This window comes from Triticum aestivum, chromosome 5A (genome assembly GCF_018294505.1).
Source record: "Triticum aestivum cultivar Chinese Spring chromosome 5A, IWGSC CS RefSeq v2.1, whole genome shotgun sequence".
Taxonomy (NCBI): domain Eukaryota; kingdom Viridiplantae; phylum Streptophyta; class Magnoliopsida; order Poales; family Poaceae; genus Triticum; species Triticum aestivum.
In genome coordinates, this window is record NC_057806.1 from 661,959,058 (window position 1) to 662,018,388 (window position 59,331).

The following is a 59,331-nucleotide window of genomic DNA, read 5'->3' on the forward strand; positions in this document are numbered from 1 at the left end:
ACTACGGTGGACTGCTGGCAGTCGACTGTAGTCTTTATATTGTGTTGCTTTAGCTGAACTTCTTCACTCGGTCTGGTCAGGCCATGTCGAATGGAACTGTACACGGTCGGCTGCGGGCAGTCGATTTTTTTTGGTCGAACCAGTGGGGGCACGCTGAGTGCACCCACTGGGTGTAGTCCCCGAGACTACTGTCGAATGTTTTTGATTCGGCTGTAGTCTTAGAAACGCCATCATTGTCTCTTGGTTACTCGGAAGCAACTTATCTTGGATGTCTGTCGACTGATTTTTTGCAGAAATCCTGCGAACTTGTGGCTCGCTACACTGAGTTGGAGAACAAACAGATCCAGCTGAACCTTGACTTGAAGCTTGCTCAGGAGAACTTGCAGAAGGCGAGGGACGAAGCAAAAGGTATGGCTGGTGAGCTTTTGTCGACTGTCCTTTCTTTCTGGCCGTCCTCGATGTTGATCTCACTTGCTGTTTCGCAGACAAAATGGAGGAGGCTCTGAAGAAGAAGGATCAAGACCTTGCCGAAGCGCAGAAGGAGGCCCTGAACAAAACGAAGCTTGCTGAAGAAAAACTGGCTTCAGTCGGTACTCTTGAAAAGGAAAACTCCAGGCTGAAAACTGCTCTCGACGCGGCTAATCGAGAGGTCAGCCGTCTGAAGAATGGCAATATAGCTCTGAATGACAAGGCAAGTGAACTGGCGGGGAAGAGGAACGATCTGGAGGCTTATCTCGGTGGACTCGCCAAGAAGCTGTTCGTCATGCTCGAGGGTAATTACTCCGGCCCGACTGACTTGCAGTTACCAAATCTGCGTAGAGCCACTGACTTATCCTTGAATTGTGTTTACAGAATTCTGCCAGAACTTCGAAGAGGAGACCAGTCGAGTGGAGACAGACTTGGACCCCATCAATTCTCCAGTGAAGGACGAGGCTGCTATGAACGTGCTCCGACTGGAATCTCGTGTTGCCGGCGTTGTTGACTATCTTGCTCGGTTGAAGGTTGCGATGTCACGGATCGACACGTCGCTCTGGCCTAGGACGACGCTTCAGAATGACCTCGAGTCCCTGATGACTCGACTGAATGAAGTCCCAGGTCGAGTGGCGGAATGGAAGAAATCTTCTGCTAGATGTGGCGCTGACGTCGCTCTGTCTCTGGTCCGCGTCCACTGCAAGGAGGCGCGAGAAGAAAAGTTGGCCGCCATCCAAGTTGCCAATACCAGGAAGCACAACTTTCAAGACTTCATGGAGACTTTCATTGCTGCTGCCACTCGCATTGCAGACGGGATCGACTTGGACGAGTTCGTCGCCCCTTCCAGTCCTCCGCATGAGGAATAAAAACTTTTATGCTTCACTTTAAATTTGCCTCGGAATGCCGAGTGGATTTTGTAACCGTTAAACTCTGTCGAGCTGGAGGCTCGAGTACTTTGATCTGCGGTCTAGAACCTTTGGATCTTATCTGAACTTGATTTATCGTTGAATATCTTCATGAATTATCTGTCGAGTGGAACTTGTTCTTCACTCGAAATAACTTTGTATTTGTGGTGCAACTCCGAAGGAGAAGGTAGCAGTCGATTTGCACCTCGTCATCCTTGCAGATTGGGATGTGTTCCGTACTTAGGCGAGCACTGGGCTGCAGCTAAGCCTCCGAGTGGAAGGTCTGCTCTCCACTCGGTAGGATTTTAAAAACTTAGGCGAGTACTGGACTGCAGCTAAGCCCCCGAGTGGGAGGTCTGCTCTCCACTCGGTAGGATTTTTTCAAACTTAGGCGAGTACTGGACTGCAGCTAAGCCCCCGAGTGGGAGGTCTGCTCTCCACTCGGTAGGATTTTTTCAAACTTAGGCGAGTACTGGACTGCAGCTAAGCCCTCGAGTGGGAGGTCTGCTCTCCACTCAGTAGGATTTTTTCAAACTTAGGCGAGTACTGGACTGCAGCTAAGCCCCCGAGTGGGAGGTCTGCTCACCACTCGGTAGGATTTTTCAAACTTAGGCGAGCACTGGACTGCAGCTAAGCCCCCGAGTGGGAGGTCTGCTCTCCACTCGGTAGGATTTTTCAAAACTTAGGCGAGCACTGGACTGCAGCTAAGCCTCCGAGTGGGAGGTCTGCTCTCCACTCGGTAGGATTTTTCAAACACTTAGGCGAGCACTGGGCTGCAGCTAAGCCTCCGAGTGGGAGGTCTGCTCTCCACTCGGTAGGATTTTTAAACACTTAGGCGAGCACTGGGCTGCAGCTAAGCCTCCGAGTGGGAGGTCTGGCTCACCACTCGGTAGGATTTTTAAACACTTAGGCGAGCACTGGGCTGCAGCTAAGCCTCCGAGTGGGAGGTCTGGCTCACCACTCGGTAGGATTTTTAAACACTTAGGCGAGCACTGGGCTGCAGCTAAGCCTCCGAGTGGGAGTCTGGCTCACCACTCGGTAGGATTTTTAAACACTTAGGCGAGCACTGGGCTGCAGCTAAGCCTCCGAGTGGGAGTCTGGCTCACCACTCGGTAGGATTTTTAAACACTTAGGCGAGCACTGGGCTGCAGCTAAGCCTCCGAGTGGGAGTCTGGCTCACCACTCGGTAGGATTTTTAAACACTTAGGCGAGCACTGGGCTGCAGCTAAGCCTCCGAGTGGGAGTCTGGCTCGCCACTCGGTAGGATTTTTAAACACTTAGGCGAGCACTGAGCTGCAGCTAAGCCTCCGAGTGGGAGTCTGGCTCACCACTCGGTAGGATTTTTTTTACAAACTTAGGCGAAACGGATTCGCAGCTAAGCCACCCACTGGGGGATTTCACACGCAAACAAAAGCAACAACAATTATAGGAAAATTTGTAACACTCTTGTCTTTGATAAATAGACTACAGAAGTTTTTCTTATTACATCTCATCCGAGTGAGAATTCAAGTGTGAAAGGGGCGGAGCAGTTCTGCATTCCAAGCTCGTGGCTCATCGATCTGGCGATCGACATTGTAAAGGTGATACGCTCCATTGTGGAGGACTCTGGTGACGATGAAGGGACCTTCCCAAGTAGGAGCGAGCTTGTGTGGTTTCTGTTGATCCACTCGGAGGACCAAATCTCCTTCTTGGAAGGCTCGACTCTTCACATTTCTGGCATGGAATCGACGCAAGTCTTGCTGATAAATGGTCGATCGGATCATAGCCATTTCTCTTTCTTCTTCCAGGAGGTCGACTGCGTCTTGCCGGGCTTGTTCTGCTTCATCTTCGGTATAAAGCTCGACTCGGGGTGCATTGTGAAGTAGATCACTCGGCAGGACTGCTTCCGCTCCGTAAACCAGAAAGAACGGAGTTCTTCCAGTCGACCGATTCGGGGTGGTCCTCAATCCCCACAGAACTGACGGAAGCTCGTCGACCCAAGCGCCTGCTGCGTGCTTGAGATCACGCATCAGCCGAGGCTTTAGTCCTTTGAGAATCAGACCATTTGCCCTTTCTGCTTGTCCATTCGACTGGGGGTGGGCGACCGATGCGTAGTCGACTCGTGTGCCTTGAGAGGCGCAAAAAGCTCTGAACTTGTCTGAATCAAAGTTTGACCCATTGTCGGTGATGATGCTATGCGGGACTCCATATCTGAATGTTAACTCTCTGACGAAACTGATAGCAGTGCAAGCATCAAGATTCTTGATAGGCTTAGCTTCAATCCATTTGGTAAACTTGTCGACTGCCACAAGCACATGTGTGAAACCGCTCCTGCCTGTTCTCAATGGGCCAACCATGTCCAGTCCCCAAACAGCGAAGGGCCAGACGAGTGGAATGGTCTTCAGGGCTGATGCAGGCTTGTGCGACATGTTGGAGTAGAACTGGCACCCTTCACACTTGTCGACTATCTCTTTTGCCATTTCATTCGCTCTTGGCCAGTAAAATCCCGCTCGGTATGCTTTAGCCACAATGGTCCGAGAGGACGCATGATGACCACAGGTCCCCGAGTGGATATCATCAAGGATTATCTGACCTTCTTCTGGTGTTATACACTTCTGACCGACTCCAGTCGCGCTTTCTCTATACAACTGTCCCTTTATGACTGTAAAGGCCTTGGATCGACGGACGATCTGTCGAGCCTCTTCTTCGTCCTCCGGGAGTTCCTTTCTCAGGATATACGCGATGTACGGTATCGTCCAGTCAGGGGTGATTGCCAAAACTTCCATGATTAGGTCGACCACTGCCGGAATTTCAACTTCAGTCGGATCTGTGGCACTCTTTGGCTGCGGGGCTTCATCTGTAAAAGGATCTTCTTGGACTGATGGCGAGTGGATGTGTTCCAAAAACACATTGCTGGGGATGGCTTCTCTCTTGGAGCCTATCTTTGCCAAATCATCAGCCGCTTGATTTTTCAGTCGGGGGATGTGATGAAGCTCTAACCCCTCGAATTTCTTCTCTAACTTTCTCACTGCATTGCAATAACCAGTCATAGCTGGACTTCTGACGTCCCATTCTTTCATCACCTGATTAACCACCAAATCTGAGTCGCCATAGACCATGAGGCGACGGACGCCGAGTGAAATGGCCATGCGCAACCCATACAAAAGTGCTTCATATTCTGCTTCGTTATTGGAGGAATCGAAGTGAATCTGGAGAACATATCTGAGCTTATCTCCTCGGGGGGAAACCAATACTACCCCAGCACCGGAACCATTCAGCATCTTAGATCCATCGAAGAACATGGTCCAGTGCTCCGAGTGAACTTGAGTCGGAAGTTGCTGTTCGATCCACTCGGCGACGAAATCTGCAATTGCTTGGGACTTGATAGCTTTCTTTGCCTCAAACTTGATATCTAGGGGAAGAAGTTCAATCGCCCATTTGGCCACTCGACCAGTTGCATCTCTGTTGTGCAAAATCTCTGATAGTGGAGCGTCGCTGACGACTGTAATGGAATGATCAGAGAAGTAATGTGCAACCTTCTTCGTGGTCATATAAATCCCATATACAAGCTTCTGGTAATGAGGATATCTTTGCTTTGAAGGAGTCAAAACTTCAGAAACATAATATACTGGGCGCTGAACTTTGAAGGCCTTTCCTTCTTCTTCCCGCTCGACCGTAAGTACTGTACTGACAACTTGTCCTGTGGCTGCAATGTAAATCAGCAAAGGCTCCTTGCTGATTGGGGCAGCAAGCACCGGCTGGGTGGAGAGCAGAGCTTTGAGCTCTGTAAACGCTGCATCAGCTTCTGGAGTCCACTCGAACTTGTCGGACTTCTTCATCAGTCGGTAAAGAGGCAATGCCTTTTCACCGAGGCGAGAGATGAATCGACTTAAAGCGGCCAAGCATCCTGTAAGCTTCTGGACGTCATGCACACGCACAGGACGTTTCATCCGGAGTATAGTACCAATTTTTTCAGGATTGGCGTCGATTCCCCGTTCGGAAACGAGAAAACCGAGTAACTTCCCACCTGGAACTCCGAACGTGCACTTTGACGGATTGAGCTTGATATCATACCTCCTGAGGTTGGCAAAGGTTTCAGCAAGGTCAGTCAGCAGGTCGGAACCCTTCCGTGACTTGACCACAATATCATCCATGTATGCCTCCACATTCCGACTGATTTGAGTGAGCAAACACTTCTGAATCATCCTCATGAACGTGGCTCCGGCATTCTTGAGGCCGAACGGCATGGTGACATAACAGAAGCACCCGAATGGAGTGATGAAAGCTGTTTTGATCTCGTCGGGCCCGTACAGACGGATCTGATGGTACCCGGAATAGGCGTCTAGGAAAGACAAACGCTCACATCCCGCAGTCGAGTCGACTATCTGGTCGATGCGGGGGAGAGGAAAATGATCTTTCGGGCAGGCCCGATTGATATGCTTGAAATCAATGCACATGCGAAGTGACTTGTCCTTCTTGGGGACCATGACAACATTGGCGAGCCACTCGGAGTGGTAAATTTCTCGGATGAACTCCGCTGCTAAGAGCCGAGCCACCTCCTCGCCAATGGCCTTCCTCTTCTGGACGGCGGACCGTCGAAGATGTTCTTTCACAGGTTTAAATTTTGGGTCGACTCGTAGACGGTGCTCAGCCAGCCCCCTGGGAACTCCAGGCATGTCAGCAGGCTTCCATGCGAAGATGTCCCAGTTCTCACGGAGGAACTGGATGAGCGCTTCTTCCTATTTGGAGTCGACCGTCGTTGAGATGTGAGTCGGAGCAGCGTTTGGATCGGTCGGGTGAATGTGAACTGCCTTCGTTTCACCGGACGACTGAAAAGCTGATTCTGAAGCAGGCTTCTTAGCTCGTAGCAACTCACTCGGATCTGCAGTCTTCTGATACTCTTGCAGCTCGACCACCGCCATCTGAGCGTCAGCAATCTTTGAGCCTTTCTGAAAACACTCTTCTGCTTTCTTCCGATTGCCTGTAACAGTGATCACACCTTTGGGACCAGGCATCTTCAATTTGAGATACACATAACATGGTCGAGCCATGAAGCGTGCATAAGCTGGCCTGCCCAAAATAGCGTGATAAGCACTTTGGAAATCCACAACTTCGAATGTCAACTTTTCCTTGCGGTAATTCTTGGAATCACCGAAAACCACATCAAGAGCAATTTGGCCGAGTGACTCGGCTTTCTTCCCAGGAATGACTCCATGGAAACTCATGTTACTGGTGCTGAGCCTGGACATCGGAATGCCCATCCCTTTCAATGTTTCTGCATACAGTATGTTCAAACCGCTGCCTCCATCCATCAGGACTTTGGTCAGTCGAGTGCCTTCGACAACTGGGTCGACCACCAGAGCTTGCCTCCCAGGGGTGGCAATGTGCGTAGGGTGATCAGACTGGTCGAATGTGATGGCAGTCTGGGACCACTTCAGATAATTGGGTGTTGCCGGAGCAACCATATTTACCTCACGGTTAATAACCTTCAGTCGACTTTTGCTCTCAACATCAGCAAAAATCATCAGGGTGGAATTGACCTGGGGGTACCCATCGTCACTATCTTCCTTGTCCTCAACTTTGTCCGACTCCTTTTCCTTATCTTTGGACTGCTTGCCCTGAAACTGCTGGATCAGAAGCCGACACTGTCGAGTGGTATGCTTTGGGTAAATGAGTTTACCCTCTTCATCTTTCTTGGTGTGGATGTGACACGGTAGATCCAAAACATCATTTCCATCTTGGTCTTTAACTTTCTTGGGGTTCCAAGGTCCTTTGGGTTTTCCCTTAAATTTTCCCTGGGTTACGGCCAGGGCCTCCCCAGGAGCGGCTGGCTCGGCTTTCCGCTTCTGTTTCCGACTGGAATTTCCTCCGGTTTCCTGGGCGACTGCTTTATGCTTGCCACTCCGGAGTCGATCCTCATCTTCACCATTAGCGTATTTGGTGGCAATCTCCATCATCCGATTCAGAGACATCTCTCCGGTTCGACCGAACTTCAGATTCAATTCTCTGTACTTAACGCCTTCTTTAAAGGCACAAACTGCTTGATGATCTGGTACATTTTCAACTGTGTGATGCAATGTGATCCACCTCTGGATGTAATCCCTCAGAGTTTCATTCGGTTTCTGCACGCAAGACCGCAATTCCGTAAGGCCTGCAGGTCGCTTGCATGTTCCTTCAAATGTGGTGACAAACACTCGGGAGAGATCCTCCCAAGTGTAAATGCTGCTGGGTGCTAACTGATTCAGCCACGCTCTGGCCGAGCCTTCTAACATGAGAGGCAGGTGCTTCATGGCTACCTCATCGTTCCCACCGCCAATCTGGACAGCCACTCGGTAATCTTCGAGCCAAGTATCGGGCTTGGACTCACCGGTGAACTTACTAACTCCAGTCGCCAACCTGAAGTTGGGAGGAATTACAGCGGCTCTGATGGCTCGACTGAAACACTCCGGCCCTGAAACATGTACTCTGCTACTGGTAGGCGCATCTCTGTCGTGGCCTTCTCGGTGAGCTCTATTCCTGTCGACCAAACCTTGAACGAGAATGGATCTCGCATCAAAGCCTGGTTCCCTGGGGTCGACTGGAATTCTCCGCCCAACACTATGAGGGCGTCTGTCAACCTGCTGTCGAGGCACATATGATCCACTCCTCGGGGAGGGGTTGGCACTCGACGTCGATCATCACGATCGAATCGGTGATCATACTGCTCATTCCTTCTGTACTGATCACGCCGGTCTCCACGTCCCTCACGCCTCGGAGGCGATCTTGGGCTGTGAGCCGACTGGACTGTATCCGCTGCAACGGATCGACTGTGGATCCTGTTCCGCGACTGAGAAACAGCGGAATTCTGGTCTCCCGCTGCCCGGAGCAACGCTCTGATTTGCAACAAGCCTCTGCCAGCCTCTGACTGGGAGGGCTGAATCGACTCTGCTATACGGGCCGCAGCCGCCAAATTCTGAATCGGAGTACGATATACCTGCGGGGGCAGAAAGAGTTGACATTGACTGGATTCTGGAGCCCGTTGACGCGCTCGCTCGTCAAGTATTCGCTGGAGATTCTCCAGTCGAGTGCGCTCGGCCAAGTTAGCCAAGCACGCGTCCTCCAAGGCTCGGGCCTCGGGGGTTTCTCCAATGATAGGAGTGTGGAGTGCATCCATGTTCCGGCGGCGAAGCTCCTCCCGCTGCAACGACGTGAGAGGCTCAGGGAGATACTCCTCGTGAGGACGCGACGGGTCGCCCCCATCCGCGCCTCCGTCAGCGCGGGGGAAACCGGGAGGACTGTGTGGCCCATCGATCACCAGAACCTCTGCAGCTGGGTCACTGCTGTCGCATTCAAATGCGGTCTCTGTGGAGCCAGTCGAACAGGCCGTAGAGGAATTCGTCGGGCTCGATTGCCGCGACTTGTGGGGTGGCCGACTGGCGGGCCACCGCATGCCTCACCCACCTTTGAAGCCTCGACCGACCGGAGCGCTTGCGCCGATGAGAAACAGGGCGGGGAGATGCCACGGGAGCCGACCGATACTGGGTCGACGGCTGCCGCAGGAGGACACCATGGACGCATGCGCGAAAGTGCGTCGCCCCGCGGACGGGGAGCGCGTCAACGTCGAGTGGAGCCTCCTGAAGCCAAGCGGAGTCGTCGGCGATGAACGTGAACGCGTCGAGATGGATCTCGCGGCCCTCCACCAAAGCTCCGCCCGAAACCATGATCAAGGAGATCGGAAAAAATCGCAACTTCTCAAACTAGGCGCTAAGACTCCTCGCCCCACGGTGGGCGCCAACTGTCGTGGTTCTAACTCTGACAGTGATGTAGGGGGGTACGTATGGAGAGGCTAGATCTTAGCTATGGAGGAGTTGTAAGCACACGAGGATTACGAGTTCAGGCCCTTCTCGGAGGAAGTAACAGCCCTACGTCATGGTGCCCGGAGGCGGTCGACTGAATTATGTGTGTATGAATAACAGGGGTGCCCCCCTTGATACTGAGGAGGGGGTGTCTTATATAGAGTTCGCCAGGCCCCTCCAGCCCTCAGTAATGCAAGGATTAAAGTACATTAAGATTGGGGGTTACTAGTAACGCCCCTAATAAAGTGCTATGATGACCAGAAAAGCTACTTAATGACCGACCGTTTGCGTGCAGGGTGACTTTAGATCTCCTGCAGTCGAGTGGTTGGAATTTGGTCGAGTGATTGCTTCGTGGTCGAGTGTCTTGCTGTCGAGTGGGATACCTCCAAGTCGATTGAAAGGTGACTTCTTCTAGGGATGTCCTTGGGTAGGGTACTTAGGACAGGTCCATGCCCCTATCCTAGGTACATAGCTTCATCAAGCGCAACTTTCAGTTTGCCCAGAACTCAGCGAAGCAAAACAAGAAGACATTGGGACTAGACTTCAACCCTGGTCCTTCTGCTCCAAGGGCTGATGGCACACATGATGCAGAACCCAATGTCGTCGGTCCTTTCTACAACCTTGAAGGTCTCATCACCCATATCTTGGTTCAAGGGACTGTAGTGAATGAGCCTGCAGCTGACGCTAAATCAGATGAAGAGCCTGCAGCGCCGAAGCCAAAGAAGTTGAAGAAGCCTAAAGCTTCAAAGCCTGCCCCTTCACCAAAAATCTCACGGGCGAAGCCACTGGCAACTGCACCTCCTAAAGACAGTGTGCAGTCTGAAGATTTATCACGCATCTCCAAGCACCAGAAGGTCAAGATGCCTCTGCCACACACTGGCCAAGAGCTAACAGCTGCTGCCATTCTGCGCAATGATGCCATTGATCTGTCAAGTGATGAAGATCTTGCAGATGACGCTCTTGAGCAACTCATCAAGAGCAAAGAAGAAGCAGAAATCTTCAATGATCTGCCTCTCTTTGATGTAACAATCATTCACAACTTCATTGATGAATGGTTTGACACGCCAAACATCAGCTTCGATGATCTCCAACTACCCATTGGCCTCAGTGTGGCCTTCCATGGCGCCATTGCTTCAGAGTTAGCTATCGCCCAGCGCATTGTTGAACTGAAGCAGAAGATTGACTTTGAGAAATCTCAGTTCAAGAAGCATATGGCCAAGCTCAGCGTGCAAGACGTGAAGAATTTCAAGATTATGCTGCACGAGCTCAAGGAAGCCTTTCTAAAGAAATGTGCAGAGTGCATGAAGGTCCTAGCTGATAGGTGTGTGCAAGCCTACAATGAGGCTGGGAAGCGCAAGGCCCTTGGGCGTCCTGGCATCGACCCCAGGATGGCTGCCAAGAAGCAGAAGAAGCCCGCTATGGCTGAACCTGAAGCACCATGGCAGGAGGCAAATCCCCTTGTCTTCCCAACTAGCATGACTGGCCCGAAGCCAAAGGCCAGGTCAACCGCTTCAGAACTGAAGAAGACCAGGACTGCTGAGGCTGAAGCAAGGAAGAGAAAACATCATGAAGCCTCTGCTACTACCCCCGCCAAGAAGAAAAGAAAGACCAAGCAGGAACTGGCTGCTCCCATAGAGCCCTTGATTGTTGAACCCATTTCCATGGTTCACCCCAACGCTGATCCACAAGAACATCAATTGACTGTCCATGAGCCTGCTTTCACAGAGGCTCATGAAGCTGAAGACTTTCCAGCAGCTGATCCCATCGCTGCTGAAGACATTGGTCACCATGACCATGTTGAAGATGATGCAGCCCTTCCTCAGCTAGAACACCAACAGGTATCATTGCCTGTGCTAACGCACAGCAAACTCATCAGCATTGGTCGTCCACTAACGCCAATTGCACAGGATGCTTCATGGGCGGATCGCCCACAAGAGAATGAAGACTTTGAGGCCCATCCAACAGCAACTCCATAGGTGTCAACCGCATTGCGCAGGCTTCGCAAAGGTCCAAGGCCTCAAGTCTCTGCTGAAGACAATCCGGCTGCATCAGCCGCGGAAGAAGAAGTCCCACAAGTTGCCACTCCCCTATCCCACCAAGAAGCGGTTCTCGAGGAGAACGTGATCGTGACCGACCCTCCTACTCATCAAGTGAAGGTTGAACATCTTGAGGCTGCCACCACCAACACCACTGAAGCCACTGACGCTGTCATGGCTGAAGCTAATGTGGAGCCCTCACCAACAAAAGCACCAGAAGTCAGCGAAGCCACTGATCCCGCCGCTTCTGTTCCTGAGTCTGCTGTCGGTCCCCAGTTCGACTATCATGTTGAGCACAAGCCTCAGGTACACAAGCCAATCCCAAGATTTCCAAGGTTCCTAGGTCCGGCATCAGCACCTGGCTCCCTCAATATCAATGACTTTAGAGCAGACAACACATTCTTTAACAGCTCCAGGAACCCCTACTCTAGGGAAAGAATATCATCTGGTCGGTTCTGGAGTTATCCGCAGCGAAGCTATTACTCATGCGTTCTTTACAACCAAGGTCGCATCTTCCCACACAAGCGCCTTGACATTGAAGCAATAGCTGGTCTGCCCTGTCTGGAAGAAGCTCTGGATTGCTTCAAAGAGGTTGGACTGCTGCCGTTCGTCACTGACCAAGAGCATTGGAATGAAGAGTTGCTGCTCCAATTCTATGCCACACTTCACATCCGCGGGTATAGCAGAGATCCGAAGACTTGGGTCCTGGAGTGGATGACAGGAAACATTCATCATGAAGCCAAAGCCTTTGACATCATTGAGCTCACTGGTTTGCCCACTCCTGGCGATCTCTACGAGCATGGCTGTCAGCTTCATAGTGAAGCTATTGAGAGCATCTTTCAGAAGACTAAACCTAATATGAGTCAAATGCTCAGCATGATGAAGCCATTGCCCCAAGATGTTGCTTATCCCATGGAGTTCTTCGTTGAAGACCTTGAGTATCTGCCAAGAACCATTTATCACATCATAAGGCGAACTCTCTGGCCAATCAAAGGACATTCTCCCCATGCCAAGCTAGAAGGTGCAATGAAGACTTTGGTCTTCTACATTCTTCATGGAAAATGCTTCAATACACAGGATTTCTTCATTCGCCAACTTGCTGCATTTGGCTCTGATCTGTTTGGTTTGAAGTTCTACGCCCCTTGGGTGATGCGGCTGATCAAACTTCACTCCGCTATCTCATATCAGCCCTCGGCCCGCAATCATCGGATCTTTTTGCCTGATGTGGATATGTCTATTGAAGCCATCTATCCTGAGCCTGCCAAGGAACCTCTCAGTCTTCAGAATGCAGAGCATCAAAGTTTTTCTCAGAATGTTGAAGGCGTTGAAGCCGTAACTCGTGTGTATCCTTTGGCTGGCACTACACGTGCACCGCATCCTGCTCTCACTGAAGCCACTGACAGTACAACTGCTCCACGACCCAAGAAGCGCACTCGTGTTCTCAACGACCGAGAGCTTCTTGTGGATCTTCATCAGAAACAGGATAGGCATCATGACTGGCTGAAGCGTCAAATGCAAAGCCTCTTAGTGGATGTTAATCGCATTCGCAATCTTGCCACCAAGAATGCTTTTGTTGCCCATGAAACCTCTCGCCACACATGGAAAGGGCTGACGCTGATGTGTTCTGAAGATGATCTTCAAGAGGACGGCTTCACTGAGCGATTCAAGTTTGACTCCACACCTCCTCGAAGGGCAGTGCTGCGACGAACTCCATCCCTTGAAGACTCTGAGTTCTCTTCCTCTGCTGCAACTGTGAATGCCAGAGTGATCGAGGATGAAGACGATGCTACTTCACTGCCACCTCCTTCAGCACGCTTCGACTCTGCTCCAAGCTCTTCTGCACCGCCAAACACCACCAACGACCCTGCTGCTTCACCTACTCCTCATGGGAATGAGTAGATGCTCTATGTCTTCAAACCTTTTTGGTCCTTACTGACAAAAGAGGGAGAAGCATATGAGTTTGATAGTCTTCAAGTGGGTCCATATGGGCGGGTGCTTTATATTTTGCTTCGTGCTTACAACTCTCGTTTTGCTACATTTGGTTCTTTGAGTTGTAGCACTTAAACTCGATGGTCGTCTGCTACTTATTTGCCACCTTGTGTTGCGATGATAAATTCCGCATGTGCGACGATAAATTCCGCACTTAGATCATTTTGCAGACGTCCATTTTCCATTATGCATGTCATTATCTTCATATACTTTCACATGCATAGTGGATTGTCATCATAAGTTGGAGTGGATCTCCACAAGTACAACCTGCCATGTGCATTTGCAGTCCAAAAGCAAATTACTTATATGCACATCTTTAGGGGGAGCCCTTGCAACTTATGAAGACAATTCCTTATCCTTTAAAATTTCACAGATTATATTCCCCGTTGAAAAATTCAACTAGTTTGTCATCAATCACCAAAAAGGGGGAGATTGTAAGTGCATCTAGTGCCACCCCAAGTTGGTTTTGGAGTATTGACGACAAACCTAGTTGAGGGACTAATGTGTTTGTGAGAATTGCAGGATAACATAGGTAGAAGTCCCTCATTGATTCGGTTTTCCTACCAGAGATGACCCCTAAAAATGTATGAAGACATTGAAGCCAAAGGTGGTATAAGAAGATATTCACATTGAAGACTATGACAAGAGAAGACACCGCATGAAGCCTATGGAGCTCGAAGACTTAGATCTTTCGTAGTTCTTTTTTCTTCTATGTTGAGTCATAGGAACCACCGTACTGTTAAGTGGGGTCCAAGAGAACTAGTCAGAATGACTGAAGTGATGCTTAAACAAAACCTATGTCTTCGAGTGAAGACTTTGAGAGAGAATCTTGTCCAGAGTCGGACAAGTCAGCTTTGCTTGTAGCTCAAGTAAAGTTGCCGTGTGAGTTTGAAATCTGACCGTTGGAACACGTGTCAGTTCCTTAGTGACCCAGGGTCATTTCAGACAAATCAGGTCGGGTTGCCAAGTGGCTATAAATAGCCCACCCCCTACAACCATAAACGGTTGGCTGCTCAAATTCATAGTACGGCTTTTGTCGTTTGAGAGCAACCCACCTCGAAGCCTTTGAGAGAGAATTCCTTGCGAGGATAAAGCCCTAACCACCTAGAGCCAAAGAGAATTAGGCATCACTTAAGTCTTCTTGTCTGTGTGATCTGAAGACTTATTACACTTGAGGACTGTGCATCCTCCAGCTGGTTAGGCGTTGCGTTCTGAGCATCCAAGAGACATTGTGGATTGCCGGTGAACGAAGTCTCTGAAGGTTTGGGAGTCTACCTTGAAGACTTACCAGAGTGATTGGGCGAGGTCTGTGTGACCTTAGCTCAAGGGGAATACGGTGAGGACTGGGTGTCCTGAGATGCGCGTTCAGGACTGGGTGTCCGGGACTGTGTGACCTAAGGTTTAAATACCTAGCCGCCCTAACCAGACGTACAGTTGTCACAGCAACTAGAACTGGTCCAACGAATCATTGTCTTCAGCGAGTCACTAGTTTCATCTTCCCTTCCCTTTACTTACTGTTACTCCTTGTGAAGTCATTATATGTTCGCACTATCTTTTGTCTTCACTGAGTGACTGCATGTTCTGTGTGGCTTCACAATATCTTCCTACCTGATCCATACTGCATTGCTGCTATTAGTCATTGTGCTTTCACTCTATTGAATACTTGACTATGGCTTGCCTAGTGTAGTCTACCTTCCGCTGCAGGGTAATAGGTTTATTTCTATCGTTTGTCTTCATAGCTTCCATGTTTTGAAGACTTTCATAAAAATCGCCTATTCACCCCCCCCCCCCTCTAGTCGATATAACGCACTTTCAAGAGGTGCTCCAGAGACGCGGCTCGGTTGAGCCCTGGCACATCAATGCAGACGCGCAGCCCACCATCCTCGCCTGGATGTGGGGTTACGGTGGGCAGGCGGCGGCCGCCACGCACGACTCTCGATTCCTGTAGCTCCTGGGTGTTTCTTGCGATGAACTCTTGAGGGTTTGGTTTTCCTTGCCTTGTACCTTCCTGAGGGAAACGTGCCTGGAAACACCCCTCCAAGTGGTGCCCGAGCGCCTCCCTCGCGACCTTGGCAAGGTCGGTGGCTCTCCAAGAAAAAGCCCCCAAGCCCTGCCTGAGGAGGGCGCCGGGCGCGCCTTCCTATGCGAGAGAGGGTGGCGCTCCCTGATTGGGCGCAGATCCTGACGCAACACCTCCAAAGGCGCCTGCCTCCTTATGGCTTGGGCCAGGCGAAACCTTCTTCTTCTTAAGGGTCGCCTCGGGAAGTCTTCCATTTCTATGGTCCGGGTCTTTGATTGCTGCGGCTTGGAACACGCGCTCAAGTGAACACACTGCGTCCCTTTCTTCACAGGGTACGGTGATGACTCCGCTACTTCCTGGCATCTTGAGGACATTGTACCCATGGTGAGTCACTGCCATGAACTTGGCCAGGGTTGGGTACGTAAGAATGGCGTTGTATGGCAGACGGATGTGGGCGACGTCGAAGTCGATGAGCTTGGTGCGGTAGTTGTTGCGCTGCCCAAAGGTGACTGGAAGGCGAACCTGCCCTATCGGAACAGTGGAACCATCAGTGACTCCTGAGAAGGGCTTGGTTGGCTGAAGCTGATCGTACGGCACTTGGAGATTGTCGAACGTCTCGACGGACAGGACGCTGAGTCCTGCTCCGCCATCAATGAGGGTCCTGGTGACCTGCACGTTGCTGATGTCTGGGGAGCAAAGCATCAGGAGGACTCCGGCCGTTGCCGCGCACTTGAGCTGATTCGCTGAGCTGAACGTGATGGCGCACGCAGACCACCTGAGAGGGCGCGTGGCCTCAAGCTTGGGGAGGACTGCATTCACCTCGCGAGCAAACTGCTTGAAGATGCGTTGTGAGGCTGGGGCCTGCGCGCCACCCAAGATGCAAGCGATTGCGCGCGGCTCCTAGAAGCCCCCAGCTCCCTCGTCTTGATGTTAGTCTTCGTTCCTCCTTGGCGGTGGCGGCAAAGGAGGAATACCTGCGTTGCCGTGCGGGCGATCCTCACGAGGCTGATCTCTCCAGCCTCCCTCGCGAGGCTGGTCCTGCCAGCGATCCTCGCGAGGTCGGTCTCGCCACTTGGCGAGGGCCACGGTCTTCCCATCGTCCGCCACCTCTTCCTCCTCCTCGGCCATAGCCCCTGTCGTTGCGCTCGGGGCGTCGGCCGACACGTCCATCTCTCACGGCCCTGAGCTCTTGACATTCGTTGGTGTTGTGGGTGTGGAGGATAATGTGGACGCCCTCGTCAGGGCCTTTTGTGTCTGATGATGAAGGCATGGTCGTGGCCGCCAATGAAGGTGATGTTGTGGACAAGCCTGACGCTGGCGGAGATGCTGGCGGCGGAGGCGGCAATGTCAACGACGCCAGCGATGCCTCCGAGGATGCCCAAGAAGACGCGGTGAGTGATATGTCCGACCGACCGCATGTCACTTCTGTTTATCCTGCACGAAGAAGGTTTGGGCTTGGCCCCAAAGAATGTAAGAGCATTTTGGGAGGGGAAGCCCCTCATGTAAAGGTTTGCAATTATTACCCTGGTAAGTATAACGTTGCGTGTGAAATTAGCCGCTGGCCCGGTGATGGGTCAGCTGACTTGTGTACCTTCTGACCCCGACGAGTCCCGAGCGGGCCTACGGGGGCCGCCGCACCTCGGGTGTCTTCTAATTAACTTGTAGATTCCACGATGAAAACCTCCGGAAAGGGTGCGGTAACGGCGGTCCTGGTTGTAAACGTGCCTGGCCCGGCCCGGCTCGCGAGGGGCTCGCGAGGGGGCAGCCGATGCTAACTTGGGACGCAAAGCCGAAACCAGAACACAAGAGACTGCTCGAACGAGACTAAACACCCCTTCCCCCAAACACACGCAAGCATTGAGCTCAAATCCAACTTAAATCCAAATCGAAGAACTTTGTCAACAGGGAAAGGCAAAAGCAAAAGGCCGCGTCCGGCACCTAGTCTAGTCTTCGACGTCTTCTCACCAGCGTGGAGCTAAGTGCTGCCACTGGGCGTGGGCGGGAGCCCCCGAGGCCCGAGGGCGGCTCTCCGGAGACTCCGGGGCGTGTACAACCCCACTCATTATTACGTGAGAGTGTCACGGGCGGCAAGCTTCACAGGCACTGGGCCTTCTTCATAGGTACCGACCTTGCTTCATATCGCCAGATGAGGACCCCGCATTGTGCCTCACTCTGCCGCCATCGACGGCGACCGGAAACCAGGACGACGCCAATGAGGTAGAGCGGTCGCCAGCGTTCCCCCGACGACCATGGGTCCCCTGCAGGGGGCAGGCCCTGGGGCACCTCCCCAGCAGGGGGCCTACCTCCTGAGAACGCCTTGCTCCGACCGCCGCGGGGACGAACTTGAATCTCGGCCCCTCTCCTGCAGCCCCCTGCGCCCTCCTCCCGAGGGGTATGAGGCTGCAGAATTGGGGCAGCCACCTGCTGCGGCGACCTGTATCTCCTGCGACCCATGATTAGCATAAACTTGCTCCTAAGCGATGAGTGGTACCCGATAGTTGCCGCCGCCGGTGCGGTTGTCGAGGCTCTCCTGGGGTTCCTGAAAAAGCTCAACTTCTGGCATCTCCTCGCCCCAGCCTGGCCCGAGGAATGAGCCATGATCTTCCTCCAGTGCGCACCCCTGATCCACCATGCGGGGCACATAAGCTTCCGGGGTCGCCGCCCCATGCGCCTCGCCATAGCGCCCTGCATGCCACGTAGCCTGGCTTGGAGCGCCGTCTTGGGGGTGATGGCGCGGCGGTCCGCCGAGGCCGAAGGTCGCGGCATGCACCCCTTCGCTGGCCTGAGAGGGGGCTGGCATGACTTGTCGCCCGGTATCGGCGGAGGTGTTGGCGTTGGACGGGCCCTGGAGTCCACTGGAAGACGCGTGCGCGTGCACGATGCCGCCATGCGGCCCGCCTTGGGTCTGGGGTGGCAGCTGGACGCAGAAAGGAGGTGTTCCTGAGGCGGCGGCGTCCAGGAGCTCAGCTACTCGCTCCAACAACACGTCGCGGCCGCCCTCCAGCAGTCGGCACCGTAGCAGCTCTCGGGCCACCGTGAGCGCGGCCCTGGAACTCGCTTGCACCCGTCGGGTGTATGGCATTGTGGCCGCGGCGTGGTCTGAGGCCCTTGCTGCAGCCCGCACCTGCCGTGGTGTGAGGGCAGGCGGCGTCTGGCCGCGTCGCTCGCGCCCTGCGGAGCGCGGGCTGCCTGAGGCGCAAGGTTGAGGTCGCCCTGGGCTGGTGCCATGGCGTGGGCGGGCCACGCTGCCCAGCGGTCGGCATTGGCTACCGGGTCGCTTGACATCTGAACGGCGAGGCAACGGAACGTGATGCGGAGGAAGAAGGATTCCGACGCACACCTACCTGGCGCGCCAAATGTCGGATTTCAGGTTTCGACAGACCCTTGAGGTTTGAACACTGGGGTGCGCGCGGAGATCTCTCCCCTACCGATCTACGTCTAATCTCCTTGCGTGATCTAAGCTAGAAACAATGAACAACACAAGGGACACAAGGTTTATACTGGTTCGGGCCACCGTTGTGGTGTAATACCCTACTCCAGTGTGTGGTGTGGTGGATTGCCTCGGGGGCTGATAATGAATAGTACAAGGGAAGAACAGCCTCGCGAGAGGTGTTCTTCAGCTGGTGCGATGAACTGCTTGGGTGAGTTCAGTCGCCTCTCTCTCTCTCTCTCTCTCTCTCTCTCTGCTAGGGTTCTATCAGATCTCTAGCGGTCTCTCTTTCATCCCCCCTGCGTGTCTCTTTCCTTCTGTGGTGGCTAGCCCTATTTATAGAGGCCCTGGGCCTCTCCCCAAATAATGAGCGGGAAGGGCGCCAACAATTGGCCATTTTGAAGGGGAACATATAGTACAAGTTATCCTGACCAAAGGTGGTCTTCGGCTGCCAAAAGCACTGGTGATGACGCTGTCTTGGGCTCCACGATGACCTTCGTCCTGCCGCTCTGCTGGTCTTGGTCTTATTGTACCGGAATGGTAACCTTTCCCCGATGCCTTGGACTGTGCTTGCCCCCTTTGCACCAAAGGGGAAAAAAGGACACTGCGCAGGCCAGCGTCCGCCTGGCGCCCGCCTGGTCTCGATCGTCATGGCTTGCGTCATGGGCTCCTCGCGAGGTACCCCTGCCTTGATCTCTCCGCTTCCTCGTGAGCCTGCCTGATGAGGCTACCTCTGAGGAAGCTTCTTGTTGTCCGCCCCATGAGGCTTGGCCCCTCGTGAGGGTCTTGAGCTTGAACTGATGAAGGTGGGCCGCGCTGGGCCCCCACCTGAGCCACACCGCAGGCCGCAGGCATGCAAGTCTGGGGACCCCCGTTCCTAGAACGCTGACAAGCGCAAGATCTGGAACCCCAAAACTTCTAAAATAAATTGCTGGCCGTGAGGAATTTATCTATGAATCATCTGCAAAAAGAATTAACTAAATATCACTCTCCAAATAAAAATGACAGCAGTTCTCGTGAGCGCTAAAGTTTCTATTTTTTATAGCAAGTTCAACAAGACTTTCCCCAAGTCTTCCCAACGGTTCTACTTGGAACAAACACTAATTAAACACAAAAAACACAACCAAAACAGAGGCTAAATAATTTATTTATTACTAAACAGGAGCAAAAAAGCAAGGAATAAAAATAAAATTGGGTTGCCTCCCAACAAGCGCTATTGTTTAATGCCCCTAGCTAGGCATTACAAGCAAGAATAGATCTAGGTATTGCCATCTTTGGTAGGCAATCCATAAGTGGCTCTCATGATAGATTCATATGGTAATTTTATTTTCTTTCTAGGGAAGTGTTCCATGCCCTTTTTTAATGGAAATTGGAATCTAATATTCCCTTCCTTCATATCAATAATTGCACCAACCGTTCTAAGGAAAGGTCTACCGAGAATAATAGGGCAAGAAGGATTGCAATCTATATCAAGAATGATAAAATCTACAGGCACATAATTCCTATTTGCAACAATAAGAACATCATTAATTCTTCCCATAGGTTTCTTAATAGTGGAATCCGCAAGATGCAAGTTTAGAGAGCAATCATCAAAATTACGGAAATCTAGCAAATCACACAAAGTTTTTTGGAATAGTAGAGACACTAGCACCCAAATCACACAAAGCATAAAACTCATGATCTTTAATTTTAATTTTAATAGTTGGTTCCCACTCATCATAAAGTTTTCTAGGGATAGAAACTTCTAATTCAAGTTTCTCTTCATAAGATTGCATCAAGGCATCAACGATATGTTTAGTAAACGCTTTATTTTGACTACAAGCGTGAGGAGAATTTAGCACGGATTGCAACAAGGAAATACAATCAATCAAAGAGCAATTTTCATAGTTACATTCCTTGAAATCCATAATAGTGGGTTTAGCAACATCTAGGGTTTTAATTTCTTCAATCCCACTTTTATCAAATTTAGCATCAAGATCAAAAGATTCAGCATTCTTAGAATGCCTTCTAGGTAAGGTGGATCATATTCAGTCCCATCATTATCAAGATTCATATTGCAAAACAAAGATTTAATAGGGGACACATCAATAACTTTTAGATCTTCATCATTATTTTCATAGGAACTAGAAGAACACGCTTTTATAAAGGCATCTTTCTTAGCACGCATCCTAGCGGTTCTTTCTTTGCACTCGTTAATGGAAATTCTCATGGCTTTGAGAGACTCATTGATATCATGCTTAGGTGGAATAGATCTAAGTTTCAAAGAATCAACATCAAGAGCAATTCTATCAACGTTCCTAGCCAAATCATCAATCTTAAGCAATTTTTCTTCAACCATAGCATTAAAATTATTTTGCGAAGAAATAAATTCTTTAATATTAGATTAAAAATCAGAGGGTATCTTATTATAATTTCCATAAGAATTGTTGTAGGAATTACCATAATTATTAGAGGGATTACTAGGATAAGGCCTAGGGTTGAAATTTCCTCTATACGCGCTGTTACAAAATTGTTCCTACCAACAAAATTCACATCCATAGATTCATTATTATTCTCAATCAAAGTAGACAAAGGCACATCATTAGGATCAGAAGAAACACTCTTATTAGCAAATAATTTCATAAGTTCATCCATCTTTCCACCCAAAACATTAATTTCTTCTATCGCGTGCACCTTTTTATTAGTAGATCTTTCAGTATGCCATTGAGAATAATTAACCATAATATTATCTAGGAGTTTAGTAGCTTCTCCTAAAGTGTCCATAAAAGTGCCTCCCGCGGCCGAATCTAAAAGATTTCTAGAAGCAAAATTCAATCCGGCATAAAAAATTTGTATAATCATCCACAAATTTAAACCATGAGTAGGGCAATTACGTATCATTAATTTCATTCTCTCCCAAGCTTGTGCAATATGTTCATGATCAAGTTACTTAAAATTCATAATATCGTTTCTAAGAGAGATGATCTTAGCGGGAGGAAAATACTTAGAGATAAAAGCATCTTTGCACTTGTTCCATGAATCAATACTATGTTTAGGCAAAAATGAAAACCAAGCTTTAGCATGATCTCTAAGAGAAAAAGGAAATAGCTTCAATTTAACAATATCATTATCAGCATCTTTCTTCTTTTGCATGTCACACAAATCAACGAAGCTATTAAGATGGGTAGCGGCATCTTCACTAGGAAGGACGGAGAACGGATCTTTCATGACAAGATTCAGCAAAGCAGTATTAATTTCACAAGATTCAGCATCGGTAAGAGGAGCAATCGGAGTGCTAAGGAAATCATTGTTGTTGGTATTGGTGAAGTCACACAATTTAGTATTATCTTGAGCCATCGCGACAAACAAGCAAACTAACACACAAGCAAACAAAAAGGCAAACGGGCAAAAAGACAAATAGAGAAAGAGAGGGAGGATAGAGAGAGAGAGGGCGAATAAAACGGTAAGGGTGAATTGGGGGAGAGGAAACGAGAGGCAAATGGCAAATAATGTAATGCGGGAGATAGGGATTGTGATGGGTACTTGGTATGTTGACTTTTGCGCAGACTCCCCGGCAACGGCGCCAAAAATTCTTCTTGCTACCTCTTGAGCATTGCGTTGGATTTCCCCGAAGAGGAGAGGATGATGCAGCAAAGTAGCGTAAGTATTTCCCTCAGTTTTTGAGAACCAAGGTATTAATCCAGTAGGAGGCTACGCTCGAGTCCCCTGTACCTACACAAAAACAATAGCTCAATGCAACCAATGCGCTTAGGGGTTGTCAATCCCTTCACGGTCACTTACGAAAGTGAGATCTGATAGAGATGATAAATAATATTTTTGGTATTTTTGGTATAGAGATGCAAAGTGACAATTAAAAGGCAAAGTAATAACAAAGCAATAATAAAGTGATGGAGATTGATATGATGAGAAAGAGACCCGGGGGGCATCGATTTCACTAGTGGCTTCTCTCAAGAGTATAAGTATTCTATGGTGGGTGAACAAATTACTATTGAGCAATTGACAGAATTGAGCATAGTTATGAGAATATCTAGGTATGATCATGTATATAGGCATCACGTCCGAAACAAGTAGACCGACTCCTACCTGCATCTACTACTATTACTCCACTCATCGACTGCTATCCAGCATGCATCTAGAGTATTAAGTTAAAAACAGAGTAACGCCTTAAGTAAGATGACATGATGTAGAGGGATAGTTTCATGCAATATGATAAAAAAACATCTTGTTATCCTCGATGGCAACGATACAATACGTGCCTTGCTACCCCTTCTGTCACTGGGAAAGGACACCGCAAGATTGAACCCAAAGCTAAGCACTTCTCCCATGGCAAGAACAACCAATCTAGTAGGGCAAACCAAACTGATAATTCAAAGAGACTTGCAAAGATAACCTGTCGATGTCAAAACCGGCAGATCTCGGGTAGGGGGTCCCGAACTGTGCGTCTAGGCCGGATGGTAACAGGAGGCAGGAGACACAATGTTTTACCCAGGTTTGGGCCCTCTTGATGGAGGTAAAACCCTACGTCCTGCTTGATTAATATTGATGATATGGGTAGTACAAGAGTAGATCTACCACGAGATTAGAGAGGCTAAACCCTAGAAGCTAGCCTATGGTATGATTGTATGTATATTGTTTATCGACTAGCCTGGCCTCGGTTTATATAATGCACCAGAGGCCTAGGATAACAAGAGTCCTAGCCGAATACGCCGGTGGGAAGGAGTCCTTGTCTTAATCACCAAGTCTTGTGGAATCTTCCATGTATGCGGCAGTTGTCCGAACTGGCCCATGAGTATACGGCCATGGGGGTCCTCGGCCCAATCTAATAGATCGAGAGATGACGTGGTGAGTACCCCCTAGTTCAGGACACCGTCAGTAGCCCCCTGAACCGGTCTTCAAGTTAGGGATGCTCCTCGATTCTTCCGAACTATTCTTCATCTTCGGTTGTCGGTCTTGAAAACTGGTTCAACAAATCTTCTCATCTTCGATCTTGAGGATCGCCGAAATGCATTCGACAAGTTTATACGTCGGGTATCCGAGGAGCCCCTTTAAGTTTCCGGCCTTTAGCAATGCCTTGTTATTTTTATGCCACACATCGGGTTTTGAAGTTGTTCCCGGGAGGCAGTGTCCTCTTGCGTCTGAGCTCCAACGTTGGACTGCATTCGAGGTATCTTTTGCAGCTGAGCACCAATGCCAGACTACTTCCGAGCTCCAACGCCGAAATGTATCCGAGCTCCAACGCCGGACTGTGTCCAAGCTCCAACGCCAAAATGTATCCGAGCTCCAATGCCGGACTATATCCAAGATGTCATAGATCATCTTGGTACAAAAAAGTTGAAGGAGTTTAGCTGAGCTTAATGCCGGAAATGCCCTCTATGGAGCCAGCCACTAGCGCCCGAACTTTATGCCGGACTGCTTCCGAGGTGGTGCACCACCCCGACTATGGGCCGATTTTTTGTCAATATTTTTTATTGGTGCAATTTATTCTCTGTCGAGATATCTAGCCAGTAGCCCTCAAGGTGTGTATCGGTCTAAAACCCGAGATGCACCTGAAGGATGACTTAAGACCGCTGATCCTAATACCCGCTGAGACTCAGGTTGATTTGAAAAATCGTCCTGAGAATCAAGTCCTAGCTCGGCAGAATACTTCTGGACACTAAAAGCGGCGTGCTCAGTCCTCGAGACTCAGGTTGGGTGCGGCCGACCAACCTGAGGATCAAAATCTCCTCGGAAACTATATTGCACATAAAATTTTCTGCATTGGACAGGCAATGCAGTAGCCCCCGAGACACTGGTCGGGTGGCAACACCAGATCAGGGGATCGATGTGCCCCTTTAATATTTGTAAATAATAAGCACGAAGCCCAATAGCCCCCGAGCCTTAATGCGGGCACGGGTGGCCGAATTAAGGATCGATATCCATAGTAAAATCACAAATTATGTGTAATGACTCTATGTATCCAAGTACTTTACGTCATTAATTCTCGGACTCGCATTGTACAAAACTTTGTTGACCGACCATCGGCTTCCACCTCCTCAGCTAGTAGCCGAGGAGTGTTTGTCCTACTTTATAAAGCCTTTATGAGGGCAAAGATTTACGACAAACAAGGCAATCTGGCCATACGGTTTTATAAACAAAGGTACGCGAGAGATATTTTATATTACTGTTTAACATAAGAAATGTCTTCCAAAGAAAATAGTCCCGCTATCGGTTCCTTTCTTTGGGTTGTCATGCTAAGCATGATCACGAAACCTCAGCTCTAATGTAAGAGCAAAATATCGAGGATTTAGTTTGGGAGGCCAATTAATAGCCTCCGGTAGTGTTCGGCTACAGTCGAGATCAAGCCGTAAACACTTCGGCCATTGTTATGAATGGCCCGTCATTTAACACAGTCATCGGATCGCTGACCAGTTTACGCTTATTGTGACAGTCAGTTTTTGGCTTTCTCCACTGAGGTGCTTAACCATGTGAGCTGGAAGCACAATCGTAGTGGTTCTCCCTTTGCACACCTAGCCAAACAAAGCGGAACATAGGAAGCAAGTGCAGGAGCCGGGCAACCCAACTATTGACCGAAGACACAATTCGAAACCGATGCATATATAGCAATATCCGATAATGTTTTTGCCGAATCTCTCAAGGTGTCCGGCGTTGCACTGTGAGACTTGTGATGGAAACACACAAATGGTTTAAAAGTTCCATAAGCTTGGAAAACCAAAAAACGTCAGTAAAAACTTGACGTCCGAACAAGATCAAGTGTTCGGTGCCAATCCGAAAATTGGGGAAAAAATTGTGCTTCTATCATGCATTAATATTACACATCCGATCTCAAGACTTCAAGCGGGTCAGCCTACGGCTGCAGCCTCCTATCCCGAAGGCGGAGTGCTTCTCGTTAGACCAGTTTAGCGACTAAACTCGAGCGGTCACTAGAGAAAAAATGGGTTATCTGGCTATTGACCACACACTCACGTCGAAAAAGGAGCGATAGAAAAAGACTTTGCAACGACCAAGAAGAAAACACATTTACTATAAAATAGCTCATATAAATTTTAAGAGCCCCCAAGTGACTTGGGTAAAAGAATTTTATGTATAATGATTGTATGTACCGAAGTACTTATATCATATCTCTGTTCAACCGAACTTTAAACGTGTCTTAACCGACCGTCGGCTTCTCCCTCTTCGGTCAAGGACCGAAAAGTGTTATGTACTCCACCTGTCGAGAATATCGACAGTGTTTCCAATAACCAGGCAACCGTGCCATAATGTTGTAACAGACAAAGCGCGCTCAGGGAAGTTATGCTATATTACAGACGAAGTGTAAGAAGCATCTTCGAAGAAAATAGTACCCCCACCGATACCTTTCTTCGGTGCTCATTATTGCTATGAGACTTGTGCAATAGATTTTTTGTACTCATGAGTTCCGTTGTGTGCCGACCATGATTGAAAACAATAAGAGCGCTAGCTTTCGGCTTCACCTAGTCTGAGGTCAGAGCTCGGAGGACCCGGTCGTGACAATCGCAGAGGTGCTCCCTTTACTCCCTAGTCGAACAATCGGGAACGTAGGGGTAAGCACAGGAGCCAGGCAACCCAGCTTGCAAATCGCTTAAGTCAATATGGTGCATATTGTGGCGTAATACACGAACAAGGAACGAAGCCGTACAAGTATAATCATATGCAAGAGGAAAAAGCTTCATGAAGGAAGCCCCCAAGTAAACGGGGTATTTGAATTTCCATGCCACAAACAAAGTTTTGACAAGGAGATTTTTTACAAGCAACTTTTTTTTGAAAAAAGTATAATGTTTGGTCGAACCGAACACAAGTTAAAAATTAAAACTTTGAGCATGAAAGCGACTTAGCTAGTTAATATGTTCGGCATTGATGACACGGTCCGAGATTTATGTGGGACAAGGTTCCATCCCCCAAGACGGTCCCGAGGTGGCGGAGCAGAGAGCTCGACACGCCGAAGTGGTGACATAGCACGGTCAATGCAGACCGGCAGAGTGACGCCGAAGTCCCCGGATCATTTTCTTGTGCACAAAAAATAGTGCAAACCGGAGATAATAGTAATAATAGTAATTAAAAAAATCATTGCATAATAAATATTTTATGCAAAGTGAGTAATAAAAGAAATATGGCCTGGCGCCGAAGTCAATGTCGATGCCGGGCGTCGGCGTGATGCGGTAAAGGCGTGGTAAAGCCTGAATTCACAGGTCGGTCCGAGTTCCGAATGCGGCATTCGCCGGACTATATACAGAAAGTGACCGAACCACCATGTGGCCTCGTTAATGCGGCCACCATATAGACCTGCGTACATATGATGGACAAACCAGAGTAATAATTCATTGAGAAAATGAGTCCAAACAAGCAAAAAATAGTAGGATTAATAGCACCTGGTTTATTTGTTGGAAAGTATCTAGTGCTCCCAGGCCTAGGGTGCTCCCGGTGCTCCGATGCGAAAATCATTTTTTAAAATGCTCAAAGAATTCTGAAAAAAATGCAGTGCATCGACGGAACATCGATGTCTCTTGTCACAAAATTTCAAATCAAAATTCGAAACATTGCTCGAGATACAAAAATGACAAATTTGACATCAATGTGATAATGGGCCAAAACTAAAGCCCAACTTATGTTATGTACAAAAATTAGTCATTTTTGTATCTCGAGCAATGTTTCGAATTTTGATTTGAAATTTTGTGACAAGAGACATCGATGTTCCGTCGATCTACCGCATTTTTTTCAGAATTTTTTGAACATTTTAAAAATGTTTTTCGGACATTTGGAGCACCGGGAGCACCCCAAGCCTGGGAGCACTAGATACTTTCCCGTTGTAGCAATCCGAAAAAAGGTGATTCCCAAAATTGGGACTCGATCCGCACACCCATTGCCTGATGGGCGATAAAGCGACGGCATGGCGATGCTGGCAAAGGTTGGCTTGCCGAGGCAAAGCCCTCAGTCCAGCTAACATGACGGAGCTGGTCGGCTAGTGACGCCGAAGTCTCCGGAGTAGGTTGGTGAAGAGATGGCGAAGCCCCCGGTCCAGCTGAGATGTTGAAGCCTCGATGTCAGCCGATGAGTCGAAGTAGGTCGGCATGATGGACACCAGCTTGAAGAAGCAATAGTGCGGCTCTGCCGATGCAGGTCGTGACATGGTCGATGCCGGCTTGATGAAGTGACCGTGCGGCGATGCCGGTATGCCCGCTCCGTGTAATCTGTGGGGCGGCGATGTTGGTGATGATTTATCCTTCGTGATGCCGGACTCTTGTTCGGCTTGCCGAGATGATGATCCGAAGAAGTTGAGCTCGGCTCAACAAAGTGACTCCGTGTCTAGCGCAGGTCGGCAGCCTTGGAGCAATATTGCCGGACTGGTTTGACACCAGCATGATGATGAAGATGACCTCATGGGAGGCTTAAAATTTTACGGGCACGTGTTTAAAAACAACGCACAATACCCTAGAAGAGAATTCCTCTAAAAAGGTTGTCCAATATCACGTTCATAAAAAAAACATGAATTCGGGTCGGATCCGTATTCGCGCAGAAAACGGATCCGAAAATTGGTCCACTCATCGGAAGGTTCCCGGAGTTTGAACCGTCGGATCGAGCTGAAATTTGGAAGGGTGGTAGATATGGGAATTCCGCAGTAGATGAACGGTTGGATCTTCCAAAGTACCTCCGAGATGGGTTCTGGAGACCACGCCCTAAACTCGTCCAGATTCCCGTCCAGATTTGACAGGGCTCCGGTATATCGTAGATTGTCGGAGATTCCTCCATCGGAACTCGACGAAATTTTGCATGGCTGTTATAGACGTAATTCCGCACTATTCAATCAAAGCAATCGTCAAATCGACGCTCGAGGAGGTGGTGACGGCGAATACAAGTTCGCTGTCCATAAAAACAGCACGGTCGCCCGAGGGCAATGTTGACGTTGAGCCCTCGAGCTCCATGGATGACTCCTCTATGATCATGATAGAGATCGGAGTTGATGTTGAAGAAGGCTCCCGTCCAAATATGACGATCGGAGATGGAGCACGGTCCTCGGTCGAGCCAAGGTGACCAGTTGAGCCGGCGACGAAGATGTCGGCGTCGCAGTTGACCAGCGGGCGAGCCATTGATCCCTTTGCCGATCACACAGCGGAACTCTCAATGAAAGCACCAATGTCGGTGTCAAAATCGGCGGATCTCGGATAGGGGGTCCCGAACTATGCGTCTAGGCCGGATGGTAACAGGAGGCAGGAGACACAATGTTTTACCCAGGTTCGGGCCCTCTTGATGGAGGTAAAACCCTACGTCCTGCTTGATTAATATTAATGATATGTACAAGAGTAGATCTACCACGAGATCAGAGAGGCTAAACCCTAGAAGCTAGCCTATGGTATGATTGTATATATATATTGTTTATCGACTAGCCTGGCCTCGGTTTATATAATGCACCACAGGCCTAGGATAACAAGAGTCCTAGCCGAATACGCCGGTGGGGAGGAGTCCTTGTCTTGATCACCAAGTCTTGTGAAATCTTCCATGTATGCGGCAGTTGTCCGAACTGGCCCATGAGTATACGGCCATGGGGGTCCTCGGCCCAATCTAATAGATCGGGAGACGACGTGGTGAGTACCCCCTAGTCCAGGACACCGTCATAACCAATTATACATAAAAGAATTCAGAGAAGATTCAAATACTATTCATAGATAGACTTGATCATAAACCCACAATTCATCGGTCTCAACAAACACACCGCAAAAAGAAGATTACATCGAATAGATCTCCACGAGAGAGGGGGAGAACAGTGTATTGAGATCCAAAAAGAGAGAAGAAGCCATCTAGCTACTAACTATGGACCCGTAGGTCTGAAGTAAACTACTCACACTTCATCGGAGAGGCTTGGATGATGATGTAGAAGCCCTCCGTGATCGATGCCCCCTCCAGCGAAACTCCAGAACAGGCCCCAAGATGGGATCTCATGGATACAAATAGTTGCGGCGGTGGAATTAGGTTTTTGGCTCCGTCCCCGATCGTTTGGGGGTACGTCGATATATATAGGAGGAAGAAGTACGTCGGTGGAGCTTCGAGGGGCCCACAAGGCAGGGGGCGCGCCCTCCACCCTCGTGACCGCCTCGTGGCTTTCTTGATAGAGGGTCCAAGTCTCCTGGATCTTATCTGATGAGAAAATCACGTTTCCGAAGGTTTCATTCCGTTTGGACTCCGTTTGATATTCCTTTTCTTCGAAACCCTAAAATAGGCAAAAAAACAGCAATTCTGGGCTGGGCCTCCGGTTAATAGGTTATTCAAAAAATAATATAAAAGTGGAAAATAAAGCCTAATAATGTTCAAACAGTAGATAATATAGCATGGAGCAATCAAAAATTATAGATACGTTGGAGACGTATCAGGACGAAAGAAGGTATGGGGAGATCAGGGTGCACAGGGGTCGTTAAGGAGGACGGGAAGATCTAAGGTGCTGTTAGGGAGGAGGTGAGAGGTGGCTGAGTTTTTAGCCCCCCAAAAATGAGGCGCTGCATGGGTAGGTTTGTCGGTTTATGAGGGGTGCCTATCCTGCTAAAATTTGAGTAGGAAGTAGCTCTTTTAAGGAGTTAGGGCATCTCTAGCATATCCCTTAACAGCTACATTTGAGGAGATAAAGTATGTTTTAGGGAGTTAAGCACTATCTTGCTCTCATAAAACGTATAGCCCCTAAAAATATAGCTTTTGTACCTCTAAAGTATCCTTCACTTGCTGGACCGAAAGTGTTGTTCTGATCCCGAGTTCATGTGAGCTCGGGTGAAGAGTAGAATTGAAAAAGATAAAAAAAACATTGGCAAACGTTTTGATTGATTGCAAAGTTTCATCATTGGATGACATTCATGGAGAACGTGAAAAAAGCACCAAGATGCTTTTGAAAATAACATTTTGATTGGTTGCAAGGACTTCGGCCGCCAATGGCTTAGGACTTTCAACACGACAGAGGAGACGGCGTGTGACTATGATGTCGTCGTTGTCCGCCTCTTTGGGACCTGGGCGACGCCGCCTCCATTGAAGCTCGCTCCCTGGAAAATGGGGGTATAGTCCCTCGAGCGGAAGAGCTGGAGGACAAGGTGACGGAAGAGCACCGGGAGGCCGAGTGCATCGACCACGAGTACATCACTATCGACACGGCGTTATTTGGATCCATCCAAGATGAGTGTGCGGTCTAAGACAACCGCGCCAAGCTCGCTCGCCATGACGCTGAGAACAACGCATACTACAGTGAGCTCAACGAGCTGCTAGATGATTCAGAGGACAAGGAGAAGGAGAAGAAGCCATCTGGTCTAGCCACCGTCAAGACAACGAGATCGCCGCCTCCCGTGGGGTGATCGATGTCCCATCCGCTTTCAACTCATCCTTCGACTAGGACAGCGGCTTCGGTTTAAAGTTTGATGAGTATCTTAGGCGTTGTTCGGTATCACTCTGTTCCATAACTCTGGGAGAGGAGTTGGCGGAGCTGCAGTTTAAAACATCGGAGTTGCAGTTTTCTCGCTCCGCAGATTCCAGGAGCAGGTGATTACCGAACAGGGCCTTAACCGCCTCCATGGTAAATAGAGCTACGTAGTATTTAGCATGTACTAGTATGTAGATCGATCCAAGGGCTAGTTTGACGTCGATTTGGTACGTATTATAGTATGTATGCAATGTAGTTATGGTTTGTACAATGCTAATGAGTTGGCGTTATCGAATTATCAAGACCTGGAGATGCCTTACCCTCGATGTTTTGAGGAGTTAAATTTTTTAGGGAAAGGACTATTTAGATAAATTAAAATAATGATTTTTAGGGAGTTATGAAGATTTGAGGGAGAATTCAAAATGCTTCGTGCCCGTGGCAATGGCCAGTGCAATTTTGTGTCAGCGGGTGCGGTCATGCACATGCGCCCGTGTCAAGTAGTGTCCTAGCAACTTTCTTGTTCGGTAGACATAGATCAATATACTATTAATAAGTCTCTGGTGCCATAGCTACCAAAGCTGGAATAGCTCAGTTGGCTAGAGCGTGTGGCTGTTAACCACAAGGTCGGAGGTTCGAGCCCTCCTTCTAGCGATATTTTTGTCATGTTTTTATTATCTCCATCTTTATATTTCTTCCAAATTCCAACAGCCTTGTGTCTGGATCACCTTTTTTTATCATCATTTCCCTCATATATCCTACTAAAAATTCCCACTACAAGTTAGCATTGGGCTGCACACAGAAAAGATTCCTGAATATGAACGAGAACTTGGTTATCTTCCTTTTCCTCACCATGTGCATGTGCATGTATATATACATTCTACTTAACAAAACAGATCGAGCTAGTTGCAAAATAATCCACCACAAAATCTTTGTTGCTCCGTCTCAAACAAACAGATGCACAAATGAACAAGAAGCAGAATCTCCACATATACAAGAAGCAACAGCAACCTGATACAGAAAGAAATCCAGCGTTTGTTTATCTTGAAACAAACACCGGGAAAAGAGTACAAGATTCCTTCCTTCGGAGACACAACACAACAGTACAGCACCAGCACGCAGGCCAGCTAGTAAGTAGGCTTCTACTTCCCAGCAAGCAAGCAAGCAATCCAGCCTCGCAGAGCTTCTTCCCCGATCAATCAGATGCAGGGATCTCACTCAGACCTCACACCCACACGCACATGCGCACACGGTACAGCTCGCCCATGTGCCCGCAGCAGCCACGGAGCCGCCCACTCACTAAGAACACACAATTAAAAACTTCTTGATGAGCTCCTGGAAAGAACAGCAGAGCAACATGAGGGACAGACAAACAAATCACTGCCCATTAACAGGAGCAGTTGGGGGCACAGTGTAGTCTGTCCAATTAACTATTAACTGGTGCAGATGTACTACTAATCAAGCAAAGCTCAGTGTAAAAGTGTGAAGTGTGTACGGCATTATTACCACGGAGGAGAGCGAGGGGGAGAGGCTCTTCTTCCTGACATCGGCCGGGAACCCTTGCCCGCCGCCCAGCTTGCGGCTCAGCATCATGAGCTCCTCCAGCGTGAAGGCGCTCCTCAGAGGGCTCTGCCGGTTGGTGGTCAGCTCATGGTCATCATCGTTGGCCACCTCCCAGCTCCGCTCCGACGGCGCCCGGGGGAACTGGGACTCCCGGGCAGAGGTGTTCCCGCTCGAGTTGCTGTAGTCCTCCGACTCTGAGAACGAGTACCAGGCGCCATGGCGGCTCGACCCGTCCGCATAATCCGCGGCGCCGGTGGACGCCTTGCTGTCGTCGGGAAACCCGAACGCTTCCAGGTCGAACCCCAGCGTGTACTCCTCATCATCTTCGGCCACAAAAGGGTTCAGTGAGTAAGGAGATACCGAAAAGCCGGCATGACGATCGGACGGTGCATGGAAGCGTGACATGTCTTGTAGGGGCTTCCCAGGCTTCTCTTCCCACTGGAATGGCACGCTGACAACAAGCTTGGCCGGGGATGGACATGAGAAGACTGTGGGTGATGGCTTGGTGGAGATCGCCCAGTCCCTCTTCGGCGCGCCGGGCTTCACCTCCCACAGAAATGGCACCGAAATCTGCTGCTTGGCGCGCTCCCTCGGGTTGAATTCAGGCAGCTCGAACTCCTCGGCCATTTGGAATGTATTGGTGGGTTGGGGATGAAATCTGGACTGCTGCAAATCTTGTATTTAGTGCTGGTATATGTAGGGAAGGATATTGTGGGTTAGATGAGCTGCCCCTGCTTCAAAAATGTTAGTTCAACTGTTCCCTTTGCTGAACCTGCAGCTACAAGCTTGATAAAAGTTGATACACCATTGGACAATAACAACTCCTCTTTGGATCCCACAAATAAAAGGAGTGTTTAGGTCTGACCATGAAGATAAAAGGTTCCCATTTCCCAATCAGAGCGGTCGCTCTTGCATTGGCATTTTGCATGCATGCATAGATAAAAGGAGGATATCTACTTGGTACAAAATTAGTAAGAGGAGATCCTGAGGAATTAGTGATTCGACCAAAATAGCCATTTATTCAGCAAACAGATCTAAAAAAAAGTATAGATAATGAGCAGACAAATCTAAACACATTTACAAAAGGACTGGGGCCACAATAATAATAATAAAGAATTAAAGAAGAAATGTGATCTTCATCTGTTAAAAAAATCAGAAAACCCTTTTCCTGTTTTAACATCCTATTCTGCTACTATGTTCCAGATAGCAGAACATCAAGAATTAGTCCTAACAGATTCCAAGAACTGCACCACCTCCGCCATGCTTGGTCGGCTTGATGGTGTGTTGGAAGTGCATACCAGGCCTAGTTTGAGCACTTGGACCAACTCGGCTTCAATGAATCCCCTCAGGCTCCGATCGAAGCAGTCCGATTTAGTACCATCCTCCAGTGTCTCTCTGACATAGTCGCGCAAAATCACATGTATAGCAGCCCCAGGGCTCTCCACTGGCTTCCGCCCTGTCACAATCTCAAGCAACACCACCCCAAAGCTAAATACATCGCTCTTATCACTGTATCTCAAGCTCGGGGATGCTAGCTCCGGGGCAATGGACCCGATGGCAGCATAAGATCTGCTCACTTCAAAGCTACCTAGAATAGGCAACAGCTTTCTAAATCCATAGTCAGACAGCTTGGCTTCATATTCTTCATCTATCATTATGTTTGAAGACTTGATGTTGAGATGCAAGACTTGTGGTCGGCAGTCATGGTGAAGATATGCGAGTGCACGCGCCGTTCCAAGTGCAATCTTAAACCTCCGATCCCAGGAGAGCTCACCTCCGCTGCTACTTCTGGAAAACGCGCGACGACGGTTCCCATGGAGGTGGTCATACAAGCTCCCTTTGGTCACAAACTCCGACAGGATCAATTGCATCGAGGACGACCAGTAGTAACCCTGGAATGTGACCAGATTGGGGTGGTTGAGGTTACCAAGCTGCCCCATCTCATGCTCAAACTCATCCTGGTTTGTCAAACTTCCGAGTGTCTCCAGTTTCTTCACGGCAATGGACAACCCATTCTCAAAGGTGGCCTTGTACACCGTGCCAACTGACCCTCCACCAACAAGGCAGTCTTTGTCAACCAGTGCCTTGGTTCCTTCCTCCCAATCTTCATACCTTGAAGGCAGGCTCTTGGTGAAGAGCACCAACTTTCCAATGATGGCAGTTTGGCCTGGAGATCCGACGGATATGCTCTCGGAGACCAGCACCTCTTCGTCCTCCTTCCCTTCCTGCTCCTCCTTACTCCTCATTGTATAGGCCCTAATGTTCATAGCACAGACAATGCAGACCCCAATAAGTATGAGCGCTGCAGCGACAATGACGATTATGATAGCGACTGACAATCGTCTTGCTCGCTGTCCACCACACAGATTGTTCAATGGTGATCCACATAGTAATGGGTTTCCCATGAAGGCTGTGCTGCCGAAATTCTGCAAGACCGGAGCAGAAGGTATGATGCCGGAGAGACCGTTGAAGGACACGTTGAAATGTGTCAGCTTAGAGAGGTTCCCAAGTTCTGAGGGGATTGGCCCAGTCAGTCTATTCTCTGAGAGGTCTAGCAGATCAAGGTTGGTGAGCTGAGCAAGCGACACCGGAATGCCCCCGTCGAGTTGGTTCTTGTGAAGATCGAGCATCCTGAGGTAAGTCAGGTTGTTGAGGGTGTCCGGGATCACTCCCTGCAATTTGTTGCCAGACAAATTCCTGCAATGATTCAGTTCAGTTAGTCATCATGCATCAAAGCATTGGACGAATTGGATGAAATTGAGTACTGAACGAACACTCACAGCTCAAGCAGGAACTGGCATTTGCTCAGGGACACCGGGATGTCTCCGGTGAGCATAAGGCCGGCAAGGTCGAGTGTGACAAGCATCTCAATTCCTCCAAGCTCGGCGGGAATTGAACCGGTAATGCCTGTGTTGCCGGCGAGCCTGAGCTCGGAAAGCGACCGCAATGTCCCGATCACTGGTGGTATGTCTCCGGCAAGAGCATTCGCCCCCAAATCCAGCACCCTCAGGTTGCGGCAATTCACCACGCTCTCCGGAACCGGGCCGGCGAGCCGGTTCCCCGACGCGTCGAAGTATAAAAACTTGCTGCCGCAGGTGGCAATGTTGAGGATTTCGCCGTCGAAGGCGTTGGAGGAGACGTTGAAGTAGGTGATGTTGGCGAGGCCCAGGAGGCCGAACGGCGCGGCGCCGGAGAAGCGGTTGCTCCCGACGTCGAACAGGTCGATGCTGCGGCAGGCGTCGAGCTTGCCGGCGATGCCGCCGGAGAGCTCGTTGCTTCGGACGGAGATGTAGTTCATCTCCGGCGGCGCGCAGAGCTGGTCGGGGAGCTCGCCGGAGAGGCGGTTGTAGGAGAGGTCGAAGCCGGCGAGGCGGGAGCAGTTGGCGATGCCGGGCGGGACGGCGCCCCGGAGCGCGTTGTGCGCGAGCGAGACGTAGCGGAGGCGGGGGCAGGGGTCGAAGAGCCCCGGCGGGATCTCGCCGGAGAAGGCGTTGTAGGAGAGGTCGAGCAGGCGGAGCCAGGGGAAGGCGCCGAGGAAGGGCGGGATCTCGCCCGACAGCGCGTTGCGGCTGAGGTTGAGCTTGTGGAGCGTGGGCGCCAGGGAGGCGTAGCCCGGCGGGATCCCGCCGGAGAGCGCGTTCCCGAAGAGCGAGACGGACTCGAGCGCGGGGAGGCGCGCCAGCGACGGCGCGAGGGTGCCCGCCAGGCCGGCGCCGTGGAGGCGCAGCCGCTGCACGGCGCCCGTGGCCGGGTCGCAGGAGACCCCCGCGAAGTCCGCGCACGGGTCGCCCGAGGGCTTCCAGGACGCGAGCGCGCCGTCCGGGTCCGCGGTGATGGCGGACTTGAAGTCCAGCAGGATCCGCCGCTCCGCCGGCGTCGCCGCCTCCACCAGCGCCCGCGGCGCGGCCCAATGCAGCAGCACTGCCAGAGCCAGCAGCGCCAGCGGCGCGAGGGATCGGCGGGCGGGGGTCATCGCGAGAGCAACGGCGGCGGCACGGCGCGCATTAGCTCCTCCTCCGGGGTCCGGGCGAGGATCGGCTCCGGTGGACAGTGGGAGTGATGAGGTCTAAGTATAGTCCAAAGAAAGAAAGGGAGGGGGTTAACCGGTGAGTAGGTGGCGGTGGGTGGCGCGCGTTAATGTGCGGGTGCCACGGCGAACCAACTGCCACTTCCCCAGTACTTGCGCGCCGGCCGGGCGATGGCCTGACGCTTGACGTCGGTCCGGTCGGGTTGGTCCGGTGCGCAGCACAGCGCCGGGACGGGGTACGCGGGGGTTTACCTGGGAAAATGCTGAAATCTAGGCGGAAAAACTGCTTTCTTTCCGGGGCGAGGGAGGGGTCAAACCTCCAAGCCTAGGGTGAGGGGAGGTGAGATGATGATGGGGGAGATCGGGTTGGGAAAAGGGCGGCGAGGCGTGGTGCGCGTGTGGCCCAGACGAGGATTGTTTTTTTTTTTTTTGAAAGGCAGACGAGGATTGTTCATCCAGGCGCGTCGCGACTGCAAAGGCAAAGCGCAGGTTTGGGTGGGGAACCGGGTGGATCGCTGGCCGCGCATGGGCGGCAGGGCATAGCAGCAGATAGGAGGTGGGTGGGTGTGGGGGAATCTCCTCCTCCGGCTCGCTGGCGATCGGCGGCACGCGGGCTCCGTCGCTGTCCGGACCGCTGTTCCCCACTCTTTTTTGCTCCTTCGTTTCGTTGGAGCGGAGCGCAGCACGGCGGCCGCGACGTTGCTCCGTCCGTCGTTAAGCATGCAGCAGCAGGCGTGGGTACGGTACATTACATTGCATTGCGTACGCCACGACACGCGTGTACGTGCTGGTACACATGCCTCGGTATGACGATGATTAGGTGGTGGTTGCGTGCGCCCGTCGTGCCAGTACCGCGCACGTACCGGCATGTACGCCGATCCAGCAATTATCAAGAGTGTGTAACGTATAAGTGCCCACGCCGATCGGTAACCTTGGTTGGTCCAGTCTCCAGTGGCTGTTTATTATGCACGGCGCGCGCGGTGGCCGGATAGTTTAACCGGCAGGGAGGGAGGCAGCCGGAGTGGTGGCGTGGACCAGAGGCGGCGCGCTTTTCGTTGGAAGCCGCGTGCCTTTCTGTCGGCAATGATTCCGTTACAAACCCCAGAGCCAGAGAGAACGGTAATCATCCTCACAAATCATGGGCGCCACTGACTGCCACACTTGCAGCTCGGCTCAACTCGGCTCAGGGTTTGATTAAAAAGAAGAGACATTATGGTATGCTAACGTCTCTGTCGAGAGCTTCCTTTCTCTTTCTCTGCCGAGCTTGATGCGTCTCTTGACAATTGGCATGCATGCCATGCCATTCCATCAAACGGCCTGAATCGACCACGATATCTGCTCCAGAAAACTACAACTACTAGTAGGAGTACATATCACTGTTAATTCCCTTTCGCGCTTCCTTTTCTAATGTCAGCTTCAGGAAATGAAAAACAAGTGGCCCAGCGTATTTTCACAATCCTGCCCTCATTCTATCTATCTCCCGCTCCCAGCGACCACGGTCGTAGCCCCCCGCGTCCGTCAAAGAGTTTTTTGTGCATACAAGTTAGATATGTCAAAAGCATATGATAGAGTTTATTGGGAAGACTTGAAGCAAATGATGCAAAAGTTGGGTTTCTCTCATCATTGGGTGGACTGCATAATGGCGTGTGCCACATCGATGAGGTATTCAGTTAAATTAAATGGAACCCTCTTCGATTTGTTTGCACCCGTCGCGAGGGCTACGGCAAGGTGACCCACTATCACCGTTCTTATTCTTATTTGTTGTTGCCGGTCTATCTTCCATCTTGAAACATGAGGTTAATGTTCGAAATATCATTCCCATCAAAATTTGTCGTACAGCACCTGGGATCTCACATTTGCTATTTGTGGATGATACATTGTTATTTTTTTGAAGCTACCCATGATCAAGCAGTAAAGGTAAAGGGGGTGTTCGACTTATATGGAAGTGCCACGGGACAAAGTCTGAATTTTAACAAATGTTCAATTATGTTTGGCCAAGAATGCCTGATCGCCAACTAGGAGGATGTTAGGGCTGTGTTAAATGTCACTATGCCAGCGTTTGAAGAGAAATACTTGGGCTCCATACTCCAGAAGGGTGTATGACTAAGGGGTGCTTCCAAAATTTGCAAGCAAGTCTCACGAAGAGGTTAATCCAATAAGGAGATGGGTGGCTTGCACAACCTGGCAGAGAGGTTTTAATTAAGTCAGTGGCCCAAGTTGTACCCAACTTACATTATGGGTGTTTATAAGCTTCTTTTTTCTGTTTGTGATGACCTAACGAGAATGGTTAGGAACTTTTATTGGGGGTCTAAAAGAGGGCGCGGGAAAGTACATTGGAAGGCATGGGATATTTGCTTCAAACCAAATGCAAAGGCGGACTTGGTTTTCGTGATTATAGGCTCTTCAACCAAGCACTCCTAGGGCACCAAGCATGGAGACTTATTGATAGGTCGAATAGCCTTTGCATCCGGTTGCTTAAATCCAGGTATTACCCCGAAGGCAAACTTGAAGATAAAGTTTTTCGGGCAATGCCTCATCTTCGTGTCAAGCAATCACTTATGTCTTCGGTTGCTCAAGAAAGGCCTCGTGTGGAGGGTTGGTATTGGATCAAGTATAAGGGTATGGAGGGATAACTAGATTCCGAGTTCAAGACCACATTCTTTTAAACCAATATCTCCTCAACGACACTATCGTATTCGCTTTGTTTCTGAGGTCCTAAATGACAATGGGTCATGGAACATGGATCTACTGGCCAGCTATTTTCTGCCTTGCGATGTGAGTGAGATTCTGAAAATTAGAGCATCTCCAAGGCATGATGCGGATACTTTGGCTTGGGGGCGGGCAAACTTGGTCTTTTTTTGTAAAAAGTGCATATGATTTCGCTTTCGAAGAAGCAAATAGAGCCATTGACACGGCCTCAAGTTTAGCTCCAGATGGCCGAAGGGTGCTGTGGAAGAACATTTGGTCTGCTGAAGTGCCACCTACAGTTCGAACTTTTGCATGGCGTGTTGTTTCGGACTCCCTACCAACCTGGAAAAATAAACACAAGAGAACACTTGAGACTACTAGTATGTGCCCTGTGTGTGGTTTAGAACCTGAGGATAACTTCCACCCATCTTGTAGATGCCCAAGAGCTCGTGAATACTGGAAATACATGACAGATGTTTGGCATCTTCGGACTGTCGATCAGGTTATGAATACTGGGAAGGAATGGTTATTCCAAGTGTTGGATCCCCTACATGAGATTGAAAGAAGCAGGCTGCTCATGACTTTATGGTATTGTTGGTTCATTTGGAATGTGAGTTCATCTAAAAAAGCCACCTCCGCTTGAAGTGTCCAAGAAATTTCCCGTCAGCTATCTAGAGTCCTTAATAGTAATCAAGGTGAATCCAATATTGACCCCGTGGAAGGAAAATCTGTCATTTATTACGACCATATGCTTTACAAGGAACCGCTTCAGAGCGTGAGTCCATCGTGTTGCTCCGTCGGCTGGATGGGTCAAACTGAACGCAGATGGATCTTTTGCTGATAACAGGGCAGGAGCATGTATGGTACTTCGGGACTCCAATGGTAGTATCATCTTTTCTGCTTGCAGGAATTTATTCTCGTGCCGTGAAGCGTTGGAGGCAGAGTTGAGTGCCTATATGGAAGGATTGTCCTTGGCAATCTAACGGAGGGATCTCTTGGATTATGATTGAGATGGACTCTTCAGTTATAGTTAAGATGATCCAATGATGAGACCAAGATAGATCCATTTATGCTTCTTTAGTTAAAGATATTGGATATCACTTGTCCCTTCATGAAAATTGTATTACTCATGTTAGCCGCTTATAAAATAAGGTTAGTGATAGCCTAACAAAATTTGCTCGAACTGAGGGTAGAACTATGACTTGGATTGGTTCTGGCCCCTCTGTAGTAGTTGAACTAGCCTCTACTGATTGTAATCTTGGTGGTTGAGTAATACAAATTTTCATTCACAAAAAAACTATACTAATAAATCCACAACATATGTGAAGGAAATATGCCCTAGAGGCAATAATAAAGTTGTTATTTTATATTTCCTTATATCATGATAAATGTTTATTATTCATGCTAGAATTGTATTAACCGGAAACTTGATACATGTGTGAATAAATAGACAAAATAAAGTGTTCCTAGTATGCCTCTACTTGACTAGCTCGTTAATCAAAGATGGTTAAAGTTTCCTAACCATAGACATGTGTTGTCATTTGATGAACGTGATCACATCATTAGGAGAATGATGTGATGGACAAGGCCCATCCATTAGCTTAGCATAATGATCGTTAAGTTTTATTGCCATTTCTTTCTTCATGACTTATACATATTCCTTTGACTATGAGATTATGCAACTCCCGAATACCAGAGGAAACACCTTGTGTGCTATTAAACGTCACAACGTAACTGAGTGATTATAAAGATGCTCTACATGTGTCTCCAAAGGTGTTTGTTGGGTTGGCATAGATCAAGATTAGGATTTGTCACTCTGAGTATCGGAGAGGTATCTCTGGGCCCTCTCGGTAATGCACATCACTATAAGCCTTGCAAGCAATGTGACTAATGAGTTAGTTGTGGGATGATGCATTACGGAACGAGTAAAGAGACTTGCCGATAACGAGATTGAACTAGGTATGAGGATACCGACGATCGAATCTCGGACAAGTAACATACCGATGACAAAGGGAATGACGTATGTTGTTATGCGGTTTGACCTATAAAGATCTTCGTAGAATATGTAGGAACCAATATGACCATCCAGGTTCTGCTATTGGTTATTGACCGGAGATGTGTCTCGGTCATGTCTACATAGTTCTCGAACCCGAAGGGTCCGCACGCTTAACGTTCGATGACGATTTGTACTACGAGTTATGTGTTTTGGTGACCAAAGTTTGTTCGAAGTCCTAGATGAGATCACAGACATGATGAGGAGTCTCAAAATGGCCTATAGGTAAATATTCATATATTGGAAGGTCGTTTTTGGACATCGAAATGGTTTCGAGTGATTCGGATATTTTACCGGAGTACCGAGGGGTTACCGGAACCCCCCGGGAAAGTGTTGGGCCAACATGGGCCTAAGGGAGTGAGAGGGAAGCCCGCGGGGGGTGGTCGCGCGCCTCCCTCCTAGGGAGTTCGAATAGGACAAGGAGGAGGGGGTGGCACCCCTCTTCCCTTTCCCTCTCCCTCTCCTTCCTATTCCCTTCGGTGGAGAAAGGAAAAGGGGGGGGGGCGAATCCTACTTGGACTAGGAGTCCAAGTAGGACTCCCCCCATGGCGTGCCCCTCCTGGCCGCCGGCCTCTCCCCCCTCCTTTATATACATGGGCAAGGCACTAGTAGAAAAAGGGGCTTTCGTTCGGGCCCGGCCAGCCCATTAGTCCCGGTTCTGCCACGAACCGGGACCAATGGATGCATTCGTCCCGGTTCGTGAGCCCAGGGGCTGGCCGAGGCCGCGTGGGCATTGGTCCCGGTTCGTCTGGGCCCATTTGTCCCGGTTCTTGGCACGAACCAGGACCAATGTGAAGGAAATATGCCCTAGAGGCAATAATAAAGTTATTATTTATTTCCTTATATCATGATAAATGTTTATTATTCATGCTAGAATTGTATTAACCGGAAACATAATATATGTGTGAATACATAGACAAACGGAGTGTCACTAGTATGCCTCTACTTTACTAGCTCGTTAATCAAAGATGGTTATGTTTCCTAACCATGGACAAACAGTTGTTATTTGATTAACGGGATCACATCATTAGATGAATGATCTGATTGACATGACCCATTCCATTAGCTTAGCACCCGATCGTTTAGTATGTTGCTATTGCTTTCTTCATGACTTATACATGTTCCTATGACTATGAGATTATGCAACTCCCGTTTGCCGGAGGAACACTTTGTGTGCTACCAAACGTCACAACGTAACTAGGTGATTATAAAGGTGCTCTACAGGTGTCTCCAAAGGTACATGTTGGGTTGGCGTATTTCGAGATTAGGATTTGTCACTCCGATTGTCGGGGAGGTATCTCTGGGCCCTCTTGGTAATGCACATCACATAAGCCTTGCAAGCATTGCAACTAATGAGTTAGTTGTGAGATGATGTATTATGGAACGAGTAAAGAGACTTGCCGGTAACGAGATTGAACTAGGTATTGAGATACCGATGATCGAATCTCGGGCAAGTAACATACCGATGACAAAGGGAACAACGTATGTTGTTATGCGGTCTGACCGATAAAAGATCTTCGTAGAATATGTAGGAGCCAATATGAGCATCCAGGTTCCGCTATTGGTTATTGACCGGAGACGTGTCTCGGTCATGTCTACATTGTTCTCGAACCCGTAGGGTCCGCACGCTTAAGGTTTCGATGACAGTTATATTATGAGTTTATGCATTTTGATGTACCGAAGTTTGTTTGGAGTCCCGGATGTGATCACGGACACGACGAGGAGTCTCGAAATGGTCGAGACATAAAGATTGATATATTGGAAGCCTATATTTGGATATCGGAAGTGTTCCGGGTGAAATAGGGATTTTATCGGAGTACCGGGAGGTTATCGGAACCCCCCGGGAGGTATATGGGCCTTAGTGAGCTTTACTGGAAGAGAGGAGAGGTGGCCAGGGCTGGGTCGCGTGCCCCTCCCCCCCCCCCTAGTCCGAATAGGACAAGGAGAGGGGGGCGGCGCCCCCCTTCCTTCTCTCTCTCCTCTTTCCCCCTCCCGAATCCTATTCCAACTAGGAAAGGGGGGGAATCCTACTCCCGGTGGGAGTAGGACTCCTCCTGGCGCGTCCTTCTCCTGGCCGGCCGCACCCTCCCCCCTTGATCCTTTATATACGGGGGCAGGGGGCACCCCTAGACACACAAGTTGATCCACGTGATCATATTCTTAGCCGTGTGCGGTGCCCCCTTCCACCATAGTCCTCGATAATATTGTACTGGTGCTTAGGCGAAGCCCTACAACGGTAGTACATCAAGATCGTCACCACGCCGTCGTGCTGACGGAACTCTTCCCCGACACTTTGCTAGATCGGAGTCCGGGGATCGTCATCGAGCTGAACGTGTGCTAGAACTTGGAGGTGCCGTAGTTTCGGTGCTTGATCGGTCGGGCCGTGAAGACGTACGACTACATCAACCGCGTTGTGCTAACGCTTCTGCTGTCGGTCTACAAGGGTACGTAGATCACACTCTCCCCTCTCGTTGCTATGCATCATCATGATCTTGCATGTGCGTAGGAAATTTTTTGAAATTACTATGTTCCCCAACAGTGGCATCCGAGCCTAGGTTTTATGTGTTGATGTTATATGCACGAGTAGAACACAAGTGAGTTGTGGGCGATATAAGTCATACTGCTTACCAGCATGTCATACTTTGGTTCGGCGGTATTGTTGGATGAAGCGGCCCAGACCGACATTACGCGTACGCTTACGCGAGACCGGTTCTCCCGACGTGCTTTGCACAAAGGTGGCTAGCGGGTGACAGTTTCTCCAACTTTAGTTGAACCGAGTGTGGCTACGCCCGGTCCTTGCGAAGGTTAAAACAGCACCAACTTGACAAACTATCGTTGTGGTTTTGATGCGTAGGTAAGATTGGTTCTTGCTTAAGCTCGTAGCAGCCACATAAAACTTGCAACAACAAAGTAGAGGACGTCTAACTTGTTTTTGCAGGGCATGTTGTGATGTGATATGGTCAAGACATGATGCTAAATTTTATTGTATGAGATGATCATGTTTTTGTAACCGAGTTATCGGCAACTGGCAGGAGCCATATGGTTGTCGCTTTATTGTATGCAATGCAATCGCGCTGTAATGCTTTACTTTATCACTAAGTGGTAGCGATAGTCGTGGAAGCATAAGATTAGCGAGATGACAACGATGCTACGATGGAGATCAAGGTGTCACGCCGGTGACGATGGTGATCACGACGGTGCTTCGAAGATGGAGATCACAAGCACAAGATGATGATGGCCATATCATATCACTTATATTGATTGCATGTGATGTTTATCTTTTATGCATCTTATCTTGCTTTGATTGACGGTAGCATTATAATATGATCTCTCACTAATTACCAAGAAGTGTTCTCCCTGAGTATGCACCGTTGCGAAAGTTCTTCGTGCTGAGACACCACGTGATGATCGGGTTTGATAGGCTCTACGTTCAAATACAACGGGTGCAAAACAGTTGCACACGCAGAATACTCAGGTTATACTTGACGAGCCAAGCATATGCAGATATGGCCTCGGAACACGGAGACCGAAAGGTCGAGCGTGAATCATATAGTAGATATGATCAACATAGTGATGTTCATCAATGAAACTACTCCATCTCACGTGATGATCGGACATGGTTTAGTTGATTTGGATCACGTAATCACTTAGAGGATTAGAGGGATGTCTATCTAAGTGGGAGTTCTTTAAGTAATATGATTAATTGAACCTAAATTTATCATGAACTTAGTACCTGATAGTATCTTGCTTATTTATGTTTGATTGTAGATAGATGGCCCGTGCTGTTGTTCCGTTGAATTTTAATGCGTTCCTTGAGAAAGCAAAGTTGAAAGATGATGGTAGCAATTACACGGACTGGGTCCGTAACTTGAGGATTATCCTCATTGCTGCACAGAAGAATTACGTCCTGGAAACACCGCTGGGTGCCAGGTCTGCTGCTGGAGCAACACCAGATGATATGAACGTCTGGCAGAGCAAAGCTCATGACTACTCGATAGTTCAGTGTGTCATGCTTTACGGCTTAGAATCGGGACTTCAACGACGTTTTGAACGTCATGGAGCATATGAGATGTTCCAGGAGTTGAAGTTAATATTTCAAGCAAATGCCCGGATTGAGAGATATGAAGCCTCCAATAAGTTTTATAGCTGCAAGATGGAGGAGAACAGTTCTGTCAGTGAGCATATACTCAAAATGTCTGGGTATAATAATCACTTGATTCAATTGGGAATTAATCTTCCAGATGATTGCGTCATTGACAGAATTCTCCAATCACTGCCACCAAGCTACAAGAGCTTCGTGATGAACTATAATATGCAAGGGATGAATAAGACTATTCCCGAGCTCTTCGCAATGCTGAAAGCTGCGGAGGTAGAAATCAAGAAGGAGCATCAAGTGTTGATGGTCAACAAGACCACTAGTTTCAAGAAAAAGGGCAAAGGGAAGAAGAAGGGAAACTTCAAAAAGAACAGCAAGCAAGTTGCTACTCAAGAGAAGAAACCCAAACCTGGACCTAAGCCTGAAACTGAGTGCTTCTACTGCAAGCAGACTGGTCACTGGAAGCGGAACTGCCCCAAGTATTTGGCGGATAAGAAGGATGGCAAGGTGAACAAAGGTATATGTGATATACATGTTATTGATGTGTACCTTACTAATGCTCGCAGTAGCACCTGGGTATTTGATACTGGTTCTGTTGCTAATATTTGCAACTCGAAACAGGGACTACGGATTAAGCGAAGATTGGCTAAGGACGAGGTGACGATGCGCGTGGGAAATGGTTCCAAAGTCGATGTGATCGCAGTCGGCACGCTACCTCTACATCTACCTTCGGGATTAGTATTAGACCTAAATAATTGTTATTTGGTGCCAGCGTTAAGCATGAACATTATATCTGGATCTTGTTTGATGCGAGACGGTTATTCATTTAAATCAGAGAATAATGGTTGTTCTATTTACATGAGTAATATCTTTTATGGTCATGCACCCTTAAGAGTGGTCTATTCTTATTAAATCTCGATAGTAGTGACACACATATTCATAGTGTTGAAGCCAAAAGATGCAGAGTTGATAATGATAGTGCAACTTATTTGTGGCACTGCCGTTTGAGTCATATCGGTATAAAGCGCATGAAGAAACTCCATACTGATGGGCTTTTGGAACCACTTGATTATGAATCACTTGGTACTTGCGAACCGTGCCTTATGGGTAAGATGACAAAAACACCGTTCTCCGGTACTATGGAGAGAGCAACAGATTTGTTGGAAATCATACATACAGATGTATGTGGTCCGATGAATGTTGAGGCTCGTGGCGGATATCGTTATTTTCTCACCTTCACAGATGACTTAAGCAGATATGGGTATATCTACTTAATGAAACACAAGTCTGAAACGTTTGAAAAGTTCAAAGAATTTCAGAGTGAAGTTGAAAATCATCGTAACAAGAAAATAAAATTCCTACGATCTGATCGTGGAGGAGAATATTTGAGTTACGAGTTTGGTGTACATTTGAAACAATGTGGAATAGTTTCGCAACTCACGCCACCCGGAACACCACAGCGTAATGGTGTGTCCGAACGTCGTAATCGTACTTTACTAGATATGGTGCGATCTATGATGTCTCTTACTGATTTACCGCTATCGTTTTGGGGATACGCTCTAGAGACGGCCGCATTCACGTTAAATAGGGCACCATCAAAATCCGTTGAGACGACGCCTTATGAACTGTGGTTTGGCAAGAAACCAAAGTTGTCGTTTCTGAAAGTTTGGGGCTGCGATGCTTATGTGAAAAAGCTTCAACCTGATAAGCTCGAACCCAAATCGGAGAAATGTGTCTTCATAGGATATCCAAAGGAAACTATTGGATACACCTTCTATCACAGATCCGAAGGCAAGACTTTTGTTGCTAAATTCGGAAACTTTCTGGAGAAGGAGTTTTTCTCGAAAGAAGTGAGTGGGAGGAAGGTAGAACTTGATGAGGTAACTGTACCTACTCCCTTATTGGAAAGTAGTACATCATAGAAACCTATTTCTGTGACACCTACACCAATTAGTGAGGAAGCTAATGATAATGATCATGAAACTTCAGAACAAGATACTACTGAACCTCGTAGATCAACCAGAGTGAGATCCGCGCCAGAGTGGTACGGTAATCATGTTCTGGAAGTCATGCTACTAGATCATGATGAACCTACGAACTATGAAGAAGCGATGGTGAGCCCAGATTCCGCAAAATGGCTTAAAGCCATGAAATCCGAGATGGGATCCATGTATGAGAACAAAGTATGGACTTTGGTTGAATTTCCCAATGATCGGCAAGCAATTGAGAATAAATGGATCTTCAAGAAGAAGACTGACGCTGACGGTAATATTACTGTCTACAAAGCTCGACTTGTCACAAAAGGTTTTCGGCAAGTTCAAGGGATTGATACGATGAGACCTTCTCACCCGTAGCGATGCTTAAGTCTGTCCGAACCATGTTAGCAATTGCCGCATTTTATGATTATGAAATTTGGCAGATGGATATCAAAACTGCATTCCTGAATGGATTTCTGGAAGAAGAGTTGTATATGATGCAGCCAGAAGGTTTTGTCGATCCAAAGGGAGCTAACAAAGTGTGCAAGCTCCAGCGATCCATTTATGGACTGATGCAAGCCTCTCGGAGTTGGAATAAACGCTTTGATAGTGTGATCAAAGCATTTGGTTTTATACAGAATTTTGGAGAAGCCTGTATTTACAAGAAAGTGAGTGGGAGCTCTGTAGCATTTCTGATATTATATGTGGATGACATATTACTAATTGGAAATGATATAGAATTTCTGGATAGCATAAAGGGATACTTGAATAAGAGTTTTTCAATGAAAGACCTCGGTGAAGCTGCTTACATATTAGGCATTAAGATCTATAGAGATAGACCAAGACGCTTAATTGGACTTTCACAAAGCACATACCTTGCCAAAGTTTTGAAGAAGTTCAAAATGGATCAAGCAAAGAAAGGGTTCTTGCCTTACAAGGTGTGAAGTTGAGTAAGACTCAATGCCCGACCACTGCAGAAGATAGAGAGAAAATGAAAGATGTTCCCTATGCTTCAGCCATAGGCTCTATCATGTATGCAATGCTGTGTACCAGACCTGATGTGTGCCTTGCTATAAGTCTAGCAGGGAGGTACCAAAGTAATCCAGGAGTGGATCACCGGACAGCGGTCAAGAACATCCTGAAATACCTGAAAAGGACTAAGGATATGTTTCTCATTTATGGAGGTGACAAAAAAGCTCATCGTAAATGGTTACGTTGATGCGAGCTTTAAAACTGATCCGGACGATTCTAAATCGCAAACCGGATACGTGTTTACATTAAACGGTGGAGCTGTCAGTTGGTGCAGTTCTAAACAAAGCGTCGTGGCGGGATCTACATGTGAAGCGGAATACATAGCTGCTTCGGAAGCAGCAAATGAAGGAGTCTGGATGAAGGAGTTCATATCCGATCTAGGTGTCATACCTAGTGCATCGGGTCCAATGAAAATCTTTTGTGACAATACTAGTGCAATTGCCTTGGCAAAGGAATCCAGATTTCACAACAGAACCAAGCACATCAAGAGACGCTTCAATTCCATCCGGGATCTAGTCCAGGTGGGAGACATAGAGATTTGCAAGATACATACGGATCTGAATGTAGCAAACCCGTTGACTAAGCCTCTTCCACGAGCAAAACATGATCAGCACCAAGGCTCCATGGGTGTTAGAATCATTACTATGTAATCTAGATTATTGACTCTAGTGCAAGTGGGAGATTGAAGGAAATATGCGCTAGAGGCAATAATAAATTTATTATTTATTTCCTTATATCATGATAAATGTTTATTATTCATGCTAGAATTGTATTAACCGGAAACATAATATATGTGTGAATACATAGACAAACAGAGTGTCACTAGTATGCCTCTACTTGACTAGCTCGTTAATCAAAGATGGTTATGTTTCCTAACCATGGACAAAGAGTTGTTATTTGATTAACGGGATCACATGATTAGATGAATGATCTGATTGACACGACCCATTCCATTAGCTTAGCACCTGATCGTTTAGTATGTTGCTATTGCTTTCTTCATGACTTATACATGTTCCCATGACTATGAGATTATGCAACCCCCGTTTGCCGGAGGAACACTTTGTGTGCTACCAAATGTCACAACGTAACTGGGTGATTATAAAGGTGCTCTACAGGTGTCTCCAAAGGTACATGTTGGGTTGGCGTATTTCGAGATTAGGATTTGTCACTCCGATTGTCGGGGAGGTATCTCTGGGCCCTCTCGGTAATGCACATCACATAAATCTTGCAAGCATTGCAACTAATGAGTTAGTTGTGAGATGATGTATTACAGAACGAGTAAAGAGACTTGCAGGTAATGAGATTGAACTAGGTATTGAGATACTGACGGTCGAATCTCGGGCAAGTAACATACCGATGACAAAGGGAACAACGTATGTTGTTATGCGGTCTGACCGATAAAAGATCTTCGTAGAATATGTAGGAGCCAATATGAGCATCCAGGTTCCGCTATTGGTTATTGACCGGAGACGTGTCTCGGTCATTTCTACATTGTTCTCGAACCCGTAGGGTCCGCACGCTTAAGGTTTCGATGACAGTTATATTATGAGTTTATGCATTTTGATGTACCGAAGTTTGTTCGGAGTCCCAGATGTGATCACGGACACGACGAGGAGTCTCTAAATGGTCGAGACATAAAGATTGATATATTGGAAGCCTATATTTGGATATCGGAAGTGTTCCGGGTGAAATCGGGATTTTACCGGAGTACTGGGAGGTTATCGGAACCCCCTGGGAGGTATATGGGCCTTAGTGGGCTTTAGTGGAAGAGAGGAGAGGTGGCCAGGGCTGGGCCGCGCGCCCCTCCCCCCAAGTCCTCATAGGACAAGGAGAGGGGGGCGGCGCCCCCCTTCCTTCTCTCTCTCCTCTTTCCCCCTCCCGAATCCTATTCCAACTAGGAAAGGGGGGGAATCCTACTCCCGGTGGGAGTAGGACTCCTCCTGGCGTGCCCTTCTCCTGGCCGGCCGCACCCTCCCCCCTTGATCCTTTATATACGGGGGCAGGGGGCACCCCTAGACACACAAGTTGATCCACGTGATCATATTCTTAGCCATGTGCGGTGCCCCCTTCCACCATAGTCCTCGATAATATTGTAGCGGTGCTTAGGCGAAGCCCTGCAATGGTAGTACATCAAGATCATCACCACGCCGTCGTGCTGACGGAACTCTTCCCCGACACTTTGCTGGATCGGAGTCCGGGGATCGTCATCGAGCTGAACGTGTGCTAGAACTCGGAGGTGCCGTAGTTTCGGTGCTTGATCGGTCGGGCCGTGAAGACGTACGACTACATCAACCGCGTTGTGCTAACACTTTTGCTGTCGGTCTACAAGGGTACGTAGATCACACTCTCCCCTCTCGTTGCTATGCATCATCATGATCTTGCGTGTGCGTAGGAAATTTTTTGAAATTACTACGTTCCCCAACACAATGGGCCTCGCTCCTAGCCCACAAACATTGGTCCCGGTTCTTGGCTCGAACCGGGACAGAAGGCTGGGCTTTAGTCCCGGTTCCAGCCACAAACCGGGACAAATGAGTTGCCTATATATACCCCGTCGCCGCAGCAGAGCACTCCACAGTGCTCTATTTTTTCTGGCCGGCGAGGAGAGGGCATTTGGGTGCTCTAGCTCACCTCCTATGCACATGAGGTGTTTGATGAAATGCCCGAGCCATGCTATGAAAGAACATGCGGTGTCCCCATGTTTGGTTTTGGTAATTGATGACAATCTCTATGGACTAATGGTTGCCTTGAGTTATATTTGAAGGTTTTGTCCATAGGCTTTTCTTGGAGTACATGTGTTGGTTTCAAGGAGAGTTTGTGTCGACCAAGGTGCTATTCAAGGAATTACCTAAAGATTGGTCTTGTGAGAGGTTGATCAAGACTAAGTTAAAGAGTGAATCAAGATGATCAACCCACAAAGCGTAGAAGATGTACCGAGAGGGATCAAGTGATCCCATGGTATGGTAAGCATTGTCAATTACGCTTTGTGTACTAACCCATGGTCTTCATGAGGGTTCTTTGTGGGGTTAGGTTGCGGTGTGCAAGTTCAAGTGGAGCACCATGAAGAGATCAAATGCTTGAAGCTTGTTGTCCTTTGTGGTGACAATGGACCTGTGAAGATGTGCGGAAGAAAGGCTCACCCATAGTGGAGTATGGGGGAGCAATCAACTAGTCTTCATCAAGCCAACACAATCAAGAAAGGTGGTCCAACTTGAGGGAGTCAAGATTGTCATCATCTAGCTCAAGTGGACCATGTGCAAGGCAAAGGTTTGCCCTTGATAGGTTTTCTATTTTACCGGTCTCATGATGGTAGTTGGGAGACCGGGTTATAGGATCGATTGCCATACTATCAAGGGGGGCTCTCAATGGGTAGCTTGATCGTATCGTTCGTTGAGAGCTCAAACCATTGCATCCTTGCATCATCTTTCTTGGTTCTTGTTTGGTTCTCTTTGTGAGTCTTAGAGCTTACGGTCATCTTGTTGACAAGCTTGAGTTCATCGAAAACGGAGTTCGCTTGCATCTTCTATGATGTTTTCGATGTTGAAGGTTTTGCCGGTTCTTCTCGGTTGGAGGTTTCACTCCTATTTTTGTTAGGAATACCTTCCCTGTCGCTGTTTTGATGCTACTCGTCGTCTTGTTTCCAACAAGCTTGAGTTTGCTCAATTCGGAGCTCATATGCAGAAGTTATGTCAGTTCTTGTTTTCTTGAGTGTGGTTTTTGTTGTTGGAAATATGCCCTAGAGGCAATAATAAAATGATTATTATATTTCCTTGTTCATGATAATTGTCTATTATTCATGCTATAATTGTATTATCCGGAAATCGTAATACATGTGTGAATACATAGACCACAATGTGTCCCTAGTGAGCCTCTAGTTGACTAGCTCGTTGATCAACAGATAGTCATGGTTTCCTGGCTATGGACATGGGGATGTCATTGATAACGGGATCACATCATTAGGAGAATGATGTGATGGACAAGACCCAAACCTAAGCATAGCACAAAGATTGTGTAGTTCGTTTGCTGTAGCTTTTCTGGACGTCAAGTATCATTTCCTTAGACCATGAGATTGTGCAACTCCCAGATACTGTAGGAGTGCCTTGGGTGTGCCAAACGTCATAACGTAACTGGGTGACTATAAAGGTACATTACAGGTATCTCCGAAAGTGTCTGTTGGGTTGGCACGAATCGAGACTGGGATTTGTCACTCCGTATGACGGAGAGGTATCTCTGGGCCCACTCGGTAATGCATCATCATAATGAGCTCAATGTGATCAAGTGGTTGATCACGGGATCATGCATTACGGTACGAGTAAAGTGACTTGCCGGTAACGAGACTAAACAAGGTATTGGGATACCGACGATCGAGTCTCGGGCAAGTAACGTACCGATTGACAAAGGGAATTGAGTACGGGATTGATTAGGTCCTCGACATCGTGGTTCATCCGATGAGATCATCGAGGAGCATGTGGGAGCCAACATGGGTATCCAGATCCCGCTGTTGGTTATTGACCACAGAGTCGTCTCGGTCATGTCTGCTTGTCTCCCGAACCCGTAGGGTCTACACACTTAAGGTTCGGTGATGCTAGGGTTGTATAGATATGAGTATGAAGTAATTCGAAAGTTGTTCGGAGTCCCGGATGAGATCCTGGACGTCACGAGGAGTTTCGGAATTTTTCGGAGGTGAAGAATTATATATAGGAAGTGTAGTTTCGGCCATCGGGAAAGTTTCGGGGTCACCGGTATTGTACCGAGACCACCGGATGGGTCCCGGGGTCCACCGGGTGGGGCCACCCATCCCGGAGGGCCCCATGTGCTGAAGTGGGGAGGGGAACCAGCCCATAGTGGGCTGGTGCGCCCCCCTTGGGCCCCCATGCGCCTAGGGTTGGGAACCCTAGGGGAGGGGGCGCCTCCACTTGCCTTGGGGGGTACTCCACCCCTTGGCCGCCGCCCCCCCTAGGAGATTCCATCTCCTAGGGCCGGCGCACCCCCCTAGGGGGCCTATATAAAGGGGGGAGGACAACCACACCTCAAGCCTTGGCGCCTCCCTCTCCCCTGCTACACCTCTCCCTCTCGCAGAAGCTCGGCGAAGCCCTGCTGCGATCACTGCTGCATCCACCACCACGCCGTCGTGCTGCTGGATCTTCATCAACCTCTCCTTCCCCCTTGCTGGATCAAGAAGGAGGAGACGCCATCCGCTCCGTACGTGTGTTGAACGCGGAGGTTCCGTCCGTTCGGCACTTGGTCATCGATGATCTGGATCACGGCGAGTACGACTCCATCATCCCCGTTCTCTTGAACGCTTCCGCTCGCGATCTACAAGGGTATGTAGATGCACTCTCCTCTTGTTGCTAGTTGACTCCATAGATTGATCTTGGTGAAACGTAGGAATTTTTTTTGTTTTCTGCTACGATCTCCAATAGTGGCATCATGAGCTAGGTCTATGCGTAGTTACTATGCACGAGTAGAACACAAAGTGGTTGTGGGCGTCGATATTGTCAATTTGCTTGCCGTTACTAGTCTTATCTTGATTCGGCGGCATCGTGGGATGAAGCGGCCCGGACCAACCTTACACGTACGCTTACGTGAGACCGGTTCCACCGATTGACATGCACTAGTTGCATAAGGTGGCTGGCGGGTGTCTGTCTCTCCCACTTTAGTCGGATCGGATTCAATGAACAGGGTCCTTATGAAGGGTAAATAGAAATTGGCAATTCACGTTGTAGTTTTGGCGTAGGTAAGAAACGTTCTTGCTAGAAACCTATAGCAGCCACATAAAAACTTGCAACAACAATTAGAGGACGTCTAACTTGTTTTTGCAGCAAGTGTTTTGTGATGTGATATGGCCAAAAGTTGTGATGAATGATGAATGATATATGCGATGTATGAGATTGATCATGTTCTTGTAATAGGGATCACGACTTGCATGTCGATGAGTATGAAAACCGGCAGGAGCCATAGGAGTTGTCTTTATTTATTTATGACCTGCGTGTCAACATAAACGTCATGTAATTACTTTACTTTATTGCTAAAGCGTTAGCCATAGTAGTAGAAGTAATAGTTGGCGAGCAACTTCATGGAGACACGATGATGGAGATCACGGTGTCATGCCGGTGACAAGATGATCATGGAGCCCCAAGATGGAGATCAAAGGAGCTATATGATATTGGCCATATCATGTCACTATTATTTGATTGCATGTGATGTTTATCATGTTTTTGCATCTTGTTTACTTAGAACGACGGTAGTAAATAAGATGATCCCTCATAATAATTTCAAGAAAGTGTTCCCCCTAACTGTGCGCCGTTGCGACAGTTCGTTGTTTCGAAGCACCACGTGATGATCGGGTGTGATAGATTCCAACGTTCACATACAACGGGTGTAAGACAGATTTACACACGCAATACACTTAGGTTGACTTGACGAGCCTAGCATGTACAGACATGGCCTCGGAACACAGAAGACCGAAAGGTCAAGCATGAGTTGTATAGAAGATATGATCAACATGAAGATGGTCACCGATGTTGACTAGTCCGTCTCACGTGATGATCGGACACGGCCTAGTCAACTCGGATCATGTTATACTTAGATGACTGGAGGGATGTCTATCTAAGTGGGAGTTCATTGAATAATTTGATTAGATGAACTTAATTATCATGAACTTAGTCTAAAATCTTTACAATATGTCTTGTAGATCAAATGGCCAACGTTGTCCTCAACTTCAACGCGTTCCTAGAGAAAACCAAGCTGAAAGACGATGGCAGCAACTATACAGACTGGGTCCGGAACCTGAGGATCATCCTCATAGCTGCCAAGAAAGATTATGTTCTAGAAGCACCGCTAGGTGACACACCCATCCCACAGAACCAAGACATTATGAACGCTTGGCAGACACGTGCTGATGATTACTCCCTCGTTCAGTGCGGCATGCTTTACAGCTTAGAACCGGGGCTCCAAAAGCATTTTGAGCAACACGGAGCATATGAGATGTTCGAAGAGCTGAAAATGGTTTTCCAAGCTCATGCCCGGGTTGAGAGATATGAAGTCTCCGACAAGTTCTTCAGCTGTAAGATGGAGGAAAATAGTTCTGTCAGTGAGCACATACTCAAAATGTCTGGGTTGCATAACCGCTTGACTCAGCTGGGAGTTAATCTCCCGGATGACGCGGTCATTGACAGAATCCTTCAGTCGCTTCCACCAAGCTACAAGAGCTTCGTGATGAACTTCAATATGCAGGGGATGGAAAAGACCATTCCTGAAGTATTTGCAATGCTGAAATCAGCAGAGGTAGAAGTCAAAAAGGAACATCAAGTGTTGATGGTGAATAAAACCACTAAGTTCAAGAAAGGCAAGGGTAAAAAGAACTTCAAGAAGGACGGCAAGGGAGTTTCCGCGCCCGGTAAGCAAGATGCCGGGAAGAAGCCAAAGAATGGACCCAAGCCCGAGACTGAGTGCTTTTATTGCAAGGGAAGTGGTCACTGGAAGCGGAACTGCCCCAAATACTTAGCGGACAAGAAGGCCGGCATCACAAAAGGTATATGTGATATACATGTAATTGATGTGTACCTTACCAGTACTCGTAGTAGCTCCTGGGTATTTGATACCGGTGCGGTTGCTCACATTTGTAACTTAAAGCAGGAGCTGCGGAATAAGCGGAGACTGGCGAAGGACGAGGTGACAATGCGCGTCGGGAATGGTTCCAAGGTCGATGTGATCGCCGTCTGCACGCTACCTCTACATTTACCTACGGGATTAGTTTTAAACCTCAATAATTGTTATTTAGTGCCAGCTTTGAGCATGAACATTGTATCAGGATCTCATTTAATACGAGATGGCTACTCATTTAAATCCGAGAATAATGGTTGTTCTATTTATATGAGAGATATGTTTTATGGTCATGCTCCGATGGTGAATGGTTTATTCTTAATGAATCTCGAGCGTAATGCTACACATATTCATAGTGTGAATACCAAAAGATGTAAGGTTGATAATGATAGTCCCACATACTTCTGGCACTGCCGCCTTGGTCACATAGGTGTCAAACGCATGAAGAAGCTCCATGCAGATGGACTTTTAGAGTCTCTTGATTACAAATCATTTGACACGTGCGAACCATGCCTCATGGGTAAAATGACCAAGACTCCATTCTCAGGAACAATGGAGAGAGCAACCAACTTATTGGAAATCATACATACTAATGTGTGTGGTCCAATGAGTGTTGAGGCTCGCGGTGGCTATCGTTATGTTCTCACCCTCACTGATGACTTGAGTAGATATGGGTATGTCTACTTAATGAAACACAAGTCTGAGACCTTTGAAAAGTTCAAGGAATTTCAGAGTGAGGTTGAGAATCAACGTGACAGGAAAATCAAGTTCTTGCGATCAGATCGTGGGGGAGAATACTTGAGTCACGAATTTGGCACACACTTAAGAAAATGTGGAATAGTTTCACAACTCACGCCACTTGGAACACCTCAGCGTAATGGTGTGTCCGAACGTCGTAATCGCACTCTATTAGATATGGTGCGATCTATGATGTCTCTTACCGATTTACCGCTATCATTTTGGGGCTACGCTTTAGAGAGTGCCGCATTCACTTTAAATAGGGCTCCGTCGAAATCCATTGAGACGACACCGTATGAATTATGGTTTGGGAAGAAACCTAAGTTGTCATTTCTAAAAGTTTGGGGATGCGATGCTTATGTCAAGAAACTTCAACCTGAAAAGCTCGAACCCAAGTCGAAAAAATGCGTCTTCATAGGATACCCTAAAGAAACTGTTGGGTATACCTTCTACCTCAGATCTGAAGGCAAGATCTTTGTTGCCAAGAATGGGTCCTTTCTAGAGAAAGAGTTTCTCTCGAAAGAAATAAGTGGGAGGAAGGTAGAACTTGATGAAGTATTACCTCTTGAACCGGTAAGTGGCACAACTCAAGAAAATGTTCCTGAGGTGCCTGCACCGACTAGAGAGGAAGTTGTTGATGATGATCATGAAACTTCAGATCAAGTTGCTACTGAACTTCGTAGGTCCACAAGGACACGTTCCGCACCAGAGTGGTACGGCGACCCTGTCTTGGAAATCATGTTGTTAGACAACGGTGAACCTTCAAACTATGAAGAAGCGATGGCGGGCCCGGATTCCGACAAATGGCTGGAAGCCATGAAATCCGAGATAGGATCCATGTATGAAAACGAAGTATGGACTTTGACTGACTTGCCCGTTGATCGGCGAGCCATAGAAAATAAATGGATCTTTAAGAAGAAGACAGACGCGGATGGTAATGTGACCATCTATAAAGCTCGGCTTGTCGCTAAGGGTTATCGACAAGTTCAAGGGGTTGACTACGATGAGACTTTCTCACCCGTAGCGAAGCTGAAGTCCGTCCGAATCATGTTAGCAATTGCCGCATTCTATGATTATGAGATATGGCAAATGGACGTCAAAACGGCATTCCTTAATGGTTTCCTTAAGGAAGAATTGTATATGATGCAGCTGGAAGGTTTTGCCGATCCTAAGAATGCTGACAAGGTGTGCAAGCTCCAACGCTCGATTTATGGGCTGGTGCAAGCATCTCGGAGTTGGAACATTCGCTTTGATGAGATGATCAAAGCGTTTGGGTTTATGCAGACTTATGGAGAAGCCTGCATTTACAAGAAAGTGAGTGGGAGCACTGTAGCATTTCTCATATTGTATGTGGATGACATACTTTTGATGGGAAATGATATAGAATTCTTGGAAAGCATAAAGGCCTATTTGAACAAGTGTTTTTCAATGAAGGACCTTGGAGAAGCTGCTTATATATTAGGCATCAAGATCTATAGAGATAGATCGAGACGCCTCATTGGTCTTTCACAGAGTACGTACCTTGACAAGATATTGAAGAAGTTCAAAATGGATCAGTCAAAGAAGGGGTTCTTGCCTGTATTTCAAGGTACGAGATTGAGCTTGGCTCAATGCCCGACCACGGCAGAAGATAGAGAAAAGATGAGTGCCGTCCCCTATGCCTCGGCCATAGGGTCTATCATGTATGCTATGCTGTGTACCAGACCTGATGTAAACCTTGCCGTGAGTTTGGTAGGAAGGTACCAAAGTAATCCTGGACAGCGGTCAAAAATATCCTGAAGTACCTGAAAAGGACTAAGGAAATGTTTCTCGTTTATGGAGGTGACGAAGAGCTCGTCGTAAAGGGTTACGTCGATGCTAGCTTCGACACAGATCTGGATGACTCTAAGTCACAAACCGGATACATGTATATTTTGAATGGTGGGGCAGTAAGCTGGTGTAGTTGCAAGCAAAGCATTGTGGCGGGATCTACATGTGAAGCGGAGTACATGGCAGCCTCGGAGGCAGCACACGAAGCAGTCTGGGTGAAGGAGTTCATTACCGACCTAGGAGTCATACCCAATGCGTCGGGCCCGATGACTCTCTTCTGTGACAACACTGGAGCTATTGCCCTTGCCAAGGAGCCCAGGTTTCACAGGAAGACCAGGCATATCAAGCGTCGCTTCAACTCCATTCGTGGAAGTGTTCAAAATGGAGACATAGAGATTCGTAAAGTACATACGAACCTGAATGTAGCAGATCCGTTGACTAAACCTCTCCCTAGAGCAAAACATGATCAACACCAGAATTCCATGGGTGTTCGATTCATCACAATGTAACTAGATGATTGACTCTAGTGCAAGTGGGAGACTGTTGGAAATATGCCCTAGAGGCAATAATAAAATGATTATTATATTTCCTTGTTCATGATAATTGTCTATTATTCATACTATAATTGTATTATCCGGAAATCGTAATACATGTGTGAATACATAGACCACAATGTGTCCCT

At 48.2% G+C, this 59,331-nt stretch overlaps 2 protein-coding genes and 1 non-coding gene across 3 annotated transcripts; 1 reads left to right on the forward strand and 2 right to left on the reverse strand.

Annotated features, from left to right (window-relative positions):
- The first annotated feature begins 31,645 nt into the window (after positions 1-31,645).
- On the forward strand, positions 31,646-31,719 carry TRNAN-GUU (transfer RNA asparagine (anticodon GUU)). Its single transcript has one exon. It is a non-coding gene; the product is annotated as a tRNA-Asn (tRNA).
- A 249-nt stretch (positions 31,720-31,968) lies between these two features.
- Positions 31,969-33,456, reverse strand: LOC123105759 (uncharacterized). Its single transcript, XM_044527903.1, has 2 exons — positions 32,572-33,456; positions 31,969-32,400 (listed from the first exon to the last, which is right to left on the reverse strand). Exons 1-2 carry the CDS (start codon positions 33,253-33,255, stop codon positions 32,365-32,367), a joined length of 720 nt encoding a protein of 239 aa, XP_044383838.1. The 5' UTR covers positions 33,256-33,456; the 3' UTR covers positions 31,969-32,364.
- Positions 33,457-33,682: 226 nt separating this feature from the next.
- LOC123105758 (probable LRR receptor-like serine/threonine-protein kinase At1g12460) lies at positions 33,683-36,926 on the reverse strand. The gene is made up of 2 exons (XM_044527902.1): positions 35,409-36,926; positions 33,683-35,325 (listed from the first exon to the last, which is right to left on the reverse strand). The coding sequence occupies exons 1-2, from the start codon at positions 36,599-36,601 to the stop codon at positions 33,843-33,845; spliced, it is 2,676 nt and encodes an 891-aa protein (XP_044383837.1). The 5' UTR covers positions 36,602-36,926; the 3' UTR covers positions 33,683-33,842.
- Positions 36,927-59,331: the final 22,405 nt, after the last annotated feature.

Excerpts from the sequence above, each read along its gene's own strand:
- LOC123105759 (XM_044527903.1), bottom strand. The coding sequence starts at position 33,255 with ATGGCCGAGGAGTTCGAGCTGCCTGAATTCAACCCGAGGGAGCGCGCC. Across the intron at positions 32,401-32,571 it reads CCCCCTCGCTCTCCTCCGTG|GAGCTCATCAAGAAGTTTTT; the intron begins GTAATAATGCCG and ends TGTTCTTTCCAG.
- LOC123105758 (XM_044527902.1), bottom strand. The coding sequence starts at position 36,601 with ATGACCCCCGCCCGCCGATCCCTCGCGCCGCTGGCGCTGCTGGCTCTG. Across the intron at positions 35,326-35,408 it reads TGCCAGTTCCTGCTTGAGCT|GAATTTGTCTGGCAACAAAT; the intron begins GTGAGTGTTCGT and ends GAATCATTGCAG.